Consider the following 72,089-nt stretch of genomic DNA (forward strand, 5'->3'; position numbering starts at 1 on the left):
AAGAGCTTTGCAACCGATTTTTGGTACTACTTCATAACGCCTTAATTATAAACATAACCGCAGTTACCTATTGAATTTTGGGTTTAGCCATACTTATAGGCAACACTGAAATAATTGACAAAGCCATCTGGATATTCCAGACAGAAAATTTGAAAAATTTTAGATGAGCAACAAAAAATGTATTGCTTTAATTTTAGTTTTTAGTCAGAAGTTTAATATTTTGATTTTTTCATTATTCATCTTTAAGTAATTAACAAATCAGACTATAGAGCAAAACAACTTAACTGCTTCTTAAAAATAATCAAATAAGGGGCTTCATTGCACTCATATAGGTCTCTAGTCAAAGGAGCAAATTTTAGAGGTAACTGTACTTTTGAATTCCTACAAAAAATACGGAAACGCTGGTATGGCCGGCGGAAGAGGAAAATTTCGAGTATTTCGGCTAGCGAACCATACCATTTCTCAACCTCAACAGATTTTCCAGTTGCGAAGGCTTGAAGAGATTTGAAAAATCGAGCAGAATTCGTAACGAATCGATCTTCTAGAGGTCGAATACTTTTTTGGAACATTTCTTTTGGCGTTGAAAACATATCGCACCCTAAATACAAAAGGGTCACAACTCAAAATGTGCCTTCTGCTGAAATATGAACGAGACGTTATCAATAAAACGGTCCGCGGATGACATATGGCAAAAATAAATTTTTTGTTTTTTGGTAGACCCGTTATAAGCTTACATGGCAAATTTCAGCGTGATATGTTACATAGTTTGTTTTCTGTGCTACTGTAAACAAGTCAAGCTCGAGTGTGGAAAATTTTGAGTTGTGACCCTTTTGTATTTAGGGTGCGATATGTCCTTCTTCTTGATTAAAGTCGTGGCGCTCCTCGATGCCAAATTTTCCCGAATTCTTGATGCATTTTTCCCATATTACGTCGAATTTCGATTCCCGAGAGTCAATCAGATAATATTTCACTGCCTCAACTTTTTGGTACGAATCATTGGCGCTATATTCAGAATTTCGTAAATCCTTGTTCAATATTTTGATTCTGTCAAAGAGTTCAATCATCATTTTGTTATTCAGATAAAAATTGACCTTTGTTTCAAGATTTCGAGTATTGGATCCAATACTCGGTGAATTTCGAGTATTGGGCACCCTATACTCACAACATATCTTTCGCCGGCCCTGAACACGGGGCAGATTGCTTATGGGAACTTCGGAAGATAATCTTTTCGAAACGGTAAGACAGTCCATGGAATTATTCAGAAGGCGAACTACAAAATTTAATGCTATTGTTGCGTATTCAACGTTAATATCAGGTTTTTATGGTAATGTCATGAGTAATCGACATAAGCAGCTATAATTTAGCTTTTAAGCGCGAAGTAATTTAGAAGAACAATGGTTTTGCGCAGGAGGTACAGCGTGATGTTTGATAGTTTTTCTTGATTCCACTTTTGTGTAACACTAAATATCATCTAACTTAAAACAAAACATAATAATGCCATTAAAAATAAACATATTTCTTAATTTTCGTATATCACTATACATTATCTAAATTAAAAAATATATATATTAATGCCATTAAAAAATATTAGCCCTAATTTTCCTAATTAATGTTATAAATTTTTGTTTTACTGAATGTCAACACACATACATATGTATACATACCTACATACTATTGTATATGTAGAATCCCAATAGTTAAAATAGCACAATATCTATAGGGTAAAATGCTATGTTAAATGCCGCCTAACTTGTGTACTTTCGTATTTGCCTATTCGTAGTAGTGTAAAGCAGGATAGAAATACATACAAAGCAAACAAGTCTACTCACATTTAAATGCTGGTGGATCAACGCTTTGCGAGCAACAGATACTCAACAAGAAGAAGACAACACTGAGAGAGTAGTTAAGCAGCTGCTGAAAAATCCACTGGCAACTAACAGAGCAGCAAACCAGCACTGTTAATAGTAGAACAGCTGACGAACAAAGTGGAATTGTGATAGAAATTTAGTGAACGCAATTTTCTTTTATTTGCTGTACTAATGATTAGTGAAACAAGTGTTAAATTTGTTGATTAAACTTTTTCAACAATGTTCAAGTGACGAACAGTTCCTAAATTTATTAAATGCGTGCTGTTGCAAAAAAGGGCTGAGCTTTCCTTTTCTACCACGATATATTTGCTTATAATGTCTAAGTGCGTGGACCGAATTTAAAAATTATAACACGCAAATGTAGTCACTATATCAGCCTTTTGATTTATATTACTTTTTATAAATTAAAATTAAGAATTAATAGCAATATTTAACGTTAAAAATGCACCTTTTTTGCATAAGCTTGAAAAAATGCCCTATTACAGACGCTTATTTCACTTAAATACAAACACAGAAAAGTAACGAATTCACTTATAAACACTCTTTATTAATTGAAGATTTGATTTAAAGCTATTTTCACTAAATAATACTACAAATTCTATTAGAATTTTATTATTACAAATGTTCTTCTAAACGTTTGTAATGCCGTGCAGAATAAATGTGAGGAGCGAACTGTCAAACAAACGATGAGAGAGAGAAGAACAAAGCGAAATGAGAAAACCCAGTCAACATAAAGGGAATAACTCTTATATTATTATCGCGCGATTTTTAGTCCAAATTTTCGCCTGCGGCGCTTTTTTGCTTTCAAATATACATATATATTACAAAAACAAATATTTTTACAAATACAGAAAATTTGGACTAAAAATCGCGCGATTTTTAGTCCAAATTTTCGACTGCGGCGCTTTTTTGCTTTCAAATATACATACATATTACAAAAACAAATATTTTTACAAATACTGAAAATTTGGAATAAAAATCGCGCGATTTTTAGTCCAAATTTTCGCCTGCGGCGCTTTTTTGCTTTCAAATATACATATATATTACAAAAACAAATATTTTTACAAATACAGAAAATTTGGAATAAAAATCGCGCGATTTTTAGTCCAAATTTTCGCCTGCGGCGCTTTTTTGCTTTCAAATATACATATATATTACAAAAACAAATATTTTTACAAATGCTGAAAATTTGGAATAAAAATCGCGCGATTTTTATTCCAAATTTTCGCCTACGGCGCATTTTTGCTTTCAAATATACATATATATTACAAAAACAAATATTTTTACAAGAGCTGAAAATTTGGAATAAAAATCGCCTAAATTTTCGCCATCGGCACTCATAACTTTTACGATAAAACAACGTTTTCATAAGTGCTATGAAATATAAAACCTAAGTTAAATGCTTGCTGGGTTGTCGACTGCTGTATTCTCTTCTCTTCAACTGTATTTCAGTACAAACTGCAAATGTGGTCGAAAAAAACCTAATTTTTAAACTTCTCCTGGGGGTTCTATAGGGACCCTAGGAGGTTGGGACTTTCACAGTTATAATGGTGTGACCTTGCTCTTTCTAATGGGCGTGGTGGGTGGTGCCACGCCCCCTCCCCCTCCGCCCCCCATTCAAATATATCGTGGTAGTAAAGGAAAGTTTTTCCCAAAAAAGAAACAAACACAAAAACAAAAGCGGGCGCATTTACAAACCTCACTGAAAAGCAGCTGATTGTTAGCGTACACGAGCGGGCACAACGTTTGCTGTTTGTATAGATTGTCTTCTTAATTTTGTGTTGTTATGGAATAGTGCAGCAAGTTGAATAAAAAACTTTAAAATGTTCAGCGTGCCTTTAACACGCGGCAGTTTTGGTAAGCTGCGTGCAATCTATCAATTGGCAGCCGCCACCCCATTAAGGAGCAGTGCGTCAGTTCGGCCACCGGTTGCATACTTTCATCTTAGCCACGCGAATGCGGCTAAACTTTTCATGGACAAGGAGAACAAGCACGCACACGATGTACTAGAGCAATCACTAAAACCATATAAAATTTTCCGTTTGGATGTAAACGCAACAGCTATTGACAATTTGCCTGAACCGCCAGAGCTGCCTGCGTTGGTGCTAACCTTAAAAACGGCTGATGCTACAATTGACGAACTCTTTGGTGCTTTCACTGCCTTGACACAATATTGCATACACACAAATACCCGCATCTCGGATGAGCGTTTCACGGAATTTTGTCAACATTTCTGTGATCAAAGTCATCAGCTAAGCGATGAACAGCTTTTGGCAACGCTGCGACAATTGGCGCAATTGCCAGAAGAGGTGTCCGTGCGTGAACCCAATTATATGCAATTGTGGAACAATTTAGATGTGGAGTGCTGTCGCCGCATTGAGCGTTGGAGCAGTGATGAGTTGTTGTTGGCATGTGATGCTTGGTACGCATTGAACTTGGCGCGCGTTTCGGAGTTCGTATGGGAGGCGTTGCGTAAGTTGGGACGCAAGATACGACGCATGCAACCCGAACAAATGGTACAAGCCATGTTCTACTGCAACATTTTGCGACGGGCTGTGTTCGAAATGTTTGAATTCGAAGTGAATTTGGCGCGCTGTGCCGACACTATGTCCTTGCAGGAGTTGGGTGTCATGTCGATGGGCTTCTTTAAGACAAAAACCCCCATACGAAATCCAAAACTGCTGGATCATCTGTATACGCGTTTAATGAGCGAAACACAAACTGTGGATGACATAACATTGGTGGCTATCTTGAAAGTGCTCCGTTATAGCAGCAAGCTGCCCCAGGTGTCGCAGATGATGCAGTTAATGGACGTCTTACAAGCACAAGTAGCGCGCATTTCACTAATGAGTTGCTTGCATTTGGCGCTCTTTGGCGTTGAGTTGCAGTGCTGTCATGATGGCGTTTTAGAACTGGTGCTGCAACGTTTCAACGCCGAAATAGAGCATGCACGCCTAAAGGATATGGAGCGCATATGCTTGGCCATTAGCGTATTCAATTATCGCAGTCCAAATGGTGTGGAACAGGAGTTATGTGCAAAAATTTTAGCCTTACTTGGCACGAAACTTGATGATATCATGAAGTATCCGCGTTGTTTTGCCGCTTGCGTGCATTATCTAACTTTGTGTGGCTATTATAATGAGGAAATGCTGACATCTGTGTTGGACAAGCGTTTTATAGATCACGCCTATGGCAAAAATATAACATTAGGGCGGGAGATCTTCAGTTTAGATTCTTTTGTGAAAATTAATTTGAAAGAATCTGGTTATGCGGGCAATCAATTGCCGGAGAAATCGCGTCGTTCAATGGGCAAAGTGCTGACGCAGTATATACCGGAGCGAAATACCAAATTTAGATTAAATCATACGGACCGTATTTTGTTGGAGATCAAGGAGACATGTGAACGCATACTGCGTCCTAATACGTTGAAGCATATTTTGCCACACTTTCAGCGCCCGGATGTGATTATTTGCTATGACAATAAAAATCGACAAGCGTTATCGCTTGCAAGCAGCTGCCCAGAGGATTACAGCGGTAGTTAATTGTGCATTTTTGTTTTATGGTAGAAAGTTAAAATTAAATTCACATCTTTTATTACAGGTGATATTTTGACGCGAACACTACTTTTGGGCGATTCGGACAGTCCGGAAGTGGACACAGTAGCTATCGTGATTGTGGGCTGGAATAATATGGTTAAGGAGAAGCAAAGATTCACGGGCTTATTTGAGATGAAGCTAAAACAGTTGCGCCTGCTCGGGCATAAACCTGTGCCGGTGAGTATTTAATGCATTTTTAGTAGAAAAAAACAGAATTAGATCTGATCCGTGGCTTTTTAGTAGAAAAACCACAATTTGTGGTGATTTGCGGCTTTTTAGTCGAAAAACTAAATTAGTTGTGATCTGCGGCTTTTTAGTAAAAAAACCAAAATTAGTGGTGATCTGCGACTTTTTAGTAAAAAAACCAAAATTAGTGGTGATCCGCGGCTTATTAGTAGAAAAACCACAATTGGTGTTGACCTGCGGCTATTAAGGGGCGCAACCGGTTTAGGAGGCCGAAATTTTGGTGTTTTTCGAGAATTTTTTGATTAAGGAAGGAATAATCAGAAATTTTTTAAACATGGAGCGTATTTTACTCATATTTTTAAGTATACTTTAAAATTCTTTCAAGCCATTTTCGCCGGAAATAGTGGCCTTAGAGCGTGTTGCCCATGGACGAATGTCATCCGAGTATCTTGCTGGTGGGCATTGCTGAAGTTGCAATTTTTTTTTTGTTTTTTTTTTTTGCTTTTTTTTTGCTTTTTCGTTAACAACCTGTTTCCTAAGAATATGAACCTAATTGTGATAAAATAATATTGAAAATTGCATATCTTTGAGGCGCTTGAACACAATGCAATTTTTTCATACCATATTTTTTCATCAATTTGGTTTAAAAAACATTTTTAATGATAATATTATCCCAGAATGAGGTTCATATGAATTAGGATTGAATAAAGAATATATATATACTAATATAATTGGCGCGTACACCCTTTTTGGGTGTTTGCCTGAGCTCCTCCTCCTATTTGTGGTGTGCGTTTTGATGTTGTTCCACAAATGGAGTGACCTACAGTTTCAAGCCGACTCCGAACAGCAGATATTTTTATGAGGAGCTTTTTCATGGCAGAAATACATTGGGAGGTTTGCCACTGCCTGCCGAGGGGCGAGCGCTATTAGAAAAATGTTTTTCTTAATTTTAGTGTTTTCACCGAGATTCGAACCGACGTTCTCTCTGTGATTTCCGAATGGTAGTCACGCACCAACCCATTCGGCTACGGCGGCCGCTGAATAAAGAATACTCCGAAAAAAATTTATAACGATTGGTCGATAACTTTTTGAGCTAGAGTGCCCATCAGTTGAAAAAAAGTATTTTCGAGAAAAACGTCGTTCTAACTAACGCGCGCTACGGTGCGGAACCGACGGGCAATCACTTAAGTGCTCATAGAATCGGGAATAATGCGAATTTCGCTTTAAAATTTTTACCACATATTCGTGAGTAGTTATACTAACAATTTATGCAATAAAAAAAGTCGATTTTTTCATAAGTTTAAACTGGTTTCTTCCCCCCTTAAAGAAAATTTTGATTTTATTTTTTTACAAATTTAAATTATTTTACATGGTGTTTTAAAATCGTGGAAAATTGTCAAAAATATTAGGTCTGTTCATGTAAAAATTATCCAATAACTTGCCAGTCACTTAATTTCCGAGAGTTCTCTCTCAAATAAAAATTAAAAAAAGTATATCGCACCCTAAATACAAAAGGGTCACAACTCAAAATTTTCCAAAACTGAGTTTTTTGCATAAATTAATTCAGAGTACACATTTCTAACTGCTGCAAATATTTCGTTCACATAACTATCTTCTTTAACTGGAAAAATACAGTTATGTCTATTTTTATGTCAAGTGTGTTGCTTTTGCACGATCAACTAAAGAGAATTATTTTTAGTTGCGTTAATGGGCTCAAGAACAGCTGATTACTTTTATTACACATAAAGAGTTTTATTTTGAGTTCTGCCTCTATAACTGTAAAAAATGATAAATTTTGTGGTATATTATTTTGCATTGTGCCTCTTTAGTTGTGAAAAGTGAGTTCAATTAGGTTAGGAAACTTATAAAATTAAAACATTTTATCAGTTAAAAAGGCACAACTTAAGATAATATCACTAGTTAATCGAAAAAAATTCAGTTAAAGAGTCATACATCAAAATTTTGTTTCATTTTCGCAAACATAATATAAAATTGAAAAAAATATAGTAGAACCTTCTTCAATGTTGTATATTTTCATGATGGAACAATATTTTCTTTAAATATTACAATAATTTTTACATAAAACGTTTTTCGTCTCTCCTGAAAATCTTAGTATTTTGAGTTGTGACCCTTTTGTATTTAGGGTGCGATATGAACGCAAAACCTGTAACAATTTGCAAGTTTTACGAACAGCTGAATAAATTGTTTGCAGGAAAAATCACAAAAATTAAAAAAAATTTCACTTGAACTACCTCTGTTTAAATTAAAGCAAAAATAAAGCAAAATAACGAGCTTCGGAATCACTTGATTTCATTTTGTCCACAATAATTTTTCCATTTAATCTTCCCAGTGTACAAAAAAGGAGACAAGAGAGTATGTGAAAATGATCGTGTGTATCAGTGTGGATTCCGCAAGGGAAAATCCACAATCGACCAGTGCTTTGTCCTCAGTCAAATCTTTGAAAAACACCACGAATATGAAAAGGATATTCACTGCCTTTTTAGTAGATTTCAAACAAGCGTTTGATAGCGTCAGGAGAGATACAATTTTTTACGTACTGCTTAGCCTAGGAATTCCAGCAAAACTTATAAGGCTAATCATCGTTACGCTCCCTGATACAAAAGCAAAAGTAATCATCCAAGGGAAGCTCACAGAGTCATTCGCAATTGAATCTGATGTCAAACAAGGTGATGCACTATCCTCTGCCATATTCAATTTGATGCTGCATTTTGTTATAAAAGAAGTCAACAAAGGTGGTACATTACTAATTAAAACAACGCAAATATGTGCCTATGCAGACGATATCGCCATTCTTTCGAGGAACATGAACGACTCAAATGAAACCTTTTTAAAAATTGACAAAATTGCCAACGATATTGGCCCCTCGTTAACGAGTGTAAAACGAAATATGTACTTGCTGAAATCAAGACGGCACACAAATGCACAGAAACTTCATGTAGGTGCATATGTACTTTTGAAGCCAACGGACCAATTAAAAATGAAGATGGCAGCTACAGAATTAGGTACAACTGGGAATTGAACGAATTTATCCAAGACGAGACAGCTGTGCGTTTTGTAAAGGCGCAGCGTATGCGGTGGCTAGGTCTCGTGGTCCGTATGCCTGCTGAATCCGCTGTAAGGAAAGCCATGACTGGCAAGATAATTCGTGCGTAGGCGAAGGGAAGACCGAGAAACCGATGGATAGACGCAGTAGGAAGCGATCTCATAGCAATGGGAATTCGCAACTACGAAGGAAAAGCAAGCGATAGCACACTTTGGAGGAGTTTTGTGAAGGAAGCTTTGATGCACACCCCGCGTTGTAATGCTGTGAATGAATGAATGAATGAATTTTTCCATTTCATCATCGCTGTCAGATGAAGAACATTCCAGTAGCAATTGCGATTCGCAAATTTCAATTCGTGTTTACTTTTACTTTGCGATCAGCTGTTTTTCTTACTTACGAATTCTTACAAGCAAAAGTTTATTCGGGTAAAAACTTGCAACTTCCCCTCAAAATGAAATGCCATTTTGCTCTCTCACTTTTCCCTGCTTTGCAAGCTTTTTGGGTACATGAAGTGCAAGCAAAAAACACAAAAGATTTGTATTTCGGCTACTGCAGCAACGGTGCCTCAAATAAACTATATAAATTTGATCTAAAATATAGGGTGGGCCATGTAAAATTTGCTTTTTGAATCGGCTATAAAAAAAAACTAATCAATATTTTTTCAAACTTTTTTTTTTATTTTGAAGATTGAATATTGTCATTTATGAATAAAAAATAATATCGTTGAAATGACTGCCACGACTGGCTTTACAGTAGGCCATTCGATTAACCCAATTTTGAAGCACATTTTCGATTGTTTGCGCTCCAATTTCATGAATGGCAACTTCGATTTCGTGTTTTAAGGCATCAATCGTCTCTGGATGGTTCGCATAGCATTTGTCCTTAACGGCTCTCCACAAAAAATAGTCCAACGGGCTTAAATCACAGCTCCGAGGCGGCCAATTGATATCGGAATTTCGACTGATTATTCGGTTTTCAAAAACGGTAGCCAAAAGTTCGAGTGTAACTTTGGCAGTGTGACAAATTGCACCGTCCTGTTGAAACCAAATGTCGTCCATGTCATCCTCTTCAATTTTTGGAAAGAAAAACTCGTTGAGCATGTCACGGTAATACTCGCCATTTACTGTAACCGCGGAAGAAGAAGAAGACTCACCACTTTGGAAATAGGTTTTCAATATTTCCCAATTTTGTTCAAGCGTATAGCGTCCCATTTCGTAAATTTCAAACCTTTAAGTAAATAATGAACACATTTGACATGTCATTTGTGTTACCATTCTCAAAAAATAGGTGGCGCAAAAAGCAAACGCTATATGGCCCACCCTGTATATTTAATTACATTCTCCATTTCAAACACGATTTTTATTTAAATCTAAAATTTTTACTCAAATCGCTAATTTTAATTAGTGTTTATTTTTACTTTGCGATCAGCTGCTTGTTTCGCAAGTTCCCCTCAAAATGAAATGCCATTTTGCTCTCTCACTTTCCCCTACTTTGCAAGTTTTTTGGATACATGAACAGCAAAACTTGATAGTTTGTTACAAATTACTTGCTTCATTAGCAGACCTATTGTTATATGGGGGTATATATGTATGTATGCGAAAATGTATGCAAGTTTTTGCTTCAACTTTCATAGTCTCACCAATGATGTCTACTTCCTGATAAAACAGTAAAACTGTTTACATTCTTGTCAATATTTATTTTTTCTAAGCAGATTTTAAAATGCCTGTTGTTCTTACGAATTCTTAACTTAAACTAACATATGTACACGCATACATAAAGCCATACTAGTTTAAAATTATACATTCAGTTATTTTGTTACGCTTCATAAACAAAAATTACACTTAACTGAGTTTTACTTAAAATTAACGTTTAATATTTCTTACATCTACTTAAATATTGCAGATATATTGGCACGAATGGCGCGCACTAGAGACCCCAATCGACCGTCAGCAATTCCTGAGAAGAAAATTAGCAAATGCCATTAATTATTAGCATTAAATGTACAAATAAGTATCTCAAAGTTAGTTAGCAAATTTTGTACCTAAGTAAAGTAATTCACACCGAATTATAATGGAAACTATTTCTGGTCCTTCTATACATTTAATGCATCGAATTTTTTGTGCAGCGTCTTTTTCGTATATTCATACACTACAAAGAGTGTGGCAGTTGCTGGAATGGTACGCAGCACTGAGGGTAGCAGCCCATTATAGAGCGCCATTATGCCTTCTTTGCGTAAAATATCAAGTCCCACTGACATCATGCCGCGATTCAAATTTTGCACCTGTATACGACTCTTAATTACATCGGCGGGGAAGATCATTGTCCATAGCATGACGCCGCCTACGGCGCCGGCAATCATTGTATTAAGTGGACCAATATCGTCCTTTGACTGACCGGGTCTGAAAAGGAAATTCGTTATTTTTTTTTTTTTAACTAGCAATTACACAGATTTATATGAATATTATACTTACTTCGCCAGCAATTCACGTGTCGCCTCATAGCTGCCAAAGAAGAAAAAGTAGCCGGGCATTTCGCGCATAAAAGTCGGCGTGAGACCGCGAAAGAAGCCGGGAATACCTAACGTAGCGCGCCGAAGCAAAAATATATGGTAAATTTACGCTTATTGGTTATTTGTATTATAACTCACCCTCTGCTTTGTAGATCATTCTAGTTAATTTCCATGGCGTCATGTGTTCATTTGCTGGTACTCCAGGACAACATTCAGCTGACTAAAAATAAGTTTAATACACTTAATTTAATATTTAGATTAGAAAATAATGGCGATTTGCTCATTGACATACCTCGCGTAACGCCTGTAATTTACACTTCACCAACTCCGTCGGACACAGCGCGAATGTGGAGAAGAATGCCGCAAAGAAACCGGCAAACGCATTTTCTGTTGTATTCAATTGGTTGGTGTGTTGTTTTCCCACAAGACATGCGACAAACGATTGACAACCACCATACGCCGCAAATAGAACTGAATTCTCAGCAACATTAGCTACGACAGCGGGCACGCTGCCCGCATACAGACCATGAACGATGCCGTCCTTTTTGTAGGTATTCACAAAGCAATCGAACATATTTTTGTAGAGGAATGGAAAGGTTTGTTGCTTCACCTTGACAGTGTCCAGTGGCTGGGAGACATATACTTGCGCCGCACCACCTTAAGGAAAAGGAAAGAAAAAATTTATAAATGAAATAGAAATAACTGAAATTAAAATCATTTGAAAAAAAGCAAAGGAGAGCTCAGTATCCGGACAATTGACGTGTCAACAACTAAAGGGTTTTCCAATAAGAGGTGTTATTTTGATATTCAAAGAATGGTTTCGTTGCTTGTGTGGCACGTAGCGCCGTCTTGTTGAAAATAAACGTTGTCCATACAGCCATAAAAAATCGTGAATCACTTCTCGATAGCGCAATCCATTCACCGTAACTGTTGCTCCAGCTTCATTTTCGAAAAAGTAAGGTCCATCCGCAAACTGTGCTTTGAGGGTTGTGCTAGGGCTATCTTTCCGAGCAGGCAAGATTGGAAAGAGGGGAGAGTCGGTACGGATATAGATACCTCTGTTTTCATTGACGGATCCAAAATGGCGTGTGGAGTGGGAGCTGGGGTTTTCTCTAAATCAGCCAGCATTTCGGTCTCCTTTAAACTGCCGGAAACAAGCAGTGTTTTTCAAGCAGAGATCTTTGCGATCCTGCAGGCATGCAGAATGCTTCGGGATCGCTGTTGAGAGGGAGACATTAATATTTTTTCCGATAGTCAAGCTGCGATCAAGGCCCTGTCGTCGGCGTATTGCAGTTCTCTTCTGGTGAACTCCTGTAAGGAGGAACTCAAACGTCTCGAACGTGCAGGAAACATTTCCCTTATCTGGGTTCCTGGTCACAGGAATATAGAGGGAAATGAAATTGTCGGTGAGCTTGCCAAAAAGAGGTTGACAGAACTGGTTCCAGCTGTCTCCTTCTAAGACATCGGTGTCCCCTTGATCGTCGTTAAAGGAAAACTACACAATTTCTTTCTAGAAAAAGCGCAAGACAGATGGAGGTCTGTCCCATCGTGTGCTATTTCGAAAACACTACGGCCTCAATACGATAGAAACAGAACGCTTAAGGTGATGGGAATCCCCCGCCATTTAATTTCCAAACTCATAGCGGTGTTCACTGGGTGATCGGTACTCATGCGGAGAAGCTTGGAATTTCGTACAACCCCTATTGCAGGAGCTGTGGGGATCCTGCGGAGAAAGAGACTGTGGATCACTTTCTTTGCAAATGTCCGGTTCTGGCGGCTAGGCGCTTGAGATTCCTTAGCGTGCCCTTTGGGGATGGCTTGAAGAAATTCTCCAGTCTCACTACATCAACAGCACGGGCGGTTTTTTCTCTTAATCTTTTCACAGGTGGTGGTCCATATTATGGTATCAAAACGGCACGTAAGTGCTACTTGTAGTGTATCTGGGGTACTCTTGCCATCTTACCTACCTACCTACCTAAGTTCCAATGACTTCGCCGGACCATAAACCGCACCAAACAGACACATGTTGAGGATAGAGAGGCTTTTCAACAATAACTCTTGGATTTGCTGAGCCCCAGATCCGACAATTTTGCTTTTTGACGAAGCTACGGAGATGGAAATGGGTCTCATCACTCAAGATGATTTTTCGATGGAATTCCGGATCATTTTCATGCATTTCAACGACCCAATCAGCAAAGACACGACGTTGTTGATGATCGGCCGGTTTGAGTTCTTGTGTAAACTGGAGTTTGTAAGCCTTAACCCTTTCGGTCCGAACGGGACTTATATGTCCCGGCAATGTTTGAAGATACCTACAATTTTGATGGGTCAAAGGACTTTTATTTCACCCATTGCAACTATTAAACATATAAAATAATTTGTATTTCCGTTAGCGGCTTTCCGTACCGAAAGGGTTAAGACCTAGATCTTTATGCAGTATACGGTGTCATGACGTTTGTGGAATGCCTAGTTCCAAAGAACAACGAGGAATGGAGAAACCTGGGGTTTCTTCAACACTTTCGACTACAACAGCAATATTTACGGCTGTTCTTGAACGACGTGCACGGGTTTTATTCTTCACATCACTAACTTGTCCCAAAATCTCGAATTTTTTTTCACCAATTTCTGTATTGCGGTCCGACAAGGTGCTTCACAATGACCCAAAAATGTTCGAGTTTTACGAACCGTCTCTGCCAAATTTTCACCATTTTTATAGTGAATTTTAATCATTTCAATGCGTTGTTTAAGCGTGTATCGTTCCATTTTTATTAATGGCGTAGTTTCTATTTGTCAAATATCAGAAAATGACAGCTTCAAAAGTGACATCTACCGAAATAGCGGGCTATTCAAAATAACACTTGCTATTGGAAAACCCTTTATTTTATGTTAAGGCGGTTCTACGCTACTGGAATGATTTGGGTGTATATCCGGCTTGCCACTCCAGCAGCTTCCCCAAACATTAATGGGAAATGTTTATGCTATTACAAGAACAATAACTATTTTATATATTCAGTAAATGTAAGTAAGCGGCCGCCGTAGCCGAATCGCTTGGTGCGTGACTAGCATTCGGGCGTGTGTAAATTCGAATCTTCGTGCATGAAATGGCAAAATGATAGAAAAAGCTTTTTTTTAAATAGCGGTCGGCCTTCGGCAGACAATGGCAAACCACCGAGTGTATTTCTACCATGAAAAAGCTCCTCATAAAAATATCTGCCGATCGGAGTAAGCTTGAAACTGTAGGTCCCTCCATTTGTGGAACAACATCAAGACGCACGCCACAAATAGGAGTAATAACAGGGCCCAACACCTAACACAAGTGTACACGCCAATTATTTATTTATTTATTTAAATGTATAGTAATATTTTAGCCTTTGCCATAAATAATTTTTTTGATTAGCGGCGAATATGCAATAAAGATACTCGTAGACAAAGTCCTTGTCGAGATGCCAAAACAAAAACAACCATTTGAATTATTTACACACGACATTTGAGGTACTTAGCATGGCGAAAAAAATCTAATTTTGCGATAATTTGTTAATCAGCAATTGATTTATAGCGGTTTTTACGCATGTGAAGATTTCTATGGCAAAGATTTGGTACATTTTACCCACGTGTTCTCTAGTAATGGGCTACTCATGATGGCACTTTTCTCATCCAATTAAAAATATATTTTTGTTGCGCTGTGTAATTATCTTTTATCGAATTTTATATATATTTTTCAAAGTTTCTTGAATGGCACACACACATTTAACTCAATTGATAAGCTTGGGGGTCTGGCACTGTTATCACCACACACATTAAATGCATGTATGTATGTATGTATGTTCATATATTATAAGGCAGCTAAACTCTGCAAAGATGATTTAATAAGCGAGTAACCAATTTCCATTTCACTTCATGACACTTTTTTGCATCATTCATTCATTCATTCACGCGCCCGATACACACGAAGCGACATACAAATACGCTGTATAAGTACAACCACACATACTTGCGTAGGTGTATGCAGGTATGTTCATGTTTTTATTCAAGTCAAAAGCGCTTCTACACGTGCCTTTGCTACACTTCTGTATATATATTTTCATTTACATATGTATGTATATACATATACACATACACTTTTTTGGGTTTCTACATGCTGTTGCCGACTTACCCAGTGATCCCGCCACAAATTCAACAATTCGACTCCGTACAACACTTGGTGGCGTTGGCGGTCCTGATTCGTTATTCTCCCAAAACATTGCTGCTCGATATTCCTTCGCTTATAATTAGATGATGAGTATCATAAAAAAACACTTGCTTTCACATCCAATTGTAACAACAGTTAAGTCGCTCTATAGTTATCGGTGGCTCAAATTTTTCCGCACGCCCATTTATCAACTACTTGAATCAACTTTGGAGAACTGACAGCGTCTGCGCTGTCTCAACTAAATAAATATCTATCTCGCCACTTAAGACTGATCAGCTGCGCTTAAGTGTGACTGCCACTTGGTGTTTGCTGTGGAATACTGCGCTGCCGCTGACCCGACTCGTATGCTGCTCGCGCGCAGTTGTTGTTGATTTCTTATCAATGAGAGCGCAAAGCGAAAACACAAAATGTTCTGTTGGCTCTCTGTTCCCCTGCGTCAGTTGCTCTTTCGCCGTTTCTTGTATGTGTGCACATACATTTGCACTCGTACTCGTTTAATGTGGCAATGCGGTTGCTCTTTCGCGCCTTCAATGCTATGTTATCAAAATTTATTAGTTATTGAAATTATTTTAGTTTTATTGCAATTTTTAGATTTTTGTCTAAATTTTTCATTTTTCTAATCTAAACTTTCAACTGATAAAAGCGGGGAGTGAAATTCGTATCGCTGCTAATACAATTCACATAAAGTTTATATTTGCTTAAGTTCATAGTTGTTTTTGTATATTGACTTGATTGGTTGATACAGTTGGGTAAACAGAAATTCAAAAATAAATTAGCTATGTACGTTACTTTTGGTGCGAAATAAGAGAGGTGACAGTTCAAAAAGCGAGTTTCTGCCAAACTTGAAGGAAATATTTTTAAATAGAATGAAAAAAAAACTGAATGTATTTATAGGGTGTTACAATATGTAATACTATAATAATGTAATAATGCTACGTCTGAAAAGCGAATGATGCGCGAATGATTGTTCAGAGTTAATATAAAAAAAATTATTTTCGATTTTTGTTTTTGGTATTCAGAAAAATCACAGCATTGGTTCTACATTGTTCTTAAAAATTTACAAATTTTCAATGTTGTTGTTTTTCTACCGACTTGTACCTAATTTTTTGGTATCCTTTATTTTGGATTTGAGAAAAAATTAATTAATTTAATAGAATATTAGGATGGGATAGGACTTCACTAACAATTTTATAGAACCTGCCAAAACGACCTGAGTGATTTTAGACGTTTTAACAAAGTAACTAGTTTTTATATTTTTTATTCAAATTGCACCCAATTATAAGCAGCATAAATAGTGAACAACCGAACATCGAATTTTAAGGCCAAACCGAACCGAGCTTTGGCTAGTTTCGGCCGAAGCCGTGCCAAAACCGAACCGAACATATTAAAGGGCCCAAATAATAAGCCCCAAGCGCCTAAGTCTCAACCACATTTATTTCAGCTCTGGACAATATGTACACACATACATATGCTTGTAAAAATAAATAAAATTTTTAAGTGTGTAAATGTAAGAATTATTTAATACTCACAGTTGCATAATTTTATATTTTAGGGAAAAACATCAGCTGATCATTTTAGATCTTCTTGTTGTAGAAGTTCAGCACGGCCTGCCACTACGGTGTAGTCTAAGGACGATAAATTAGCACGTTTGGCCTTCAGCTATGGTGACAAACGAAATTGAGCGAGTAACTTCGGCTGCCACGCCACCGCGACCTCAGCAGCAGCAGAATTCTGCGCACTCGTCCAATCACAAGAATGATAGATTACCAGGTTTGGCTGTGGTGAAAATAATTGAGAAGGTATGACCAATAACAGACCATTAACAGGCTCTCAGCGAATTTGAGAGAATCAGGGTTGACGTAACAGGGGATGTGTTTACAAAAACACTTAGATTGTATTAGTGATATACGAAAAAAATCAACACAATATTACTTTTGTGGACAAGTGTGCGAATATGTGTGAAATTATCGTGCAGATTTCGTCGGGCGTGATACGAGTGATATACGAAAAAATATCAACACTGTCTTCGCTCATGTTACTTCGTAGAAATCTGAATAACGACTGATTGGAGGAGTGTGTGAAATGATTGTATAGAATTCGGCTGGTGATAAGATTGCCTTATGGTGCTCACACTCACCGACGTTAGCATATGGTCCGTGGTAGCTGTCACGATCAAACTTCTTACAGCGCCATGTAAATGAAAACTCATCGTGTTCTTCCGACGGTACTGTGCATTTGTGTAAAATGAAAATTTTAGATTTTTCCGTGAATCCGTGTCAGCTAATTGCTCATCCCCTGTGACGTGGCAGCCCAAGTTTCCTTCACAATTTTGTTTTTCACCATAGTTATGGGCCAAACCTTGTAAATCTATCACCCTTGAGGTCTGGCCAATCTCTTAGGGAAAATTGTGCGAGCAACTTCGGTTGCCACGTCGCTGGGTACCCGGAAGCAGAATTCTGTACGTATTCACGCACTTGCCCAATCAGTCGATTTTCAGAAGGCAACGAAGCCACATGAGCGAAGCCTGTGTTTTTTTCGTAGATCACTATCACAATCTCAATTTTTTCGTATACAAAATGCTGTCATGATCCGATGGCGTCAACTGATCCCTTCAATTTCGCTGAGAGCCAGTTAATGGTCTGATCTTGGCCACACCTTTTGAACCATGGTCCGTATTAACCAACGCAATCTCAGCTTTTTCATAAACAAACCGCTTTTATGACCTCGGTGGCATCAGCAAATCAGTTGATTCTGTCAAATTTGCTGAGAACTGGTTAACGTCCTAATATTGGTCACACCATCTGAATTTTTTTCACCATGGGTGTAGTTACCAATTGTTATCGTCTATCTCATCTAACGGTATGCCCACGAAATAGGCTGTTTCGACGGGTTGGGTCCAAAGATAACCCCCAGGTGGTAAAGAGGGCCGCCATGGCATTTAGTGGCAGATTTATCGCCGTGAAAAAGCAAAAAACGCTGGTGAGATAATGTTTCATTTTGCCACACAAACCAGCTATGTCATTGCCGGACACCATTATCGAACAATCACCAGCATAGGTGACCAATGAATCTTCCTTTGGTGGTTGAGGAAGCTTCGAAATGTAGAAGTTGAAAAGCAAGGTTGAAAGGCACTCCTTGTTCCACTGTTTTGAGCTTTGGTCTCGGAAGAGGGCAGACGATTGCGGCGCCCGTCTTCGATTTCGGCGAGAGGGTCGACTGATGGATAGATATTACTTAGTAGCGTTGAATGGCTGACTGTATCGAAAGTCTTCGACAGGTCTAACACTTTTAGGACAATCCTCTTGCAGGGGTGGTTTTGGTTTAGCCCACGAGTAGCCTGCGTATTTATGGCGGTTAGTGTAGTGGTGGTACTGTGCACTCTACGGAAGCTGAATGTTAATTTGTAGCTGGAGTCAGGTGTTTCGTAAAGAGCGGGAGTAAGCTGGCCTCAAGTGTCTTACTTATTGCGGAAAGGAGTGTTATTGGATGGTAAGACTCCACTTGATCAGCGGGTTTCCCAGGCTTCAGTAGTGGGACCACTCTCTCTATTTTCGACTTGTTAGAACGAGAGGGGCCAAGAACAAATTGAAGGCCCCTGTGAGAGAGATATGTTACTTCCGTCGGACACAAATTTTTCAATATCAGCTGTTGATACCGTTTGGTTAATAGTTTTGGAAGCTGTAGCTTTCCTGATGGCTACCTGCCTTTCATTGCTGGAGAAAGTAAGCGGTGTATAGTTATTCGGCAGTTTGTGTAGTCCCCTGGTATAACGACGCTTGAACCTGTCGACCAAGCAATAAATTGCAATTTAAAAAATACCGGCTAAATCAGCTCGCGCATATCTTTGGGCCCGCCGAGGTATAGCGGCCAAAAGTGATTGCCACCCTGTCGTTGTGCATCATCGGGTTCCACATGAGCCTTACGGTGGACCAGAGCTTATTCACACCAGATGTAAAGTTGCACTTCTTCAAGTGCTCAGTCCATTTAGTCCACTTGTGTTGGATAACCAGTTGCCGAATCATTTTAAATTGAGATCCTTTATTGGTGGTCGCGTTCGTTTGTTGGAACAGCTGTTTCATATCGGTTGCATGTTCCGGATCCTTCTAGATGGGATGAGGCGAGCAGGAGCAGCAATGATCAGCTTGCGGAATGTACGTTCGCCTACGGGCACATCAGTGGAAATGGGAACAGCGGCAAAGGTATCCTTATTGAATTCTGCATTTAATATAGGAACGGAGGTACGTGGAAGTAAAATCGACGGGGTTTTCAATCGAGACGATAATGGATAAATGGTCACATGCAAGAGATAGCATAGGTTGCCAAGTTATGCTATAAATCCGACCAGTGCTAGCAATTGTTAGGTCAGATGAGCTGCTTCTGTTATCCACCATTCTGGGGGTGGCATCGTCGATTACCGTTGTCATGTCTGGCTGTCATTGGTGCATTCTCGAGAACGGAGTTTACAGTTTGATTGTCTACTCAGTTTAGCTGTAATGTTGCGAGCTCACTCCGGATGAGGTGAATCGGAGTCGGTTGAGTGTGCCTCTTGGGTACTGACAAGGATGATAGATTTACCAGGTTTGGCCATTAACTATGATGGAAAACAAAATTGTACGAGCAACTTCGATGTTATAGGAGTACTCGGCAGCCGAATTCTACCAACACATTTTACACATATGAACCCACTCGTCCAATCAGTCGTTGTTTACACGGCAACGAAGTAGTTCGAACGAATACTGTGTTGGTTTTTTTCGCGTATCACCAACACAATCTCAATTTGTTTGTGAACGTATCCCCTGTTTCGTCAGCCAATCAGCGGATTCCTTCAAATTCGCTGAGCGCCGGTTAACGGTCTGGGCTTTTCACCGATAGGAATTCTTTCTTTGCTCACTGCTACTCTCCAGCAAATAAAATTCATCAACATTTTTACTCCATATGTAATTTAGGTTTATTTTTTTGTATTTATTTATACGCTTGTTATTGTTTGTGGTATATAATGTATTAAATGTAATATTTAATTAATTATGTTTATGTATATATATATATATATATATTTATATATGTATATGTTGTTTTTAGTTTGCTTTTGTTTTTGTTTTTGCTCTTTGATAAGTAATTTACACGAAATGCTAACCATAAGATAATCTGCAAATTCTTATATTTTCTAATTACGATTATTACTTAACTTCACTCTAATATTTATATGTTTGTATATGCATGTAAGTGTGGGTGTGTAGGAAAGTGCGGATGTGTAAGTGTTAATAATAATGGATGGGAGACCTTAAGTGACAAGTAAATAAATTTACATACAAAATCAGCAGCATTTCGTCTGCTACAATTCACAAAATCCTACATCCGACATCGACAGTTATTTGCTGTACTCTTTCAATGCGATCTCTCCTCCTATACCAGCTGGATATTTAGCCAAAAATCCTGGTAATATGTGTGTGAATGTATGTGTGCCCATACATATGTATATAATTTTTTTCTGTTGGAAAGACAGCTCCTTTTCGTTTGTTTTTCACTTTGTATACAGCTTGAGATGAGTTTCCTGATGTGCGGTATTTCTTATACTTTTTATTTTAAGTTACTTATATAGATTTTTCCTCATTATTTGAATAATTTGTTTGATGCTATAATGCATTACATTTCTTGGTATTAAATTAATATTATTATTTTCTTTAATACATACACATTTTTTAATGATATTATATGTATGTATGCGTATGGATTTGTGTAGCAAATATTTATTTTAACTTTTCTAATATTTTCATTTGCATTACTTAGCGAACACTCATGCACGTATGTAGGTGCGTATGTATGTACATGTCTGTATACGCTTTGAAGGCAGTACAAAAGAGTACAAAAGAGCAAAATGCGGAAAAGTTATAATAATTAAGTAAATTAAGAAAATATAAAAAATGAACATTAAATAAAACTCAAATAAAATATAAAAATAAAAAAAGTAAAAAAATAAAATTAAAATTAAATAAATTATGATATAAGATAAAAAGAAAATTAAGTAAAATTAAAGGAAAAAATTAAAAAGAAAATTAAATGGGATTATAATAAGAAAACAAAAATTGATTTTGAAATAAAATAAAAAATAAACCAAAATAAAATAAAAATAAAAATAAAAAAAAGTGAAAAAAAGTGAAAAAATGAAATAAAATATAACAAAAATGAAAATAAAACTGAAATAAACTAAAATAAAGTAAAATAAAAGAAAATTAAATGAGATTATAATAACAAAACAAAAATTATTTTTAAAATAAATAACAAATAAACTAAAATAAAATATAAAAAAATTAAATAAAAAATAATACTAAATGAAATAAAATAAAAAATAAAACTAAAATAAAATGAAATAAAATAAAGAATGAAATAAGATCAAATAAAATAATAAAAAATAAATTAAGAAATAAAATAAAGTAAAAAGAGTATCTAAAAAAGGGGGAAAAAATAATAGAATAAAGTAAAATAAAATTAAAATGAAAATGCAACTGAAATAAAATAAATTTTGAAATAAGATTAAAAAAATGAAATAAAGTACAATAAAAAAATTAAAAAAATGAATTAAAGTAAAAAATGAAAATAAAACTTAAATGAACCAAAATAAAGTATAACAAAAGAAAAATTAAATGAGGTTACAATAAGAAAAAAAATTATTTTAAAACGAAATAAAAAATTAAAAATAAACTAAAAAAATTAAATAAAAAGTAACATTAAATGAAATAAGGTGAAATAAAATAAAAAAATAAAGCTAAAATAAAACGAAATAAAATTAAGAATGAAGTAAGATCAAATAGAATAATAAAAAAATAAATTAAAAAATAGGATAAAACAAATTAAAATAAAATAAAATAAAGCAAAATAATAGTTTGAAGATTTTTTAATAAAAAAATTTGAGAAGACTGTTGAAATATATAACAATAAAACCTGAAAGTTTCGTTTCAATCGAACATTTCTTTCCTTCCAAAAAAAAATCCACGAAAAAATCGATTTTTTGAAGCCTCTAAAGCAGGCTCCCCCTTAAGCATTAGCAACCGTGTGGGCGTAGAACTTGGACTACGCTCCACACTTGGACTACGAGCACAATCCCTTGAAAATTTTATCCAGGATGTGTAATCTCCGGCAATAGCCGAGATGGATCCAAAGCACCACTTTCGCTTCGTTATCTCTTAGAGCAGCTCGATTGGAGCTTGAGTGAAAATTATTTAATCTCTGTTAATACATAAAAATGACCCATTGTTTTTGAATGATGGGATTACATGCCAAGTGCAACCGCTTCTTATTTACGGACCTTTTGTAGATTGAAATTGGAACAAAAGCTGATCGCTTACATATGTAGTTTGTCAAAAAATCGGTGATATCCGCTGTTTTTGCTCTGTCAATTTAGCGCTTTGGAGGTATCTTGAAGTACAGCGTACTCTCTCCTAACGGACACCTCCCATAAAAGGACAGTTTTTTCAGTACTAAACAATTCTTAAGGTTTTGGAAAATTTGTCACTCTTGACCGAAAAACCCTCTCATAACAGGACGCGGACACTTGTTTTCCACCTCAAAGGTATTTTAAATTCCCCATAATCGGACAACCTAAACATTGTTTTTACGTTTACTCTCTATCACATGCATACAGCTGTTGCTTATTCAATATAGAGGGCAATCCCTTAAACACGAAGAACTTGTTTTTAATGCAGTAAAAACATAAATATGTGTTTACATACATACATATACACGTAGTTTCTTATTGTATGCAGACGTGAATCGTAATGACTAAAGCAGTGTTGAGTTTAAAAGACAAAGTTAATGTCATTGAAATTCGTAAAAACGAAAAACTTAGTGAACGCAAGTTGGCAAAGAAATGTAAGATCAGCAAAATTCAAGCTGCTTGCATCATCAAAACCAAAGACCAAATTTTACGTTTGTGGAACACTGATGTCAATCCGGAGAGAAAACGGAGTCTGCTAGAGCCCAAAAGTTTTAAGGGGATCCGGTGGCCTAAATCGATTTTTTTCAATATTTCGAAAGTATAGTATTTTAAGCATATTCTGTGAAATTTTCATGCGGAAATTCTCATAATTATAGCTTCTATAGCCCAAAAAATAGGTAGAGAGCGTTCCGCGCGTTCCGCGCGCTCCTGTACTTCAAACTTTAAACTCGTTTTTCTCGAAACGACTTTTTTCAGGCTCGAGCTGTCAAAAAAAAAACTATTCAACCGAATCATCTGAAATTGTAATATGTATTTGTATTTTTTGATTAAAAAACTGAAGAAAAAAAAGAAGAAGAAAATCGCTTTTTAGGGTGTCAAATTAAAAACCGCACCATTTTGTAAACATTTTTTTTATTCTAGTACGGGACATAGCTACAGTCACACTGATTAATAATTTTTTTGGTTTTTGTTTTTCAGATAAATAACGGGTGATTTTTTAGCTATTATCTTTTTAAACAGTTGGTTTAAACAGCTGACGTACGTTTCGTGTTTTGTTTCACTGTCAAACATCTTCAGTTTGGTCTATAATTTCACCATGAATCGTCTTACAAACGAACAATGCTTGCAAATTATTGAATTTTATTATAAAAATGCGTATTCTGTTCTGTTCTGTTAAGAAAGTTTAAAGTCGAAAAATTGTGTTCAGCGACGAAGCTCATTTTTGGATCAACGGGTACGTAAATAAGCAGAATTTTCGATTTTGGAGTGAAGATCAGCCAGAAGAATTGCAAGAGCTACCAATGTATCCAGAAAAGGTCACACTTTGGTGCGGTTTATGGGCTAGAGGTATCGTTGGACCGTACTTCTTCAAAGATGTTGCGAATCGTAACGTAACTGTGAATGGTGAGCGTTACCGTGAAATAATATCCAACTTTTTTTTTGCCCAAAATACAAGAGCTTGACTTGCATGACATATGGTTTCAGCAAATGCTTTAAAGCATTTATTTGTAAGATACCGGCCGAAACATTGGAAAGAGTATGCCAAAATTGGACTAAGCGAATGGACCATTTGAAGCGCAGTCGCGGTCAAAATTTGCATGAAATAATCTTCAAACATTAAATTACATGGACTTCACTATCGATTTAAATAAAAATTTCATGCATTTTTCTGAATTTTACGTGGGTGTTTTTTTGAAAAACTTTCCTATAGCTCTTAAAAAATCACTATATTAGATGTTGTTTATTTCATACACAAAGCGTGGGAGCAAATGAGTCCACAGACCATACAAAATTGTTTCATTGAAGCTGGGTTTGGGCAAACAGATATGCCCAATAACGATAGAGGTTAGACCGCAGAAGATGAACTTCAACTATCAGCACTTGCTCAGTTCTCCAACGTTATTAATCGAGAGTACTGCTAAGGAGAGAGTATACTGTATTAATAAACCTATATTTAACGTATGGAACGAATTTAGCTGCTTATGAGAGCCGCTCATGAGACAGAGAGCCTGACACTGTAACGAGGCTTTAAAAAATTTACCTCACAAAATGAGCTACTCTAAAGCGAAACGAAGCAGTCACCAGAATGGAATTGTATAAATAATGGAAATATGGAAAAATATATATATATATGCCCTTTCGTACTTAGAAAATGCGATTGCTTGCTCAATTTATATTTATAGCGCAACTTGTATTTGGACCACCCTTTGCTAAAGCAAATAAATTTTGATGAAATGCACTCAGTTGATTTTGAAAATCCAATTGTTGCCAACTGTTTTGTAGTATTGAATGATTTTTTTTGTTTTTTTCTCTTGCTATTCTGTGTTTGATGTTTGTACTTGTAATCTTACGCTAATCATGCTTATACAGGGTGTAAAAATAGCGACTAATTTGCTTTTTATTGTTGCTTTGTTGATTAATTTTTTTCTCTCTCATTTCTTTTCCGTTATTTTTGTTCTTTATGATTTATGATTATTTTAGATTATTTTAAAAATGCTCAGTGATTTTTACAGGCAAGCTGCGGCTGCTTAGCAATTTTTTTAGCGATAATATTAACAAAATGGTTTGCATGCGTATCCATTTTTTTGTTCAAATTTCTATTGAATATTTTAATTATCAAATATTTTTGGGTGTTTTACATTACGTTTCGCATATAAAAACATTTGATAATGTCTGCTAAATAGTTTAAGGTGTAGCGTTGGCCTTTACTAAGTATTTTTTTTTTTTTTATTTGTGTTTATGTATATACTTATGTTTTTTATGTGGTTACATGTGTATGTATGATACAAAGATATTTTTTTATTATTATTTTTCTTTTCACTTTACTTCCTATGCTTACTTCGCTAGAGAAAATAAACATTTTATATTTACTTTTTACTTTAAACATTGGCACATAGTATTTTATTTGATTTTTTATTTTTAATTTTTAATTTATTATTTTTTTTTTTATTTGCAAACTAACTCGATTACTTGTCTAGAGTAAACTTTTACATTTTCACTTCACTTTAAACTTCAGTTTCAGTTAATATAGTTTTCTAATGATAATACCACAAAGGGAAAGGAACAAACACATTTATTAGTAGCTGATACATACATACACTAACACATATGCAATGTGCAAAAAAAAAACAAAAACAGTAAATATGCAATGCAAATACGTTCGACAGTTAGGGATAAAGACTTCATTTTAGTTTTCTTCTTTTTTTTGGTTTTTGGTATCCTCAGGTTTGCTCAAACGTCAAAGTGGCAGAGGAACTACCGAAATTAAATTCATAAATTTATGATGCCACAAAATTAAGCACACCGTATTAGTGTTAAAATAGATGCAGTTGTATATACATATACTTATATATATACAAAAAATATATATTATATATGCATTAAATTTTCTGCAGTAGTGTTTTCATTATATGCGTCTATGTATACCCACCTTTATTTTACATTATATTTGTTGTTCTACAGCTGCTGCCTATATCTTCATTTCTTAAGATTTCACTTCATGCCGTTTCACGCTTCAATTTCCTTAAAATCCATTTACACTTTTTACGACTTTTCATTTCTTTCTACTTCACAAAGCTTTCTTTTTGACATTTTTTACTATACAAAGGCTTTACGACGCTCGTGTCTTAAATTTAGTTGGCCAACGAGTGGCGAAACCAATAGCATCATTTCGTGTCGGAAAATGATGGGTTTTTACTGCTCTAAGTACAATCAACAGCATGAGATAATGTGAAAAAACGAAACGATTTCAGCACAATTGTAAAGTGAGAATAGCGAATCGAAGCCTGGAGTACTGACCTTAAAATTCAAATTCAGAAGTGGAATAGAGAAAAATAATGAAAGTTGGTCTACGAATTCGCAATATCAAAGCAAGTGTTGGGTGCATAAGCGGAAAGCGAATAAGTTTTGCCTTATACTGGCACCGTAGAGTACTCAAATATTGAAAAATTAGAAAAAAATGCAAGACAACCAACCGACAAGTGTAAAAAGTTCTGTATAAGCAGACACCCACAGTGCTCGAAAGACAGAGCAGTGCATATTTGAGGGTATCAAAACGGCGCTTTAGTGCTTTTGAGGAGTGCCAGACCGGCACTTCAACCATTTCACATTACCAACATATTTGAGGTCCAACTTCTCCTTGCCTCGCTGATGGATAAATTCGGTAAATCAAGTTGCAACAGCACTAACAGCGCCGAAATGAACTCAAAAGGCAACTCAACAGCGATGGCTCGCTTCCGCCAGCCTACAGAGCGGCGGCGAAGCAAGTAAAGAAATCGGCCCGAAACGATAAGCGAAAGTTCATTGAAGATCTTACTAGCAATGCCGAAGCGGCAGCCGGAGCAAATAATATGAAACAGCTGCACCGCATAGTTGGCCGCCTAACCAACCAGCAGAGTAGTAGTAGACAGGGAGCTTTGGAGACGGTTTCGTCGCGAAATTAGAGTATTGGGGTTCCTTTAGGAACCTGTGGTCTACTCCTGGAAATATGGGCCTCGAGTAAACTCAGCGCGCACCGGGCGCTAGTGCGCAAACGTGCAAGGTCGCAAGATCTTTCTGGCCACGGGTAGATCGGGGATGCTCGAGGGAACTCCTAAGGCTAACAAAGACCCAGCTTTCGAATTTGATGGGTATCCTTACCGGACATTGTCCGTTAGGTGTTCATGCGGTGCGACTTGGGATTGCCTCAAGTCCGTTCTACGCAAGCTGTCTTGAGGACGAGGTGGAATCATCTCAACACCTTCTTCTCAGCTGCCCTGCTCTCGTCTGGGCTCTCCTTTTTTCGCCACGCGTGCGGATATAGCGGGTCTAAATATCACAAATTTGGTGAAGTTCATCAGTAGCTTGTTGCGGCTAATTACGAATGCAAATCAGCCACCGTCGGCGTCGTCATAAAATGCATGGTCATCATCGTCTCTAATCCCAAGGCTCCTTCTTCCTTCCCTTCTTTTTTCTCCTCTCCTCTGTATGGCATCACAATGGACGAATTTTCAATATTTGTCCAAGTTTGCCCTAAGCTAGGGCAGCCATTTAACCTAACCTAACATAGTAGTAACCAACCAAACAATCAGAGATCTGATTCGTGCTTTACTAACCTCCAATAATGACCAGATGCGTAGATGGAAAGAACACTTGGAAACAATTAACAACATCGCTCTTAGCAGCGAAACTAGCTTCGAAGTGGGAAGCAACCCCAACCAGCAGCAAAATAACAACATCCTGCCCTAGTCTAACGGAGATCCAGGATGCAATCAAGAAGCTGAAGCTCAACAAGGTCGCCTGCGAAGATGGCATACAGCCAGAACTACTGATCGCCGACTTGCAAATTTCACCTCAAATTCTGAATCCCCACATCACCGACGTCTGGGACAATGACGAGCTGCCTCCTGGACAAACCCATCATCGTGAAGCTGCTTAAGAAAGGCGATTTTGCGTGACTGCGGCAACTGGCGAAGAATAATCCTGCTCAACGCAAACTACAAAATCCTAGCCACGATCATACAAAGCAAACTCCAATGTATCAAACGCTTCTTAAGCGATGAACAAGCTGGATTTCACGCTCATGGAAGCTGTGTTGATCAAGCCAACTCTCTTCGAATCATAGTAGAATAATGAGTTGAGTGGCGCTTCTCGCCTTACATGCTGTTCGTCGATTTCAAGGAGACATTCGACACAATAAAATGAGATTCTATATGGATGGCGTTGAGTAGAAATAGGATTCCTCCTAAGATAATCCGTCTTATCTGAGCGCTTTACGAGAACTCCGAACTGGCAGTGCCCCACAACGGCAACATCAGCGATCCATTCACCAACAATGGAGGCGTGAGGCAAGGTTGTTCCCTGTCGGGTATCCGGTTGAATCTGTCGAAAGCTTCTGCTACCTCCGCTGCACTATCACGGCAGATGGCGGAGCAGATGAAGAGGTCAACTGCTAAACTAAGCAAGGGCGATGTTCGCGTGAGTTCGCAAATCTCGAGGCGCACTAAGCTGCGAATATTCAGCTCATGTATGAAGTCTGTATTGTTGTACGGAAGTGAAACATGGCTGGTCTCTAACACCATCACACAGAGGCTACAATCTTCCACCAACAAATGCCTCCGCACCATCTGTAGAATATTTTGGCCGAACAGCGTCAGTAACGACACGCTGTGGAGATTAACGAACGAGGAGCCCCTCCTATGGCAAATCAAACGCAGAAAGTGGCGATGGATAGGACTAGCAAGAGTCGAATCATATGGGACGGTGCAAAAACAACAGAACCGTGGCAATTGAGCAGTGATAGCCATCATGTTTTGGAAATATCCAGTGGAGAAAAACGTATGCGATGAGAACTGAGATGAGAAATGGAATTATGAGTAACGAAGCTGAACCAATTTTTCACATGGAAGACGACGCTTGAAAGAAAAGGCCTTTCGATGCTTCATTAATGCAGGGATATATAAACTTGGTTGGCTATTGTTTTCTGATATCGTTGGAAATCGAAAAACTGCTGTAAAAAAGTCCTTATATCTTTGGAAATCAAGTGGAGTTCTTCATTTAATTTCAATTTCTGAATGAATGAACTCAAAGAAAAATGCCTAAAGGGCTCAAGAGCTTTCAGAAGGAAACTCTCCTGTCAGATTTCTAGTAATAAGTAATTTTTCGGAATCAGAATTCAGTCGATTGTATTTAGAAGTAAGGACTCAATCAAAGAAGAGTTCCATCTCGCATCTCTTTTGATTCCCAACAATGAAAAAATATATTCATATTGTATACCTAAATTCTTTGTGCTTCAAATTCCACTAGTTCTCTTTGAATGACATAAAACAAAGTTTTTCTGTGACCACTTTCTCTTACTCTCGCTTTTAATAGTACGCTGGGAAAGGATGATAATTGGAGGGATTGGAAGCATGATGATTTGCCGATGGCAATACTGGTGGCCGTACACTGGGATGATAATTGCCCGAGGCTACTTGATGATAAGCACCAAAACTTCGCGCCATATGCCTATTCTGCGCCGTCTCGCCAAGAAGTCGTGACTGATCGGTGCCCAATAGTCGATTGTTTTGCTCCATCAACAGATGTGCGGTGGGATCGACGAGTAGGCGATGCTGATCCGCAGCCACATTGGAGGCTGCCAATATGCGATGCTGTTCTACTGTGGACAATAGACGATGATGTTCGAGGCTTTCGCGACTCTGATGTTGCATTTGTGAGGAAAGGAAAGATCGATTATTGCCAACGGACATATTGGTGTTCGGCGTTAAATCCAACGAAGCCATGCGTAGCATATCGTGATGTGGATGGTTGTAGGGTAATTGCGGCGGTGATGGCACCACATAATTAGCTGTGCGACTCAAGTCTACCGAAGTGGTCTGATCGTGATCCTGCTCGCCAAGTTGATCGGGAAGCATGTTATGCATGGCGGATTGATGTTGTTGCATGACAAGCTGACTGGAGTGCTCCTGTTGCTGTTGGTGTTGTGCAGCTACAGCTGCAGCGGCCGCCACTGCCGAACTATGGTGTTGTTGTTGCTGTGTTTGTGCCTGTTGCGTTTGTTGTTCACGCTCGGAGAGTATGTCGTAGATGTGATGATGGTAACGTCCGATGCCGGGTATGTTTGAGCTTGCGCTACCGGGCAGTTGGAAGTTGTGATGGTAATTTGAAGCGCTAACACTGGAGCGTGACATGTCGAGCCCTTGCAAATCGGATAGATCGTTAGCGGTGGGTGCGGATGTGGTGTTGCTATTGGCGCTGCGATAGTCGGCTGGCGAGTCGAGCTCTTGGCTATTGTACTTGAGATTCGCGGCGTTAGCGGCCATACTCTCGTACTTTGTGTACATGAGATCCATTTGCGACTGGGAAAATTTCATACGCATGTCTTGACCCGAGCTGTGAGAATATGCATAGTAGTTACTAAATATAAAATATATGACGAATTGATCTTACCTATTTTGCGGAATAATACTGTTCTCCTCGTCGCTTGATAAATGCGGATTGTGACCAATCGTTTGCCTTCTATCGCTTTCGTGTTCGGCGCGTTTATGACGCATCATTTCGCCGTTGAAATTGTATCGTGGTATGGACGGCGAGGATGCGGGGGATATGAGCTCGTGATCTGGATATGCGCTGCCAACGCTGGAGGCATTGCGCCGATGCGCTTGCATCGTGGGCAAAGGTGAAGATGCTGATATGTTATTGTTGCTATTGCCGCTGACGCTGTTGCCACTGCTGTTGCTGCCAGCTGTGCCTGGGCCCCCAGGTGTGCCATTGGCGCCTGTAGCATTGGCATTACTGAACATACCGTAGTCGCGGCCAGGTGATATGGGCTGCGGCGAGGGCGGTGTGCGATGATGTCCCGAAGAGAAGCCATCCGAATCAGCAGCGCTTCCGCTCAAATGCTGTGGGCGTGGCGTCGAGCCAGCATCCACATCTACATCATTATTGTTTTGGTTGCTTTGAGGATTTGTCGGTGTCGAAGCGTTTGGCGATATGTTGCATGGAGTCATGTTGTTGCCTGAGTTGGGAAACATTGGCAGTGGTGGTATTTGCATTGGGAAGTTACTGAGGTTCTTCATCATCTTCAGCTCGTTTTCCAGGTTGTCAATGCTGTTGATGGAGTGGTGGTTGGCGGCAGTGTCTGTGCTGAACCGATTTGCTTCCGTGTCCACGTGATGGGCGCTCATGGGGCTGTCGGTGTTGATATTCGACTCATTTGCCACCTTCATATCATTATTTTCCGAGTCGATCATATTTCCAACGGAGTTCAACGCTGCTTCTACGAGCATGCTTGCCGAAGTGGAGGCACTGCCTCCGCCGCTCAGTCTTGCATTGGCATTGTTGTAAAACGAACTCATGAATGATTGCGAATGCGCCAAAGAATTCATTTGCAGTTGCGCATCTTCGGTTTGATGACTTGGTGTGCTGTTGGCCCCAGTACCGCCCATGTTGTTCGCATTGGCATTGCCCGCGTTAGCGACGTTCACAGCCGCTCCGATACTTCCACCCACGCCTGCACCGCCGCCGTTATGATGATATTGCTGCATTTGACCGCCGCTGCCATTATTGTTATTATTGTTGGACTCGACCACATCGAGGAATGAGGAGTTTTCATCTTCCTCGCCACGATTGTTATGATGCGCATGATTAGCACTAGCCGAATTCATCAAACGCGCCAAAAAGTCCCGATTGTGACCGATCAATTTGCTGGCATCGTCGACTGCATTCGGAGGCACCGCAAATGGCGGCAAACCCATATCATTTCCAACACCAACCCCGACGCCACCACCGTTTCCGGTCATACTGCATGCGGCAGCTACAGCCGCAGCACCACCCATAGCAGCAGCAACGGCCGCGTCGGTGCCCACCCCACCGCCAATACCCACACCACCACCCATGCCACAGCGATCCACTGAGGCGGCGCAATCACGCGTCAGATGATGATCATCGCCGCTAATCCATTTCTTGCTTCCTTTGCTCACAACCAAATTCTGTCCCAAGGCGTTCATACTTGTATGATGGCGATAGCTGTTATTGTCATCGTGCGGCTCGCCGTGTCCACCGTCATGCGGATCGTCCTGCCCATTATCATCCTCATCATCATCCTCGTCGTCGTCGTCGTTCAGCATGCCGGCCACAGCGTGCCCACCCATCGCCATGGCATGATGTTGGCTGTTCAGCCCAGACATCATGTGCATTTTATTGGGATCCTCTGTAGCTGTCGCCGCTCCAGCACCAGCCATTGCCGATACAGCGGCAGCGGCGGCAACCACCTGTTGCACTTGATGCTGAGCGGTGAGACGTTGTGCGGTCGTGGTCAAAAATGACTCAACCAGACTAAGCTGAGCATTGGCTTGTTTGCGGCGCACCTGCTCCATATGCTCATCTTCGTCCTCCTCCTCAGTACCGTCGACGCCGACGCCTACACCGACTCCTACTCCAGCAGCGCCGGCGCCCATTAAATTCATATTTGGCGCAGGTGGCTCTTTCTTTTTCTTACGTTTGCGACTACCCACCACCTTTTCACCGAATATGCTCGAGATCTTGGACGAGAGTAGCGAGAGATTGGGCTCGTTGCGACATAAGTCTTTGATCGATTTGCCAGATTTCTTGATAGCCTCGAAGATGTTGTCATCGGAGAATTCGGTGTCGCTTTGCATACTCGAACTTAGGCGCGAGTTTTGGTCTTCCAAGCTCTTGCGTCGCCGCCGTGGCGCTTGTTCTGCGTGTTAGAAAAAGGTGAGTAAAAAGGTTTACTAACAAGCGCAGACAGCGACTTACCTAAGAAGTCCACTTTCATGCCACCCGAATACGCGTCGAAGGTGTATGCAACGCTACGTTCGATCTTCGGCATCTGTTCCTGTGTGTAGTTGTGCACTTTCTTATAATGGAATTGAAGACATTGCTTTGTGGTGAAAGCGGCATTACATTCCGGCTCCGAACATCTGCAAAATGGACATTCACAATATGAGAAAATATCCGTAAATAATGGCATAAGGACATGAGGTATCTTTTGGCATAAATGAATTTATTTATTAGTTAGTTCGAACTGAACGTCGAGACATACTTGAATGGCCTGACGCCCGAATGTGTGAGCATATGAATTTTCAAGTTACTGCGATTCTGGAAGAGCTTCTGACATCGAGGACAGCTAACCACCGTCGAGTTACGACTGTGCACCTCCTTGGAGTGGCGCTGCAGTGCGGCACGTGATCCTAGAAGTTTTGAACATAATTTACACTGAAAATCTCGTAAAACTTCAGCCATATCTAAAATGAAATTTATGAAGAAAATGAAATTTTGTGGTGGATTGTGGCGATTTTGAAAATAATAAAAGGAAAATGAGCAAAAATAATATACAAAAAGCGAAATGTTGTTAGGTTATGTAGGTATGCTGTAGCAGTGACTACCGGGGTTAGTATTTTTCCATAAGCAGCTACTATCCATCTAGGTAAATATGTTGTTGTTTTTTATGCAAAATACTACAATTAGAGGTTAGTAAGTTCACAAAGTGGTAGTGTATAAATACATAACTCGTTATATTATTCTATTTCATTAGTTTGATTGGCAATTAAAAGTATTGGATGTTTACTGGTACTAAGTAGGTACACTTAGGGGATATACTTATACAGCAAATGACCTATCTGGAGGGTGCGACATGTCAAACGATGATTCGATCGATAAAGGTCGAGGAGTTTTCTGCTGGGAGTGTCCAATTACGTTTCAGTTTAAGCTTCTTAATCGTAACAGGGCATTTTCAGGGAAGACATAGCAGTTAAGAGGAAGAAGTAGTCGATTAGCTGCTCGCTCGTGTAATGCCATTAAAAAAAATAAACATTTACTTGTATAACAAGGCGTTCGGCTCGAAATTAGTTGGAGAGTGCCTGACTTTCCTTTGGGTCGCAGCCGAATACTTCGCAGTCAAGCTGACAAGGTTCCGAGATCACAGCGGTATCACAGTCAAATGCATGGCAGATGAGCTAGATAGGCAGGATACTTGTGAAGAGGTTTATTTGTACCAAGAGAAGATCCTCAGATCTTCGTGATCTGCTCTTGAATAGATGGTCTTCGAGTCAGTCTAGCGTGTCTAGCTTCCAGGAATACAGAGTCTATAGAGAAGGTCGCTATTCGCATTAGTGGTGGGTGTTTTAACCGACACTTAAAAGAACTTCTAGTACTGTCTTTCCCCTGATAGCTCTATGGGGGATGATGAGCTGAAATCAACTCGATGTCTTCTCCTCAGTTGCCCTGCTTTCGTGAGGCTAATACTTAGGCATAATGGCTATGCATTATCAAGTCTGAATGATGAGTTTGGATATTTCTACCTAGGCTACTCATTAGCAAGTCTGAATGTGCAACTTAGATGTTTCCGCGTTAGCAAGCCCGCAATTCTTACTCACTAGAATTGTCGCTTAACTTTACGGTATAATACTAACCTATCCGCAAGCTAAACGTAGACATACACTCTCGAATCGAAAAAGCCATTCGGGATGTTGTACCCTGTGTGGTGAAACAAAAACCTGAGTTCCAGTTTAAAAGTTAGACTCTTCAAGTCGTACATTAGCTCTATCTGGAAAATCCCCACCGCTATAACTAGTCGCTTACAAGTTTTTGTCAACTGCTGTCTAAGGATTATATTCCGAATTTTTTTTGGCGAAAAATAACGACATCCAAGGAATTGCTCGAAAAGTAAGCAAGAAGCCGCTAGACATTTAGATTAGAAGGCATCCATTCGTGCGTTGGTGACATTTTACGCAAGGAAGACAGTAATATAGCCAAGAAGGCAATGGAATGGAATCCAATCACAGCGAAAAGAAGAGCGCCCGTCAGGCCAAGGGAAACTTGGAAAAGAACTGTGGACAGCGAGACGTCTCAGCTCAGGCTAAACTGGAAGCAGGTGAAGGCGCGATCCAGTGATCGGACGAGATGGCGCGTAGGTATTCTTGGTGCCCTATGTCCCGCTAAGATTCACGGAAACAATGATGATGATCATCGCAAGTTGTGGTTTTCGAATTTGAAAGGGCCTTTGGACTATCAATTGCATCATAGATTTCAGTTTTGCTTAAACGTTTGGATTTGAAAAGGCTATTCGTGGGATGAGTATTGCGTTTGGCGATCTTTGATCACAACCTCTCCGATTTTTTGTGCCGATTCGCCACAGTAAACCAGAAGCCAAGAAACAGCCAATTTGCGATGTCATCCACATCGATTACCGTGGAAATGGGCAAAGTTTTCGTGAAAGTTAACGCTCCGTTTGGCACCTGGGTCTTACCAGACCCTCTTTTTCGACTTTGAACGAGAATTTAACATATCTCTCTTATAGCTAACGACTTGAGCTTCCAGGTGGCTACCTAAAATTAAATTTTCTAACGATTTATGGTTTATATCCAAAAAGGGATCCTCGAACAGAACGAAAGTAGGCCAGACCCGGGTGCCTAACCAATGGTTTTAAAAAAGGTGTTCAACTGAGGTTTAAGCTCCTTACAACTATTTGCTGTTGCCATGTATGAAGCAATGGCTTGGTGATAAGCCATTTGGGTCGAATGAAGAGGCCGTCATTGAAATAGAGATCCTTTTAAGCGCTTTGGGAATTCTTATTTTTTTGTTGAGCATCGAAATATTAGAGATAGTTCGGATGAAGGGGATTTAGCTAAAAGGAGATTTAAAAAATAAAACTTAGTTTTGGACGAATTTCGACGAGATTCGGCAAAATCCAAAACAAGATTTTTGTGGGTGTAAAATAAGAGTAAATATGTGAGAAATTATCAGAATAATGTTTGTCCAATTTTTCAAACAAATGCCAAAATATAATGAAAGTTTGTTATGTTAAGCGAATGATGGAATGAATGTATTAGTACTGGCATACATACAACAATAAAACTATGAAATACATACATACATACTTAAGGCTATACTCTGAGTGAGATTCGCTCTGCATTTGCTACTCACACTCGCTAACTCAAACTCACAAACTACAGGCGTTTGGCAAAGCGCTACATACGCACAGACACACAAACACAAACACACTGCTGCACATACGTATGTATTGGCATACATTTACATATACACAGGTGTACAGCAGTGGGGCCACAAGGTGACCGACCATACGTCTACCGCAAATTATGAATTGTGCTTCTTCTTACCACTGTGCATGCGCTTGATGTGGGCCTTGAGCTTTTGCGGTTGGCAAAATTTACGACCACAAAAATCGCAAAGTGGCCGCGCACGATTCGGATTGGCCGCACAGCCGTAGGTGCGATGCATTTCCAAGTAGTTGAGCCGCAGGAAGAATTTGTTGCAAAATTGGCATTGGTAAGCGCCTTTGCCTTCGTGTTTCTCTGCTGCATGTTTCATGATGTTGTCCTTGCCGAGCACCGCCTCGCCACACACTTTGCAATGGTATTTGCGTATGGTGAGACTCATTGAGGGATCGTGGAAAATGGAGCAGTGCGTGCGATAGTAGAGCGGATGGTCGAAGCGCAAATTGCAGCCGCCACAATCTGAAAGGAGAAGGTCAGAAAGAGAGAGAAAGAGAGAAAGAGAGAGAGGGAGCGGAAGATCTAATTAAACTCATTGATATGATTCAAATGAAATTACTCGTTTTCTCCGTGTGCTTTTTGCGCCACATCGTGTTGCAATCGTCGCTCCAATAAAGCAGTTCCATGCCATTCTTTACATCCCGACAGGTGACAAAGAACGCATGTCGTTCAATCGAGACCAGATTTACGTTGCGTTCATCGAAGGTGGGCGCTGGTCGTATGTAGCGCAACCAATTGGAAGTATTGGGATTGTCACATGCTAGCAGTTCAGACTTCTCCGCACCTGCTTCGCAAATCTCGAAAATCCATTTCATATCACTACCTTCACGTACATCGCTACTCTGTACTGGTTGTCCAATTAGCGGACCGAGTTTCGTGAAGGCACGCACTTCGGTTCGCGCAAACACGCCTGTCACATTCGGCTCGACATTGTGTAGTTCGAATTCGGCTGGCACCGATGCCTCGGCAAACGTTATCAAGGGTTTCGTTTCGAGCTCGGACATTTGTGATGTTTCGTCCATGTCCTCGTCATCGGGATCGTGATCTTGCTTTGCTTGACGCTGTGCATCGTGTTTGAGTTTAGCCAAAGCTTCTAGATTCTTACGTTCAATCCATTCGGCCAGATCTACGGCATCGGTGATAGTACCGATTGCTGTGCGCAATGGACAAATTTTATAGTCGTGTGTGATTGAGCATTCGCGACACGATTGTTGCGAACGGAAGGCAATATCGTGTTCGTCCTCTTCTTCAACGAAATTTTGTTCGTTTTTCATTTCGCGCGCCAACGCTTCCTCGTCCATTTCCTCATCGTCATCATCGCCATCTGTATCACCATCGAGCTCATCTTCTTCCTCGTCAGCAATGCTGGTACCCAAGCTGCTGAATGCACTGTTAACTGGCAGTGCTGAGACGTTTTTGGGGCCTCGCTTGCCTTTCACTCGCGCTCGGAAGTTGCTCGTCGACGCCGCAGATGGGGCATTGAGTGAGAGGGTTGGTGTTGCTGCTGCACTGTTGGCATCTACTACATCTCCGATAGCAGCAACAGTAGCAGCAGTGGCGACAGCGACAGCAGTAGTTGCGCTTGCTGTACCTATGCCAGTATCCGCTTCTGCTTCATCATCCTCGTCTTCATCGCTGTTGTGCTGCTGTTCCATGTCCCCACCCTCGCCCGGCTTTTTCAGACACAATGCATTCTGATGTGGTGGAATTTTCGTTGCGGACTTCTCCTCCAATTCGCTTTTGATCTTTTCTGCTATGCGGCAGTCCAACACTTCGGGCAGTGTGTCGTTTGTACTGCCACTGCCGCTGGTTGCACTCTTCATTTTTTGGTCTTGTTTCTTTGCTTTCGCGGAAAAATTCGAGAAGTCCTTCATTTTCGGGAAACCATTAAGTGCATCGCTGAATTGCACGCGCTTTTTGTATTTCCTGCGTGCTGGTGCTGGAGTTGCCTCATTGCTGTTCTCTGTTTGACTTTTGCCAAACTCCTTCACGCTGAGATTGGGCTCCAATTTGAAATTATTGGCGAAGCTCTTAGTAGGAGTTGTTGGCGCCGAGGGCGGTGGCAAACTGTGAAAAAGAGAAAAGTTATATTAAAGTTACTTAGTAGAATAGACATTTTTAAGAAGCATCTCAATCTCTACTATCATTATTAACTTTATTTTATATTATATATTATAGGAGTGCGCAGAGTTGGTTAAAATGGCCTGAAGTGGGATAATTGGCAAAAAAGAAAAAATCTCTGCTGAGCTGCTTTAGCTGTGATGTTTTTAGACACCAACCATTGTGGGGTAAGTATAATACAAATTTCTGAGCATTTTCCTCTACATGTCTTTAATGTGGCGTACCACTTCTTGCCACCGACCTTTTCAATGGGTTTCAGTATAATCCATATCTCTTTGATAACGGAAAAAGTACATCTAAATAGAATGCCTCTCAAATTAATGTGAATAATGTCTCTGGGCGACTGATTGATGTCCTCGTAAGAACGAAAGCGCATGACCATTCAAGAGATGCGATGGAGTGGGAAAGATAAGAAGCCCATCGGATTATATGAAAGAGCACACATTTTAATTTGCGGTGGAAGAGAGATTTCGTCGCCAAGTAATTTTGTTCATACTTGTGGACGATAGGATCATTCTTTAATGATATAAAAATCGTGTTTGGTGAAGTCAATCTTAAGATTGGTTGACAGGTAAGGCATCTTCGGTTTTACAGTCGATCGATTTCGGAGGGTTGTAAAAGAAAGTACCAAGATTTTAAAATCAGTTCAAGTTTCGCGGCGGATAACACTCGTGGTGTAGTTGGTTAAACTGAAAAGTTGTGGATAGTTTTTAATTTATTCATGTTTGCGCTTTTCAAATCCTGTATTGGAGATGCCTTCTTTGCCACATTTGTGCCCTACGAAATTTGTGATTTTTTTAATTGAAAACAGTTCCATATGAGAAATACCTTCTGTATTATCTTTTTACCGGCGTTACCATTCACCAGCCCCATGAGGATGGGTGAATAAAGACATAAAAAAGTGAAGAAAGTATGCGAACTTAAAGGGGACATGGATTAGTTACATGGATAAATCTTTGGATATGAAGAAGCACACGCGAGATTAAGTAGCAGTCGTGACAGTCTCATGGTGAATGAAAGCCGAAGACGGTCAAGGTGAAGCAAAATCAGGACGAATGCTTTTGGAGATGCACAGAGCGTTATTCACATTAAATACAGTAAAGAAAAAACTACAGCATTTGGAATGGCAGAGTTCTCTTCTACCAGACAAGGCATCAGTGCTTTAGTACGCAGTCGTAGTGGCAAAATTACATGAGTTGGGCTATAAGTTGCCTCCTCATGAAGGCCCTGCGACTATTTTCAGTTGTCATACATGAAGAAATTATTCAGATCGAAGAGATTTGTGTCAGATGAAGATGTCATTGATGAAACTAAAGCCTATTAGGGTTGAAAAATGAAACGTGTTTTTACTAAACCTCTTTCTATGAAGAGTTGATCTTACTCAGTATCTCAAGCAGATGCAGAGGTATGAAATTCAATGAGCAGCACACAATATTTTGGTTCTTCTAATTCGAAAATGTATGCTGCAATTCAAGATTTCATCCCTAATACTGAGATTTTTGGTTTTCGTCGGGTCTCTTTACCTGGGTGGGGAAAGATAATTGGGAAGAGGTTTAAAACTATAGTTTGAAAAGGGTTGCTACCTCTTTGAAAAGTCGAATTTAATATATTTTTAGTGAAGTTATATCAAATATTGTATTAAAATATGGGTGTCAAAGGGCTCGCTTCCCTGAGGACTTTCTTTTGAAGAGGGATGCCACCTGTTTTAAAAGTCGAATTTAAATTATTTTTACGCAAGTTATATGAAATTTTAAAATAGGGCTGTCAAATGGTTTGCATCGACGAAGAGAAAGTTCGAAGTTATATTTTGAGGACGGTTGCCACCTGTTTGAGAAGTCGAATTTAATTTATTTTTACACAAGTTAAATGAACTATTAAAATAGGGGTATCAAATAGTTTTTATCGACGAAGAGAAAGTTCGAAGTTAGATATTGAGGAGGGTTGCCACCCGTTTGAAATGTCAAATGGTTTGTATCGACGAAGAGAAAGTTCGAAGTTATATATTGAGGAGGGTTGCCACCTGTTTGAAAAGTCGAGATTCTGGTGGTGAGGTATCGGCTAAAGCCACCAGACTTCCTGGCAAAATTTTTGGCTTAATCAATAGCATTTCCTCCATCACAGATGGCAAAGTTACTCGGTCGTCAGAGGCTCCTCCGTTTTAAACAGGGGCTACCACGTGAGGATAACAGTAAGGAGGGATAGGCTGCGTATTCGTATCACCAACTCCATTTTCCCGCATTGGATGTTGTAATATGGCAAATAAAACCATGACAAAGTTGTGCTGTGCAAATTTTCGAAGAAAGGCAATAGGCCGCTCTCCCTCCATAAGAAAATACCTTGCGATAGTACCGGGACAAAGGCAAACGGAGCAGACGTGGGTTTTTGAGTCAAGTGCAACGTTCGCAATCTAATTGCTTATGGCATAGCAATATACGCCCGGTATTCCTTTATCAGTTTCTTGTGTGAATTCTGGAATGAGGCCGATGCGTTCAGGTAGTAAGTTAGGTTAGGTTGAGCGGCTGCCTTCCGAATGGCCTGAATAGTCCTATTGTGATAACATGGGGTCTCGTCCTTTACTTTATTAATTTTGTTAATTTCAGCAACCCTATTTATGAGTCCTCTTCAGTGCTGTAAAAAGGCGCTTCCGAGCGTGGGAAGTCCAGGAGGTGTTTCTATTCTTCAGTATCTTGATAGCTTCGACAAAAGTCATTATGTGGTACCCCCAATCTATTTGCATGCCTTCCAATTAGTTATCCCTATTTGAGGCTTAGAAATGGAATACCCAGGAGGCAAAAATCAAAACATTTTCGACACCTGCTCTTCTCTGCTTTTCACCGAAGCTAAAAAGCTGCCGAAAAAGCCCGGGATATTTGCGACGTGTATGGAGATGGGGGCATAGGCGCGTCTACAGCACGAAAATGGTTTGCAAAGTTCAAAAATATCGACTTTCACGTCGATGACACTTCCGCGGCGGAAGGCCTTCTGAATTCGACGAAGAATGTCTCACATCACTTTTGAAGGAGAACGGCCACCAAACCAGTTGTAAATGGGCGGAAAAAATGAACTGCGATCATAAAACGATTCCCAATCACCCTCATTTAAAGGGATTTACTGAAAGATTGGGAGTCTGGGTGCCTTACGAGCTCAACGAAAGGATATCAGCATGTGTGTTTGGTGGGACTGGGAGGGCATTGTGTACTGGGAAATGATCGAAAAGAATGCCAGGGTCAACAAGGAGCTCTACATTGCCCAGCTGTAGCGCGTGAATGAGGCTATTGGACTGAAAATACCTGATCGACATGGTCAAACCATACTCCTTCATGACAACGCCAGTGGGAAGTCCTTCAGCATTCGCCGTATTCTCCGGACCTGCATCTACCGAAGGTCGTTACCTTCGATAACAAAAAGGTCCTTAAAAACTGGCTCAACAACATCTTTAACACCAGACTAGGCGATTTTTGGCGGAACGGCATCAACAAATTGATCGAGAGGTGAGAAGAGGTTGTAAACGGCAACGGCGAATATATGATTGATTGACTTATTAATATAATTATTGATTTTTGTTTAAATAAAAGTCTGCAACCTGGATCTGGCCCTTTCAGATGCACTTACGTATATCATAGAAGGTATATGTAGCTCTATTCTGCAACAAGAGCGAATCGCGAGTGAGACTTTATTTCTTTATCTATTTCGATCTTTATTTTCTTCACCTATTTCTTTATCTGTATTTCCTTTTTTGTTGAAAAAGGCTTTAGTGGGCAAAGACACTCTCACTTCAAGTTTATCCAACAGTTGCAGGCTCCATCGTTGCGCCATTTCAGGAATTCTACTGGATGCTTGAATGCTTTCAATGTATGCCGTTGCAACGATACGCCAATGCCTGCATAATGACTTCGAATATCCATAACAAACCGTTATGGCTGCTCACTTGGTTGGTGTTCAAAATCAAAAAAAGAAAAAAAAGACTAAAAAAGCAAAAATTAAAAATAAAAAATAAAAGAAATGGGAATGAATAAGAGGAGATGCACAAAAGCGACAACATAAAAGGCGATTCATGCGCGAATGGTTTGTGCGCGACAAAAGCATTGCCGCCACTTTGCCAACCGAATGCATAGATGCGTACATACATATGCACAAGCACCGAGCATACACCGATGCAGGAATGTGTGCGAAATTCGTGCATGTACGGCATTATAAGATTCGATATGCCCGCGAAGTATAAAGTAATGCCGTGTGGCTGCGTGTGAGTGGTTGCAAAGTGTGCCTACACTCACATATTCGTATTGGTTCATGTGTGTGTGTGTGCTTGTATGTATGTACTTATGTGCGTATGTGTAATCTCATGTGATTTTGAATGCGTGCTGATAGCGTGTTAGCGGAAGCGGAAATACAAAACACGAGGCAGCTAAATAACGAAACGACATAGAACCATAGGACGCATGTGTGTGTGTGTGTTTGTTGCATTGTTAGTGTGCATATGTGTGTATGTATAGCTCAGTCCGCAGTGTATTGCTTGTATGCGAATATGCGTTGCTTGGTGTGCACGAACAAAATGTGCGCTGACATACAAACATTTACGTTTCTTCAAAATTTGCCATGCAACGTCAGCGCTGGGCAAGAAGCGTTGGCTGGCAGTCGTCATAGGCATTGCGTGCGCACTTGCATGGCCCTACAGGGCGTACGAGCTCGTTAAGGCAACCAACTACATGCAGGCGTGCAACTACAAGCACACACTTATAGCCGCTTAGCCTCAGTTTTGCACCCGCTCACACCCGACCACTCCAATTGTATGCATATGCAAGTGCATTCATGCACTCCTGTGCCCATGTGCGTTATCTACTCATACACTTATGAACACACACATATATAGACACTTAGTGCATACATATGCACCTGCAAGTTTGCTCTTTCGCATACGACTCTGCGGTAGCTGATTTTTGGCGAAAGGCAGAAATCGCAAAAAAAAAAAAAATGGTGGAAATTCAAATTCAAAAGTTGCATAAGCGTGTGCAATCTGCACATTCCAACTTTTATGGTGCTCTACGGGCTTATCCAAGCACGACAACGGCATTCGAAAGCAAAAACAAAACAAAAAACGGAACGGCTTGTGTACAGTTGTGTTTGTGCTATGGGACCACCAGCATTGCACCGACAACAACAAGCGTGCGTACATAACTAACTGCGACTGCAATCGTCAGCTACCTGAAGTGGTGCAGCTCTTAACCTCTGTCTCGACCCCTGGCCCCTCTTTGCGTTCGCTATATTCCACAAAGTCATGACAGCGCCCTCAACAATTGTTGAAGCCAGTTGGCATTGCCGCCGTGCAGTAACAAATTTTACGGCTGCTAACTTGGATAGGCGTTTAGCTTGGCCCGAGACAACTTTGTTAGTATTTGCAATGTAGCCAAAGCGAAGAATTGAGATACTTTTTAGGTTTAGGGATACAATCCTCTAGATTCGAGGTTGGGCGAAGCATATATGGAATCACATATCAAGCCTATAAATGTGAAGCAGTAGGTTAGGTTAGGTTATATATCTATATAATTGGCGCGTACACCCGTTTTGGTTGTTTGGCCGAGCTCCTCCTCTTATTTGTGGTGTGCGTCTTGATGTTGTTCCACAAAATGGAGGGACCTACAGTGTCAAGGCGACTCCGAATGGCAGATATTTTTATGAGGAGCTTTTTCATGGCTTTTTAAATGGCTGCCCTAGCTAGGGGCCCACTTGGGCAAAAACTTAAAATTTGTTAGTTGTGATACCTTACAGGGGGAGTGAAGGGAAAAGGTGAAGGGAAGTTACCAGATAGCTGGAAGAAAAGGAAGAAGGGGCTTTGGATTAAAGGATGACGACTAACAGTGGCGATTTACATCTGTATTAACAGCTTCCAGCTACTAGTGAATTTCACCAAATGTGTGATATTAAAACAAGCAATACCCACAGGTGTAGCGAAAAAGTGTGAGCCGAGATGTCTAAGCCTTTGCCCGATGAAAGCAGGGCAGCAGAGAAGAAAGTTCTGAGATGATTTCACCTCGTCATCAAGACAGCTTCTGCAGAAAGGCAGTCCAAGCTCACCGCACGGACACCTAACGTACAATGTCCGGTGCGGATACCTACCAAATTCGAGACCTGCGGCTTTGTTAGCCTTAGAAGTTCCCTCGAGCGCCCCCGATTTACCCGTGGACAAAAGGATCTCTCGACTTTGCTCGTTTGCGCACTAGCCCAGCGCTCGCTGAGTTGACGCGAGGCCCATCTTTTCAGTAAAAATCCTCTGTGATGAAACCGTCTCGAGAGTCCCCTGTCTAGCCAGCTCATCGTCTCATTGAAGCAGTAAAGGACGTTCATTTGGAAATTCACGTTCACACTATTAATAATGCCAGCCCTGAAATTTTAATGAGGATCTCTCTTGCCAAAAAGTGGCACTTTGTACTAAGTAAGTAATTGGAAAGAGAAGTCCTCTCCACCGACGAACAAAACCCACGTTTTATAAGTGTCTCTTCATGTCCGTCCTAATGTATGGTGCACGAATACGTCTCACACATCAAAATGTTCTGAGGGCATTTCTGGAAAAATATGCGAATCGTTCCTATGGGAAATACAGATGGCACCTGACAACACAAGAAATTCCCAAGTTCAGAAATATAAATAGCAACCCTCGTACATTCGAATATGGCAAGCATTAAACGACATGATATCATACCTTTTGAAGTTAAAAAGGTTTTAAATTGAATAGTTTGCAATTTAACTGAAAGATTGGTCCAAATTTTCAGATGGCGCCTGGCAACACTAAACGCGTCCAAATCCAGAAATATAAGTATATTGGCGCGTACATCTTTAACTGAATATGTGGCCGAACTTCTGCTTAAATTTGTGATTCGGAGATTTGGAGGTTTGTCATTGCTTGGCTAATTTGGTGTTTTATGTCCGGCCACCGTAGCTGAATGGGTTGGTGCCATTCGGGAGTATGTAGGTTCCGCTGGCTAGATCATGCCGTCCGAATGTACATACACAGAAGTTTCAGCATTGGAAGTATTTGATGCGGTATCTGCTGGTGGTAGCAGAGGAAAGAGGCGCTGTTGGAAAGATGAAGTGGAAAAAGACTTGGCCTCACTTTGTGTGCCTAGTTGGCTTCGTTCGCATAGAGGAAAGTAGCAAAAACTCGCAAATTTTCGAAAATTACCAGAGTAGGTAAATAAGCCTCTGAAAATAGAACAGATGATGTTGCTATCCCGAATGCAATGTTTTTTTTAAAGACACATCTTTCAAAAGAACCCGGCCTAAAATGCCGATTTCTTTCTAACCCGGATTCTTAGCGAACTTGATTGGTTTCTTGCGTAGATCCACCAATTTAATCTAGCAGATAATTAGACCTGACCAGAATGTCACAGGGAAGATAATAGTACAGAACACGTGACTTCCTATTGCGCCAGATTTTCTCGGCATCGTCTCCACAGCAGATAACCTGGTAACACAAATGCTGAACTCGGTAGTGAAATGGGAAGCAGTAAAAGAGTTTTCAGCAAGGATTGTAATAAAACTTGGAAACCTAGGATGGGAGAGCAAAGCGGAAGCAAGGCGATTGCGACCGATCTAGAACACCCAACAGATGCGTCATCCAAAGAAGTCAAGTTGAAGCAGATCTCCTGTAGAGGTGACTATATTTACGATCAGACCACAAGCACAAACGTCTGAGGTAATCCTAATGACGAACCCAAACAGACGACAAGTCGATATCGAGCAACGATATTGCAACTTTCCGATGGCTCATCGGTCACAAAGTAGTAATGGAGGCTACAGAAAGCGTATAACCCCCATACGCAACTAGAAGAGGAACCTGGACGCAGGTACCTGATGTACCTTGATAAAATGGTTTTAGCAGTAGCAGGGTAGAAATAATATAGATGATAGGGGAGAAATTCTATAGTGTTAGTGGGAGCCTGATCCACATACCGCTCGTGTGACGGCACCTCTGATGATGTTTCTGACATTCTCGATTTTATCCACCTCTGAGAAAAAAAAGCCTGAAATTATGTCGCACTGATATGGCAAATAATTTTATGCTGGCGCCACCCCGAAGGTAGCTGTTGAAGATTTTGATGAACACCCTGAATAAGTTGACCTATTACTCAACATCACAAGCACCACGGATGAGCTAGTAAAGGAAGTTATTGACCTTAGTGGCAGATAACAAGACGAATCTCGTCAAAAGTCGATGAAAAAAGGTGTAAGTCACAATTCACTGCTTACTAGGTTTAGATTGAGCGATCACTGCGTGATTCCATTGAAATACTAATGCCTAGTGTTAGTTTAGACTCTTATCAGATACTAAATCACGGTTCGAAGACATTTTAATGATCTCACATAATGAAAAGTAGTTCTTGTGGCTTCTCATGAGGACTGAAACTCAATGCAGAGGAGTTTACGTGTAGGAGAAAAATTGATTGACAATTTAACTACGTCCCCCGCCAACTGGAAGGAAGCGAAGATTGTTTTCATACTCAAAGCAGGAAGAAGGCCTGACGATTTGGCCAAGGACTTCAGACCTATAAGTTTTACCTCATGAATCCTTAAGGTGTTTGAGAGATTGATCGATTATCACATCCGAGAGCACATTGAATTCAAATTATCTCCAGCGCATGATGCTTACCTGAAGGGAAAATCCACGGAAACAGCCTCACATGAGGTAGTAGGGACTGTGGAAAAATCTGTGGAACGCAAACAATTCACTTAGGCGGCTTTTATAGACAAAGAGGGTGCTTTTAATAATGTTATGCCGGAGTCGATTGGCACTGCTTTAGATAGACTAGAGCTGGAAATACTAACTGTCTCTGAATCTCATCCCTGCTAGGCTGTAGGGAAGTTAATGCGGTGGCAGAAGGGGCGAAAGTCATCAAGCTCCAATAAAGAAGACCAACATAACTTTCTATTCTTTCAAATCTATGCTGGGGAAAAAATTGGGACTCAAATCACAAGTCTGTGTCTGGATGTGCAACGTAGGTTCTGCCAATTTTAATGTACGGATGCTTGGTTTGGTGGGAAGCTCTTCACTAAACAGCAGAGGGTTCAAAGGAGTGCTCCGGAATATGTAGAACTTTTCCCAGTGCTGCCGTTAATGTCTTTTTGTATTATATTTATTTCCCATTGAATTTCTCGCTATTTCCATCGCTGTTCAAAGAGCAATCAGGTTAAAGAAGTTTGGTGTCCGGAGGTAATCTTTTAATGGACGGGGTAGCATTTTTGGGCAGTTAACTACGTGCAGATCTTACTCTAGCAATCTTTTCAAGTAGGCTGGATTGGATCGAGGAGAATATTTGTACCGAGACTGTTATTCGCGGGAGGGAGGAAGATATCAACATCCGATAGTCAAGCTGCAGTTAAGGTTCTGACGACACAAATTGGTCAACTCCAAGGAGGAGATCAAATCTCTTGTGTGTAAAGGTAACATTTCTCTAATCTGGGTTTCTGGACATAGAAACATAGAGGGATATGAAGTTGCTGATGAGTTTCAGAGAAACGGGAATAGCACAACTTATTTTTCAGGAAAGCACAGATCAGACGGAGCTCCATTTCTTCGTGTGTTATTCCGATCCTATGGTATTTCGTATCCTATGAACCCAGTACAACAGGCGTGGGACGCAGATAGGCCTGGGAACTCCACGCCATTCAATTTTCAAACTTATAGCTGTGCTCGCCGGTCATTAGATGCTGGGTTTACCATTTAATCTCCAGAAGCAGCGCTACTTGGGATGTGTCAGTAAGGTACTTCAACCATTGCACTTACCTACCTACCTAGATTCGTTATGGTGTTCCATTTTTAGGCATCCTATCCTGCTCAGTACAGTTACAACTGCAATAGCAGATCACGCCCTGACTAAGCTGATCATTTAGATTTAGACCGATGTCCAATTGGGTTTTAACCGGTTAAAAATTAATGGTAGTGCAAAGCTTCGGAAATCACTTTGGGGACTAGTTTTTTCGGCCTTCTAGTACGAAATATCTAACGTAAGGGTAGGGATAGCTGATCTTACGAAATGATGGTGCTTTTAACCTTTACTTGAGACTGGGTGGGCCATCATCGCATGGAAAATTCCAGTGGAGAGTAAGCGAACAAATAAAGCAAGGTGAACACCGTCCGGAGATGGACAAGGGTCTCGAGTTCGACAACCTCCTACCAGAAACTTATTGTCACGAAGCCGCAACAAAAGCCTCGGATTGATAATCATGCGGAAGCAGTGGTCCGCCCAGGACTGTCATTTTAAGAAAAAAAGAAGAATATCTAACGAAAACTAACACTTTATGAGGCTCTCATCATGACCGTCTTAACGTATGGCGCGGAACATTGGACGATGACAACATCCGATGGCAGTCCCATAGAGAGTGAATTTGAAAGAAATATTTTGCAGAAGGTTTTTGGATCTTTGCACGTTGGTGACGGCGAATATCGCAGGCGACGGAACAATGAGCTGTATGAGCTATACGACGACATAGACATAGCGCAGCGAATTAAGATCCAGCGACTTCGTTGGCTGGGTTATGCCCTTCGAATGAATACAAAAGCTCCGGCTCTGAAAGTAATCGTTGCGGTACCAGGAGATGGTAGCAGAGGAGGAGGAAGGTCTCCTCTGTGTTGAAAAGATCAGGTGGAGAAGGACTTGGCTTTACTTGGAGTGTCCAACTGACGCCGGTTAACCCAAGAAATGAACGACGGGCGCGCTTTGTTAAACTCGGCCAAAATCGCGTAAGCGGTTATCGCGCACATCAAGAAGAAGAAGATGAAGTGGTGCGAAAATTCAAAATTCTGTTATTAAAAATTATTTTCTCGGCACTTCATAAACTTCATTATTTGAGTTCATGTAGTCATTGCATGAAAACTCAAACAGTTTTTGTCTTAATGTAAATAAAATATTCTCAAATACATCCCCATAATTTAATACTCACTTGGCTAGACGCTCCGTATCGTTGTCGGCCAAATTCAACAAGTACGTCACGAACTCCACATCGTTCTTGAATTGCAGGCGCGTTCGCGTGTGTTCCCACTTTTCAGCGTTCTTGGTGCCGATGTAAATGTTTTTACTATAGTTTTGATGTCGATACTTTTTCCGCTCACTATGACCCGAACCCGTTGTGCCAGCAGCGCTGCCTGCTTCGCTTGGCGCACCACCACACATGCTCTCACCACCAATGCCACTCACGATACCACCACCGCCGCCGACCCCACTAACACCACCACAAATACTGCCATTGCCACCACCGCCCCCACCAATACTGTTCGCATCGCCACCAACACCACTGCCACCTCCTAACGCCGTAGCAGACGAGCTATTGTTGCTCAAACTAGCACTACTGCTGCGTGCGATTTCATTGCAATTGTTGCCGTTACTCGCAGCCGAAACGCCATCTAAAAGCGTGCCAACGCCAGTGGCACCGCTTGTTACCGCGCATTGGTTATTCGACTCTGTTGTGGCAGTTGTAGGCATTGCGCCACACATATCGCTCGCGGCGCCACCATTACTTGTCCCGCTGGCGCTCGCATTGGCAATTGCAGCCATTAGCAGTGCATCCGCGGTGTTGTTGTTATTGTTGTTGTGATGGTTACTGCTTGTGTTGGCCGTTGAGCGTTGGTTGTCACTGACACCCATACCACCCAAGTCGCGCATACCATGACAAAGCATGTCATCACTGCTGGCGTTGCTGTTGTCATTGTGCGCGCTGCTACTATGGCTGTGTCTGCTGTTGTTGCCGTTGTCATCATCATCATCATCGTCATCGTCTTCGTCGTTGCCAGCACCATTGGTATTACACGCATTGCTTAGCGTACCAAGAGATGTGGCCTTCGCAGCAGTGGACGCATTTGGCGCTTCAGGAAACCTGCCATTGTCGTGAGCTGCATTGCCTAATGCATTGCTGACCGCAGCGCGCGTCTGTTCCGCGTTGGTATTAATAGCGGCAACCTGGTCGCCTTCTTCCGCTTCATCCGCATCGTCGCCTTCTTCCTCTTCATTTCCACGTGCAGGCTCAGCATGCTGCTCATCCGCCTCATCCTCATCGTCTTCTTCTTCGTCATCCTCCTCATCATCCTGCTCCATGGCGCCGTTGAGGTTGGGCGCTTCATCAGCGGTGTGGTTGCGACAGCTGTCGATGCACGCCGTTTCTGCTGCACGGCTATTGGCATTGTTGTTGTTGTTATTGTTGGTGTTGTTTGCTAAATTGTTGCTATTCGTCAACCGATTGCTGGTGTTGGTGTTGGAGTTACTGTTGTTGTTATTGGCGTTGCTAATACTGTTGCTGGTGTTATTGTTGTTACTGCCGCCGCCGCCGCCACCGCCACCGCAGCCACTGCCGCTGCTGGTGTTGTTTTGCACATTTGCGCGACTGAGGTAGGAAGGCGGGCGCGTTTGTATATCGGAATTATCGGAGCTGTCATTAAAGTCGAATGCGCTGAAGTCGGCCGCATTCGCTTTAGGTACTTCGCTGGCCGCATCGGCCACGTTGCGTTGCGCGCTGCGTAGTGTTGCGGCATGCGACTTCGCCGGCTTTGTTGCTTTTGGCAACGCTTTTCGCTTTGTGCGCGTCACTTTGGCTATTTAAGGGCTACACTTTTTATAAGAATTCGACGCGAATTTTACTGTAGCGTTCGCGCACAGTTTCACTTGAACAATTCAACAATTATTTGCTATTTGTGCTTTGAATTCTATAAACGCGCTTCGTGCAAGCTTTGCTTTGCGACGCGTTAAAAGAATTTCTTATTTTTAGCAGGCGTTGAATGCTGCGCTTTCACTTGCCTCCTTGCGCGCTCACACACGCACACATAAAAAAATCAATCAGCGCTCAAGTTAAGCTCGAAAGTGGCGTATCCTGCACACGCAGCAAGTTAATTTTCTTCTTCTTCGTTGTGTCCCTTGCCACTGTGCTGGGCCACTAACACTAACACTATCACTACCACTTTTTTCTCCCACTCACACCTCCTTTTCTACTTTCATAGTTTTTCCTACGTAGCTTAGCTTTTTTCTCACTTTTTCTTGTTTCGCTTTTTTTCCTTCTTCACTTTTACTTGTTCTTTATGCACTCAGTATTTTTGTTTTCGACACATTTGCTTTTCATTCGCTTTCTCTTATTCTTCTGCGCCTCACTACGTTCATCGCATACCAATACGCACCGCACAAGCACATACACGTGCGCGCACACACCAACAAAGCGGTCGAATTCTCAATGCAAAATAAAAAAGAAAGTTTCATATGCCATTATATATATTGGCGATTCCTCTCTTGTTTCTTTCTGCTACAGCTGCCGCTGCTGCTGCTGCCACCGCCGCGGCTACGGCTACGACTGCTACTTCAGTTTCTTTTTCTGATTGTGAATCAGAAATTTTTTCGCTTTATTCCATTTTGCCCGTTGTTTTCCGTTTTGTATATCTACACCCGCGATGCTTCGATCCGCGCAATACGGCGCGTAAGGCGACGCCAACCGCGCAGCAGGCGCACGGAGGAGCTACAGACTCTGCACTTTGGCTTGTGCAGGGTGTTCAGAGTTGCCTTGTCGTGCGGGCGCTGCGTTGTGCCTTCGCGGTGGCGCGGTGGCGACGGCTGTTCTATCTCTGGCAGTGGCTCTAGTGTTGCCTCTAACTTTGGTTATGTCTATGATTGTGTCTTTGCATGTGCCTGCTACTTTTACGAACACTCCCTAAAAGGCTGGGGTGTTGGTTGGTGGCACCTTCGCTGCTGTTATGGCTTTCGCAAACGTCGGCACCAGCGCCCCCATTGGCCACTAAGTGACGATCACCCAAACACTACGCCGCCGCCTTCACTTCCGTTTTCTACGATTTTTCTCCGTTTGATATAGATTTTTTTCACTGCTAAGTATTTTAGTAGAATACTTTCAGTTTATTTGAATTTCTTTTGGAATATCGCAATTTCCTTGCCACACAACCGTCGCGTCATTTTTCACGTCCAACAACGCCCATAAATTCGCGCAGGAGTCCAAATGTGCTAACACCAACAATGCTGTCGCTATTTCCTTTGCACTCCCCCGTCTCCGCTGTGCATTATGGCTGCCACACCATCGCATTGGCTGGGCCAAGGTTCACTATTTGCATACCTGATTGTTGTAAATAATTTTTTATTTGCGAAGTCCTTGCCGCCGTAATAAAATAAATTTTTATCTATCGTCGCCCGATGTGGTCGAATCAGAAAAAAATTTTCGCTCCACTGCTTTACTGTCTCATCGCCTGCGGCTGCCTGCCTGCCAGCCTGCCTGCTGCTAGCAACCAGGTTCTTTGTTCGCGAAAGCACTCGTCTTCCTAGCCACGAATTATTTGCTTCATCATCATTATTCACTCCATACGCACCCGATTTTACAATATTTTATTAATTTTCATTTTTATTTATTTCTAAAATGTATTCACTATTCGATATTTTGCTATTTTTTCACACCAATAAATCTACATTTAAAGTCGTCGCTTTTCAACTGTATGGCTGGGAAATTTTTTCTTTCGGTATTTCGTGTCATTCGCCGTTTTGCAGTCGTCGGAATGAAAAACTTTTTTATTTATGTTGCCTGAAAGTTGCTGTCAGTGCGAAAGTTTATTTGCCTTCCTCTCTACCCGCACGACGCGTGCTCTCGCGCTGCGCCCGCTGTCCAACGCGCAGTGTTTCCGCCGTGCCGTCGTCCAGCGCCGCTTCATTCGCCACTTTTCGCCAACACCGCGCCGCTCAGCTGCCGCCAGATTCGCACAATCAAACGAATCGTTGAATTATGTTTGTTGGCGTTGGTGTTCGCTGTGGGGTGGTCACTGTTGTCGCGCTATATTCATTGTCGTCGTCGTGCTCCTTATCCTCCTTCCACCCTTTCATTGAGTGCGCGATTCCTTATCGTCTATCCTCCATTTGTATCCTTTGCCGTCGCTACGTTTTGTATACGCGCGTTCGCTCATTTGCTCTCGCGCATAACTTTTCCATGTGTTGGTCATAAATCGAAGTTTGCTTTATGCCCGAGTAGTAAGCATCGCGCACAAGTATTTACCACTGCCTGCGCCGCGCCACCTCGTTGTGCTCTACGTTAAGCGCCAACCACCCGCGCGCAATAAGTTAGCATTGTTTTCATGTGTATGTGGATGTGTGCGTTGTAGTTCCACTCAGTGCTCATCGTTTCGTGACTCCCTTCGCAGGATGCTTTACGGTTTGTTGTGCTTTGCTGTTTGTTGTGTGTTCGTGTTCGCATTTTAGCCGCGTTGTTGGCCTTGTGCTGGTGTTGGTGCTAGTGATGGTGCTAGTGATGGTGCTGCTTGCTGGGGTTGTGTGCGTGTGCGAGAGCATTCCTACGCTACGGTTTCCGCTTTTGTCGGTGGGTGGTTGGGTTGTTATATTTCTTATGCTCTGCCTCTCAGCCATTCTCTTTTGTGCATTTTCCTTGTCCATACCTTCCTCTAGCTTTGGGTATATGTCATTGCCTTGGGGATGGTTTCCAACTGAGCCTCCAATTCCCTTTTCTCTTCGTTTACACAATTATTGTTGTAGTCGAGAATACATTCACAAAAGAAATGGCATATTGTGACAGCTGAAATCCTTGCAAAATTCTCGTCTACTACAATTGGTGACCATCTATTACAGAAGCGCGGAAAATAATTCAAATAAGTAACTAGAATTAATGAAGCATATAAAACGAAAACGGTACACAAATTAATCTTAAATGACTTTAATTAAAATTAGCCAAAACAATTTAGGTTATATTTTCGCGGAGACAGTACAAGAAGGCAATTGGAGACGTGAAGAAAGAGAGTGGGAGAGAGTATTGCTCGTCTATCGAAGCTACCAAGGATTCTGCTAGGCGTAGCCCTATACTTTCCAAAGATTAGTGAATGGCGTGTTGGGTCGAGAAACCAGATGGTACTAGGACTGTTACGACAGAAGGGGTTTTAAAACTTCTTTTAAACATTCATGTTCCGGGATGCAGTGCTCATGAAAAGGTTAGATGGAGCCAATACGATCCCCAGCATCTCGCAGATGTAATAATTACGAGGTAGAGAGTTGCATGGGAAATCAAATCTTTTCACCTTTTAAATCTTCGGGCCTTATTGGGATTATTCCAAAGATGTTATAAGAAGCCCTGGACTGTATTCTACCACGGCTAGTGGACATCTTCAAAGCATGTTTAAACTTAGGCCATATTCCAGATAGTTGGAGGTCCATTAAGGTCGTCTGCACACCTTCAAGTAGGTAGGGGGAACAGGAATCAGCGAAGAATTTTAGACCAATGAGTCTTTCGTACTTTTTTTAAAAACGTTTGAAAGGCTTTTGGAGATAAACCTAAGAAGCTCATTGGAGAGTTCTGGTATATGTATTAACTGCACAACACGCATACCTTAAAGACCAATCTACGGAGACGGCGCTACACTAGATAATCCGAATAATAGAGGGCTCTCTAGAGAACTAATATTATACCATGGCTGCATTTTTCGATATTGAAGGCGTCTTTAATAACGTTAGTGCTGATGCCAACCAACGGGCGTTGATAGACTTAGTGGTGGAAAACTGCTTTAGTAGTTGGGTCACCTCTATACTAGAAACCAGGATCATCGAAGTTTATATGAGAAATACCAACATAACTAAGAGGGTCAATAAGAGAACTCCACAGGAAGGGGTATTATCTCCACTTCTTTGGTTATGTGTGACAAGCAATACTTGATTAAACTCACTAGAGGCGGGGTAAATGTGGTGGCGTATGCTGATGATGTGGCGATTATGGCAACAGGGCTGTCTCTTAACACGATCAGTGAGATCATTCAAAGAGCGCTACGTGAGCTCAACTCTATCAGGCTTTGAATGGACAAACCCTCTCAATTTCATACGACGTAAAGTACTTAAGTAATCTTGGCCTCCAAACTTAGTTGGAAAGTGAACATTGAAGAACGGGTAAGGTAAGCAGAAATTACTCTGTATGAATGCAAACGTATGCTTGGAAGAAGATGGGGTCTTCAAGATGACTTTATGGCTGTATAAGGCGACCAATTTTATCATACGGACCGGATGTTTGGTGGAAACTTCTCGGAAGAGATTACAACATTAAATGCCTATGCAATAACGGCCAATTAATTGCAATTAGACTTTGTCCTAGGGAGAGCACTTACACAAGTTATTCTGGAAGATCTCCATATCAAGAAGATGGTTACAATGAGTGCATTTAGATTAAATGAAGCGGGTCGCTGGAGGGAAAAACTCACGGCTATGTCAGTCTATTACTGCGACAAACCCAGTATACCTCGGAGAGGACTGACTATATCGTCACGACGTTAACATTCAACAGAAATTTTGCCACTAACTTTCCATCTCGGAAAGAATGGAGTAAGGGACCTTCACTATAGTCTACACCGATGGTTCATGAATGTACGAGTATTGTGGTGCTGGAGCAGGTACTCGTATATACATATTCTCATAGACTTAGAGTTAAAAAATTTGTGCAATCTAGCAATGTCTTCCAAGCTTAAGTATTGGCAATAGGGGAAGCTTGTAGGCTACTAATCGCAGATTTCTCTTTTAAGTGCAACTTCACTATTCTGTAGGATAGACAAGCAGCAATCCAAGCACTGGATTCGGCTACAACTATCTCTAATTTGGTGGAACAAAGCGGGAATAGACTTACCACCTTGAGTGTAAACCATAAAGATACCTTAATCTGGGTCCCGGGACATCGAAACATTGAAGGGAACGATAAAGTGGACGAACTGACAAGAGGAGGTCTGAATAACATTCCTGCAGAATCGGTTTTCACACCACTGGGTGCAATCAAGTACACAATCTCCTCAAAATATCTACGAATCGCGGATTGTAGATGGAGAGACCAGACAACATGCAAAGTCAGCAGAATGTTATGGTCCACCTACAACCAAAAACAAATGTCAACATTGACAAATATGAAACGAATGGATGCCTGCAGACTCATTGCAGTGATAACTGGCTTCTGGTTCATAGGAGAGCAGGCAGTCAAAATGAGCATCCCCTTGGCAAGCCGCTTTTTGAAAACCTCGAGAAGCTGGCGGGCATGGGCGTAAATAATCTTATAAGGTTTCTCAATCGAACAGACTGTATATAGTCGTGAATTTAATAATCGTATAACTTGTTGGTAGCGAGGATGTGTCAACAAAATGGTGAGGAAGCACTAATTGGATTCTTTGTGCATTATTGATACATTCGGAAAATATTTAAACGCCCTGTGGGTCCAAAACTGTTTGATTGTGAATGCGGTAGTAGGTGCTAGTGAAATGATTAGCCTTGAACGCGAGAAAAAAGTTGTTTTACTGGAATCGCTTTGCAGCGGAAAAAGCCTAAGAAGATCAAAATTCATGTACAGCACTTCGCACCTGCTCACAAAGCAAAGAAAGCTCAGTCGTTGGGCCCACAGCAACTGGTAGAAAAATATATTACATTTTTTTGTATTTTACTGTTAGTTTTAAATTCAATATTAGCTATGGGAGATAGAAACAGCTACTGCTTTTTTTCGTATTTAGTACTTGGGTGATCGAACTTTGGTCTACTTTTATCGTTTAGAAACTTAAAGAAAAATCACTGTACTCATAATGGATGATCTTTTAGATATTCACACCCCAAATTATTTTTAAGGCCCACATACTGATAAGTTTTGACTATTTACTTACTTATTTTTAATTTTATTTTATTTTTTGGGGAAATAGAATTTATAAATTTAATTATACAAATTCGAATGTTCAAAAAAAATTCCAAAATTTTTTAATCAGAAACTTTCAAGTAAATTTGGGTACGCAGTTGTATAGGCCATTGAATTTTAATATAACAAAGTGTAAGTTTGAAGTCGCCAAAATTTTCGTTGATTTTTGGAAATTTTTTTCTCTGACGATGTTTCGCATTTCCTGTGTATAAGCCAAGGCGAATCTATTAAAGGTGGTGTTGGTAAATCAGCTGATTTGTTTTTTTTCTTTCGCCGTGTAATGTGACTGTCAGCCTAGAATGAAACAGGGCGAATTCGTTCTTTGTTCTCTACTTTGCCAATACTTTTTTTTTGAAAATCAAACGTTCAAAACATTGTTGTTGGTCTAGCGGCACCACCTTTAATGAATTCGGCGGGGTAGTATAAACAAAAAATATCGTGCAGTCCTTATTAAAAATTTTAAAGTTCTGATGCAAATAATCTTGTACAAAGTTTAAACTTGGATTTTATGGCTTTTATTATTAAGGGTGGTTAAATTTCAAGGGCCGATGTTGAATGTGAACCACACCTAAACGTCAACGACACCGTTGGACTTCTTTCTTTGGGATTATTTGAAAGAAAAGGTGTACGTCGATAAATCAGCAACAATTAAAGGCTAAAGGATGAGATAATTCGGCAGATTAACGGCATAGAACCTCAATTATGCCTCAGCGTCATCGAAAATTTGGACCATCGGAGGGAGGTGACCTGCCGAGGCCACGGCGGCCATTTGACCAATATTTTGTACCATACTTAATTGAGCCGCATCAATATTATCATAACAATGAGAAATAACAATAATTTCTTAAAAAAATTGTATTTTATTCAAAATTAACACCGGCCCTTGAAACTTAACCACCCTTTCGATAAGGAACTATTTGCATTTGGTGGTCTTTGGAGGTGTCCCGCCAAGGCCGCGGCGGCCATTTGGCCAATATTTTGTACTATTATATGTTTAATTGAGCTGCACCAATATTATCATAACAAAGAGAAATGGCAATAATTTCCTAAATATTTTATTCAAAATCAATACCGGCCCTTGAAACTTAACCACCCTTTAGAATAAACTATATTTTTATAAAAAAAAAAAATAATTGAAACTAAAAACTAAATTAGTATGATAACTAGTAAAAACTTCTCAATCAGTGGTGCATTTTTAATAATTACGGGCAGTGTATAAAAGCTCAAACTTCAAGGCATAACTTTGGAGCTGCTAGAGTAGACTTGATATCTCAGCATACCCGCCATCCCAGGTGTTGCTATTAAACAACTAAATTGCCGCTCTAAAACTTGCTATTTTATTTTGATTTCAGACATATTCACGTAAATTTTCATTCGCATCCCTCCCCTATCCCTATAAAGCTCCATGCGAAATAGTGTTTAAAGCCTTTTCCTTCCAGATACTTCAGGAGGCGCAAAAAATAAGTTCTTCCACCATTGCTAAGTTAAATACACTCATCAAACGCATAATTACTGAAACGAGACGTGGGTTTGTGAGTGCGGCACCCAATCCGGACATCAGACGAATGAGTGGAGAGGTCCGAATGAGCCAAGACCAAAAAAGGCAGCACGTGCCTGACGTATACTTAGGATTCGTCCTATCAGCGAGTAAAGACACATCAATTGCAATAGATTAAAGAATTAAATCTGCTAATAAGATGAGAACAGATCAAAGGTTTTATCTTGAATGCACAAAATCAAGATGTATAAAACTTTGATACGTCCGGTTCTTACTTATGGTGCTGAAATCTGGACTCCGAAAGTGAATGATATAAACCAGCTATTGCGATTTGAAAGAACCCTAATGAGAAAAATCTACGGTACTATTCGGCATAAAAACGGCACGTATTGCATCCGTTACACAACGAAATTGAAAACCTTATTGGTGGTGAAAATGTAATACGTTTTATTAAAGCGCAATGGATTGGATTATGGATTATGATGTATAAGAATGCCCAACGAAAGAATCCAAAAAAGGGTGTTTACTTTGTGGCCAATTGGAGGAAGAAAGAGAGGCCGACCAAGAAAGAGATGGCTTGATGATGTAGAAACAGACTTAAAAGCAATGAACGTTCGTAATTGGAGAAATGAGGCAAGAGAGAGGCTGAATTGGAGGTGGATTGGTAATGAAGCTATGGTCTACCACAGACTGTGAAGCTAAGAGAGAGAGAGAGGGAGAGAGAGAGTGTGTTATAAGACGTTAACGTGAACCATTCGCCACAAAAGGCAAGGATTTGTGGGTAAACAACTCAGGGATTTTGCACCATGATAATGCACCGTCGCACAGTGCCATCATTATCCGTGAATTTTTGAACAAGAACAAAACGAATACCATTCAACAGTCATCGAATTCGCCTGATATGCCACCCTGAGATTTTTTTCTGTTTGATCCAGCCAAAAAACCGCTACAGGAAACGCGTTTTACAGCCGAAATAAAGTAATGGAAAAATCGAAGCCAGCTACCATTTGCTGAAAATAGAGTTCCAGAAAAGTTTTGAGAGCTGGAGCAAACGCTGGCATAAGTGCCGATGACTCCGCCAGCTTTTCTCGAAAAGCTTTGTGTTGCTCTTCAGCCCAAATACGCCAAATTGCTCAACCCCAAAAATGGGTCTCGTCGCTTAATGGCCACCATAAGTTGACCTGAGCGTGCGATGAACACTTTTCTCAAAGCGTCGACTTTCGTAATACTTTTGTACGATTTGTAAACGTTGTTGAGGCGTGAATCTTTCCATGATGAAATCTCAATAAATACTGAAAAAAATTATATATTTACTTTGACAGTAGTCACGAGCATTCTGTCAAAAAAAAACTACGTCCAATCTGATCACCCTTTATAAGCTTGAAACGAGGCGCTGCATAGTTACTCTTAAAATCATACCATCGGAACAGGCATTTTCTTGTTAAAGTAAACGACGTAGCCACCGACCTCCATGCAATAAAAGAAGGTGTTCAACCGGGGAAGCGTCGTAGGGCCTGTATTATACACTCTGTTTACAACCGATCTTCCCCTATCGACGAACACATCCACCGCCACATATCCAGATGATTCTGTTGTAATGGCTAAAAGTAATCATGTCTCAGCTACCTGTTTTAAACTAAAGGGTGGTTAAGTTTCAAGGGCCGGTGTTGATATTATATGAAATACAATTTTTTAAAGAAATTATTATCATTTCTCTTTATTATCATAATATTGGCATAGCTCAATTACGTATGGAACAAAATATCGGCCAAATGGCCGCCGCGGTCTCAGCGGCACACCTCCAAAGACCACCATATGCAAATAGTTCCTTATCTACAGGGCGGTTAAGTTTCAAGGGCCGGTGTTGATTTTCAATGAAATACAATTCTTTTAAGAAATTATTATCATTTCTCTTTATTATGATAATATTGCTATGCCTCAATTACGTACAGAACAAAATATCGGCCAAATAGCTGCCGCGGCTTCGGTGGCACACCTCCATCCGATGGCCCAAATTTTCGATGACGCTGAGGCATAATTGAGGTTCTATGCCGTTAATATGCTGAATTATCTCATCCTTTAGCTCTTTTCTTTCAAATAACCTCAAAGAAAGAAGTCCAACGGTGTCGCGGGGTTCACATTCAACATCGGCCCTTGAAATTTAACCACCCTTTACAAGGAAACTTCGAGAATGTCTACTCCTGGTTGAAAAAATGTCGGATAAAAGCAAACGAAAGCAAATCCATGCAAAAACCTTTCACCCTTCGTAACGGATCTTGCCCTCCTGCAACTTTAAACAACACGCAAATTCCCTAAACAGGTTAAGCTAAATACTCGGGTATTCTGCTAGACCGGCGCCTTACATGGCGATCTCTGATATTTTTAAAGCGGAAGCAACTTGGACGTATACTACGCTTTTTGTATTGTTTACTTGGCAAAAAATTGACGTTGTAGCTAGACTATAAATTGCTTATATACCTAGCAATACTCAAACCAATCTGGACCTATGAAGTTCACACATAGAGTTCAGCTTCAAAATTGAGGTTGGAAATCCTGCAGAGATTTCAGTCTAAGGTGCTGCGCATGTGTGTCAATGCGCCTTGGTTTTTGAGCTATAAGATTTTACTCCCTTATCTGAAAGTTTCAACAATTTATGAAGAAATTGGCAACATCAGTCAGAGGTACAGCAATCGTCAATAAGAAGTGACCTAATTTCAACCATTTTTAGAATTTTTCTCGACAAGCTTAAACTCCAAATGCATATAAAATTTAGTTATCCTAGGAATACTCCTTGAGTTTTTTACCAAAAATGTATGAAGCAGCTTTCCTCTTTCATTGCCTCTATAGACTCTTGCTACTTTGCATGCAGATTTTACCTTAGAAAACGGGTAGAAATCGCTAGGTGCAAGATTCCAACGGCAAAAAAATTGAATTAGTCTAATACTGAGAAGCTCTACTTGTCTAGAAACTTCTTCAAAAGTACTTTGTTGCCGAGCTTCAGAGGCATCTTGAAGTCCTTGACGTACTATCGCGCATATTTTTGCGCCACCGTCTCCTGTGAACTCCCAAATTGTGTAAAAACCCATGCGTTCTAAACAGCGATCTTCTAGCGTGCTAGTCTGTCCTGTCCCTAGTGCATCCTGAATCGGTTCTTCGCTGCATACACATGATTCTTTCATAATTCTTCAAGTGATATCTGGCTGGCAGCTCAGCAGACCCACATTTGCCGCTGACTCCCCGGGTAATACAGTAGCACATTGCCGTCATTGTTAAGACGCAAATTTCAGAGTTAGTTTATATGCTTGTAAATTTGCCAGTAGGTTCGCAAAAAAGAGAGAGAGAGAGAGAATTAGCAGCTCTGAGAGCGATAAAAATCAATTTTTCGGACGCTTTCTGATACTGAGATTCCACATTCAGAGAATTAGTCGATACCATTTACCTACCTATCCTTACGCTTATTTGAGCTCTTTAGCTCGAGCAAACTGCCTGTTCGGTCTCAAATCTATAGAAAGTAGTTACACAACTTCCAATAGATATAAACTGCTTATTAGTTATCAAAATTTTGTTGGCATCATTCTCTTATTGCGAATTTAACTTTGAAAATTGGTATTTAATTTGTAAAACTTATCGGCATGATTCCTTCTTCGATCAAGTAGTACGTCTTCCTCGTACCACACATACTGCTGCCTGCCAATTAGCAATTTTTCGTGAACATTTTTAGTTTAACTTCCTCCCAATATAGTCTCATGTTCAAAGAATGAGTCCAACATTCTTTAATAGTACTCTGCCGCCCCTGATGAAAACAAAATATATGGCCCATGCGTAAATTCTTTTGAATTAGTTGGTTTTTCGGAATACGCTAAACGAATTTAAAGTCCGAAGATTTGAAGTTCCCTGGTCTTGACAGTCAAAGTGAAACCTTTCGACTTTTCCATTCTGTCAGATTCTACACTATTTTTAACTTAGTCACCCGAAGTTGTTGTTATTGTAGCATTTTTACCACCATATTGTGCAATATGTGGAGCTACTAGTCCCAGAAGTGTTGCTCTGTATTCTTCTTAGCCGAGCTGGGGTTGAACCTATAAGAGAGCTTCAAGGTATGCCCCAGTAAATTGAAGAGTTAAAAGTCTTAGAACTCGATCTTTTTCCTTATAACAAATGCTTGACAGTCGTCGACATAGCCGAAGTAATAGTACAACTTACAAAATTACCTGAATTATCTCTGGCAATGTTCTGAAGTATGAGTTCTTATTGGGAAATTGTGCTGACTAGTTCCTAGTCTAGTCTCTGACATCTCAAAAATAAAATTCAGAGAGTTAGTCAAGGGAGAAACCATTGCCATTGTGGCTGGGAATAAGTAAGAGTGGTACCACAAAACCAACGTCTTGCCCTTATAACTTTACCTAGAAGTAGAAATTGAGTCGTTGATTGTCGTAAGATACTAAAAATAATAGTGTAAGCATATAATCCTGATGGTTTATGCCGAGCTTCACCTCCAACTTGCAAATGAAATTTTTCTAGATTTTTTTATTAGAAGAACTAGAGCAAGTTAGTTTGAATTTTAGCGCTTATTCACTATGGGATACACTCAGGCTCACGACCTCTTATGGCACCGCAAAGGCAATTTGTTGTAATCTCTCCTAAAACGAATATGTACTCATTGAGAATTTTAGAAAATCCCTGATTTCCACAGTGCCGAGATCCTCTAACTCATTAAAAATCATTTGCTGACTTAAGTAAATTTTCGTCTATATAGAGTAGGACAGTGACACACACACAGGTGGACCCCTAACTCGATCGATGCTCTAGACCTACCACTTTGTCACCTACTCCTCTTTGTAGAACCAGGTGCCTGTGAAGCCCGCAGCAGGAAAAGGAGTTGCGTATATGCTGTGAAGTCTGAATATGGTATGCCCGCAAAACTAATACAGCTATGCAAAATGACACTGCTCAATACCAGTAGATCCGTCAGAATTGGGTAGGACGTTTGCGAGCCGTTTGCTACCGAACGAGGTTTCAGACAGGGTGACTCGCTGTCGTGTGACTTCTTTAACCTGATGTTGAAGAGTATCGTGCGAGCCGCAGAACTTAATCGCTCAGACACATCGGCCTTAACAACAGCGCTGATAGTTCTGCCTTTTCTGGTAATGAACAAGGACAAAACGAAGTACCTCCTGTCGTCCAATAAGCAATAGGCACACATGCGTATCGCCACCCACATCACTGTTGACTGTTATGATTTCGAGGTTGTAAGAGACTTTTTTTTTTTTTTTGTCGGGACAACTAGCAAGTGCAGCACTCAGACATTAATTGAGTCCATTGTACTACACTTGGATTCCCTTTTAATTTTCTTTAAATCTACCCGATCTCCGAAGAAATCTGAGTAGATCTTGTGGTGCCAAGGAGCCAAGATGGTCACTTCTTAACACATCAGTGCCAAAGACCTCAAACCTGATTCGAGCGAAGGCAGGGCAGACACACATCCTCCTCTTCACAGGCTGGGCAGAGTACACTGTCTGAGATGCCCAACCTTTCCATGTGCTTTGCCCACAGAAAGTGGCCCGTCATCAGTCCAACCAGCCGTCTACACTCCCCTCTGCCTAATGACAGATGGGGTTTGCGACATTCGATCGGACATGACAGGTAACATCAGTTTTGTCCATCTGCAGCCTCTCTCAGCCTGCCAAGTTCGCTTGTGGGTGGTAGTTACGCATTTGCTAACCGTGGCTGTGATGGCCGCAGAGGAGAGTGGCAAAACGGGCTCTGGGCCAAAGAAGTTGGCCTCAGAGCCCATCTTAGCTAAGAAGTCAGAGATCTCGTTACCCGCGATACCCACGTGTCCCGGGACCCATGTTAGCATCAGGCTATTATGTCTACCGACATAGTTCAGCCTAGATTTACAGGACTTCACTACCCCTGATGTGGTTGGAGGGCTGTCTAAGGCCATAAGCGCAGCTTGGCTGTCGCTGCAGACACATATAGATCTGCCTCTCCATCATTTTTCCACAACAAAGTTCATCGCTTCTTGAACTGTATACACCTCCGCTTGAAACACAGATGCATGCATTCCAAGAGCAAAGTGCAGTTTTGTCCCGCTGGATTCCACGTAGATCCCAGAGCTGGAGCCATGCTTGGTCCTGGAGCCATCCGTAAAAATGCGAAAACAGTGTTTGCTGGGCTCTTTTTCTGAGTCTCCCCACAACTGAGCCTTTGGTAACACTCACTGTACCTCTTTTCAAGTACGACCCTTGATGGCATGGAGTCAAGGGGCATGGAGAGAATCGTTGGATCGATGCCCATGCCTTCTCTGTGTTCCAATGCCGGATGTAAGAGACTTAATTTATTTAGAAACCAGCATTAACACCGATAATAATGATCTCTCTGGCCAACAAGTGCTACTTTGGATTAAGCAGGCAATTGAGTTGTAAAGTCCTCTCCCCACGAATAAAACTTCTATAAGGCTCTCATCATGCCCGTCCTAACGTATGGCGCAGAAGTTTGGACGATGACAATATCCGATGAGGCCTCCCTCGGAGTGCTTGAGAGAAAGTTTCTGCGGAAGATTTTTGAACCTTTGCTTATTGGTAACGGCGAGTATCGAATAAAGATCCAGCAGCTTCGTTGGCTGGATCATGTCGTCCGAATGAATACAAACGGGCCGGCTCTGAAAGTATTCGGTAAGTAAGCGGTACCAACTGGTGGTAGCAGAGGAAGAGGAAAGGCTTCTCTGCGTTGGAAACATAAAGTGGAGAAGGACTTGGGTTCATTTGATGCGCCCAACTGGCACTGGTTAGCACGAGAAAGAAATAACTGGCGTTTTCAAACTCGGCCAAAATCACGTAAGCGTTTATCGCACAACAAGGAGATGACTTGTCGGCTTTTCCTATTGGCGTATACAAAACCAAAACATTACTGCAAGCGCAAGGCATTTCGCACCCTTTATTTGTCTAACAAACGTCAATGTTCAACTATAGATGGCGCACCGGTATGTCTTTCACTGCAGGTTTTTCTATAGCAGAGCTTATTCAGCGCCAGTACCATCACCAACCCCGCCACCACATAGAGAGAGCCTACGAGCGCGTTCACACTTTTGACATTTAAAACCGTCGAGGAAAATCAGTCAGTTCGCTGCAACAGCGTGTGAGTGTACACGTGCACACACACACATATCCACACACACACAATCAGAGGGTAAAGGGTGGCAGAATAGTCACATGTAAAATTCGATAACTAGCAAGTGTTCATTCAGTGCTTGCTTGTGACAGTCAGCGACTGGGGTGCAACGAAAAAAAATGAAATAATGAAGAAGTTTATTTAGAAGACCAAAAAGAAGAGAAAAAAAGTTGCGTCAACATAAATAAAACGCATTTCAATGAGCAATAAAATTGATAGGGCGGGAGTTATTATAGTTTAGCAGACCGTCAGACAGACGATCAGTCGCTCCACCGTACGGTTAGCTCAGCCCTTAAAGTGCAATTAAAGTATGGGCGGGTGTGTGCGCGCTTGCGAGGGTGGTAGAAAATCAACCCTCAATTCGACTATGGCATGCAAAGGGGGTACACATATGGACGTGCATACGTAGCAAAGAACAAAAAAAAAAGAGTGTTGCAAGTTGTGCAAGTGTTGACATTGGATATTGAATATTGAACGGAAATATGTCAAAATACTCAAATGTGTCTTCAGTACTGTGCGCGTCGGCCGACAGGCAGTGTGTAGACTAGCGAGACAATTTCCTGGCGTGCATTTTGAGCTGAACTTTACTTTGAGCATATAACAAAAAATATATTTTTAATAAAAAACGTGTGTTTGGGTATTTGGAGAATAAATGCAGTGAAATTTCCAGTCGCACTCCGTCTTAGTGCAAACTTTCCGCCTGATTTGAAAGTAATTAGCATTTGACTTGGTTGACATTGAAGTGCTTGTGCTGACATATTGTTGTGAAAAGTGCTGGCCAGAGTTATTTCCTATGTGACAGCACTTTTTTGGAGCAAAAAAATTACACCGCCATACGAGTTTGAGTAGATGTGACAAGAAATTCACATCGAATGCGAAATTTTCGTTTTTCTGCTTTAATTTTTGCATGGCGAGCATTTTCGCTAGTTAGTCATGAGATGAAAAAAATATGCAGCGCAACATGTCATTTTCATATTATGAAATGTCAAAGGCACAAGCTGCACACATTTGCGCTTGTAGTGGCGGCGAAAAAATTCTCACACAAGGAAAAGCTCATGCCGCGCGCTCTTGCGAAGTGCTGCCAGCTGATTTGATTTTGTTGCAATTGAGCGCAGATGAATTACTGTTATGAGTGTTGAAAGGCATAGTTTTATTGTAAATATGTGTGCATATCGTGATGTGAAATGCAAAAAGACGTAGCTAACAAAAACATTTTTTTATATGAGAAGCTAAAAACGTTTTAAAAGTAAGAGAATTTTTGGAAAGGAAACTACGAGTCGCAATTACTCAATAATCCGCGTAGTCTTCATCGTTGTCGAGTATAGTTTGGCATTTTCTTTATGCTTTGAACCAGCTTTTCTGCGTAGCTCGTCGACAAAGAGGACCAGATTTCGCGAACTTCACGTACGAGTTGCTTTAAATCATGGACTGGCCTTCCGGCAAGATGCGTTTTCATAGTTTCCTACACATTTTCAATGGGATTGGCGTCTGGGGACTGGGAAGGCCAACCCAATACTGTGACGCCATTTTCTTCTTTTGTTGTTTCTCAATGTGTTTTTCTGAGAGCAGTGGTTTTGATGATGTGGGACGGTAGGATATATTTGCCTCCTTCAGTCGACGTTCGATGGCGTTGATACTCACATATATTCTTTTTTTTAACAAGAAATGATCGTGCTTGGCGTAGTCACAAGGAAGGGTCCCGCTTAGAAAGTTGGACGATCACTTTATCCTGCCTTTTTTGTCGTCACTCGCTTCAAGCCACGCTCGGAAAAGTCATCAATATTTTTGATTTCACATCCCAACAAAGTTTTTTGATTTTTTGATTACTTTTGCAGACGCGGCGTAAGATAATTTCGGCCCTTTCGAATGCGTGCTTAAAAATACCGCCTTAAAACGCTTCGCGTACTCCTCCACTCATTTTTGTTTGGTTGCGTTTACGGAAAAGTTTTGAACGACACTAATCTGAGTCAGCACTGGGGTTGTAGCCCTTGAGTGGGACTATTACGCAGCAAAAAGCAGAGCTAAATATATCTTGAAGTTACAAGAAAAAAACCGGTCCTTTTTTTTCTGACACATTCATGACATTTTTGCTAAAACGACGCCCTTTGATTCTGAAACTTTTTCGACTTACGCCCTAAAATGTTTCATTATATGGCCAATAGCTGGATTGGATTGTTATTCTGTTTGTATTATACGCAACTGGGTGAAACCTAGTGCGCAAAAAGGTATGAACGGGCAGAGTCTGCGATTTGCAGGCTCCAAAAATATTGGCGAGTGTACTTTTTTACTTCAAAATTATCCCGACGAAAAACGCAGTGATAAGAGCAGTTCTAACCATTTAAAGCTAAAATAAAACATTGTAAACAGAATTTGAAATGATGGCGAAGCAAACAAATTGGACGCATATTTTAATCTAAATTAATCAGGGTTGCTACGTCGGCAGTGTCCGGGCTCGAAAGACCGGATATGAAACACTTAGTAATAGAAAAAGTTATTTATTGTTGTTGTTGTAGCAGTAATACAAGCCCTGTGAGTGTAGTGTATATCACCGGTCGTCTTCGTCTAACTCATCTAAAGGTAGGCCCAGGAAACATGCTGTTTCGACAGGTTGGGCCCAGAGGGAGAGGGATGTTAGATGATTGGGTTTTGAGGGGCATGTGAAAAGGTGGTTAGTGTCGTGCGAGGTGCCTTCACATGTGTTTGGTTTGCCGGGGTTAATACTGGATAAGTAGTAGTTTCACCTGTTACAGTATCCAGAACGTAATTGTGCTAGTGTTACGCGGGTCTCACGGGGAAGCTGGAGCTCTCCATCTGCTGTAGGTGGTGGTTGCACTCCGATTGAGGCATACGGTGGGGGGGAGCCTAGAAAGGTGGTGATGGGCTCCCTATGAATGTCGTTTATTGTCTGACTAAACACTGTCTGGTCCAGTAGATGTCTGTTAGTTTTGTCCTGGATCTCGTCCGCGTAATTGAGGAGGGGTCTTCTGACGTGCCTGGGAGGCGGCTCTGGCTGAAGCAGGTGTCTGCAAGGATGAAACCTGCGGAAGCACCCAAACAGAAACTGTTTGCTGAGTAGTTTATTGCGCTTTTTTACTGGGAGCATCTGTGCCTCGTTGTGAAGTTGTTGAAGAGGGGACATCAGGAGGCAACCCGTCGCTGTCCGGATAGCAGTCTTTTGCCAAGTCTGGAGCTTTGTCCATTGCGTGTCACTAGTTACAGGCGACCAGACAGGCGCAGCATAGTTTAGAACCGGCCGGTCAATTGCCTTAAATGTCGATAGCAACAATTCTTTGTCTTTTCCCCAAGTGCTGCCGGCGAGCGATTTGAGGACCTTGTTGCGATTTTGGACTTTAGTGGCAATTGCGGTTGTATGCGCCGAGAAGGAGAGCAAACAGTCAAAGGTTACACTCCGAATTTTGGGATTGTTAACAGTCGGAATTGATGTGTCATCGACTTTTAACTTGAGTTGCAGTTTGACCTCCTTTGTCAAGGTGGTAAAGAAGATCATCGTAGAATTTGTGGGGAAAGTTAGAGATTCGTTTCTAATAGCGGCCGCCAATCGACAGACAATGGCAAGTCCCTGAGTATATTTCTGCCATGAAAAATGTCCTCATAAAAACCATTTGCCGTGCGGAAACGGCATAAAACTGTTTTCGGGATGACGCCAGTGAAGAGGAAACTCTCATGAGTACTGCTATACCGGCATAGCAGAATTCACAACTTGTAGTCTCAAAGCTACGCGTACGTACTAAACACCTCTCCACAACCTACCACTATCTAAGATATTACCTTACAAGGCTGGTTAACTCAAAGTCTCCTAATTATTGTTGACGTCTAAGAAATTTCGCGCGTCTTAGATCATTATGAATATGTGCTATATGCGCACAGATTTCTTTCCAATTATCAACTGATTTCTGCGTAAAATTCACAATATTTTCTCCGCTTAAAATGGTAAAGGTTTATGAAGCATAGCTTGGACATGGTAACAAGACGTGATCAACATCTTTTTCCCCTTCCATGCAGGTTGGCAATTTGGTGCCGGGCGCTGAAAGGAATTGAGTTAGGTAGCAATTTGTTTCGCCATGGTTCATTCCTAACCACGTCGTAAGGGTGGGTAATAACTCGTATGTTCATCTTCCTTTAGGTGATCTGTTCCGCCGATAGACGGTTTATAGTTTATATTAGATATTACGTTTCAATTTTCTGTAATCGAATTTCGCACTGCTCACTTTTATAGACGGTTTTAGACTCGTAGTTTCCCTTTTATAAGGGTAAATTTACCCCTTTTTAAGAAAAGTCTACAAAGTCTTTTTAAATAGGACATTTAAGGACTGAAAAGTTCAAGTAAAACATTTCGCGAAAAACATTAGGGGAGTTGCCAAAAATGCAAAAGCCAATATCCCTTGCAATTGGCAGCAAGACAGAAATACTCGCTACTCATAAAGAAACTACAGAGCTGATAGACGTTCTTTTGGCGGTCAGTTCATGCACACTGTGCGTCTCGAGTTAAATGAACTAGCGCTTGGAGGAGAACTTTATCTTGCAGAGTAGTAATATGTTTCTAACCAAGGATGGCTCGGAGGCGGTTGAAAGAACTTCTGGATCTATCACAACCGCACCTCTCGTTGGTGGTGATTGTCTTAACTGGACACTCCTATGCGTGAATTCATGCAGTGAGTCTGAACATGGCCTCGAGTCTGTACTCCCCAATTGTCCCGCTTTTGCAAGGCTTAAATTTAAATAACTTGGCTCTTACTTTCACACACGCAGCAATTTGTCATCCATAATTCTTATTAGCTACAGGTTAGGCTAGATATATCTGGCTTATCTGAATAGATCTCACATAGACTACAAGGGTCTGTAGTGTTACCTGTGTTGTTAGAGAGATGGAGAGTCCCTGATACTAGTTTTGGCAAGTTTTAATAAATATTTTAAACTTTTGTAGGTGATACCATTGAGAGCCGATCCCAGGCAGTTGTAACGAGTTCTGTTTAGAGCTGGACAGTGGCAAAGGAGGTGTTTTCTTATTCGCATAAGTTACACGCGTAGTTCTGAACCAATCCCATTTTAGCTCCGTGACTTTGAGTGAGGCAATGTTTCGTCAGTACTCCTACCGATATTGAACACTCCTTCCTTGGGAGTGATAGAATAAAGTTGTTTATTTCCTTGTTGCAAGTTCCTAGCATTATTTTGGCAATCCTGTGGGATGTCGAGGCTTCCCATATATACTGTGTTTCCAGACTTAGTTCCTCATATATGTAATTCCGTATTCAAAACTGAGAATGTGGGATATATGTGCGACGAACTCATCCTAGGCAAGTGGGTGCCTGCCTTAGCAAGCTCGTCAACTCTCTCATTTGGCTCTATTCCTGCATGCCCTGGTACCCCCACTAAATTGTGACCTGTCTATATTATAAGCTTTAGTTGGAACATATTTTTTTAGTCCTCGGAGGCGTAGTAGCCGAATGAGTTTGTGCGTGACTACCATTCGGGCACAACGCCTGTGGTCAGCATATGGCTACCATGGGGGTCGACGACAGCCCGATATGCCTATCCTATCTTGAGGATGACGACACTGCAGAGCATTTTCTGTGTCACTGTCCGGCGTTTTCCAGAATTTGACTTAGGATATTGGGTTGGATAAAGTTCGTACTCTTCTTCTTTCGCATCTCTTAAGATCCATCAATGAATCCAAGAGATTTGTGGAAATCACCCACTTTTTATCTTTCCTATCTCTCTATTCTTTCTACTGAAATCTATCCGGGTAGAGTACAATGGTTTCCTGACTGAGTGCTTGGACTTGTCCAACCCCCCACAAATCTAAAATAATCTAATCTAACCATCCGGTGGGGTCCGGGTACGAACCATAAAAATTAGGAAAAGGTTCCGGTAGGCAATGATAAACCTCCGCGTGTATTTGTACCATGAAAACTTCTCATAAAAACTACCTGCCGTTCGGAAAGCGCCATGAGACTGTAGGTCCTTTTATTTGCGTAACAACATCAAGATACACATCGCAAATTAGAGCAGAAGTGTGGTTTTTAATTTTGTCCAAATTGGTTAGTCCACAGTTAAAATATATATATATATATATATATATATATATATATATTATACATATATATATAATTAGCGCGTAAGCCCTTTTTTGGGTCGTTGGCCGAGCTCCTCCTCCTATTTGTGGTGTGCGTCTTGGTGTTGTTCCACAAATGAAGGGACCTACAATTTCAAGCCGACTCCGGACGGCAGATATTTTTATGAGGAGCT

At 40.7% G+C, this 72,089-nt stretch overlaps 3 protein-coding genes across 3 annotated transcripts; 1 reads left to right on the forward strand and 2 right to left on the reverse strand.

Annotated features, from left to right (window-relative positions):
• The first annotated feature begins 3,522 nt into the window (after positions 1-3,522).
• Positions 3,523-10,818, forward strand: LOC129237541 (FAST kinase domain-containing protein 5, mitochondrial). The gene is made up of 3 exons (XM_054872354.1): positions 3,523-5,402; positions 5,469-5,641; positions 10,617-10,818. Exons 1-3 carry the CDS (start codon positions 3,692-3,694, stop codon positions 10,704-10,706), a joined length of 1,974 nt encoding a protein of 657 aa, XP_054728329.1. The 5' UTR covers positions 3,523-3,691; the 3' UTR covers positions 10,707-10,818.
• LOC129237542 (mitochondrial ornithine transporter 2) lies at positions 10,390-15,989 on the reverse strand. The gene is made up of 6 exons (XM_054872355.1): positions 15,377-15,989; positions 11,516-11,880; positions 11,362-11,443; positions 11,186-11,291; positions 10,756-11,113; positions 10,390-10,670 (listed from the first exon to the last, which is right to left on the reverse strand). The coding sequence occupies exons 1-5, from the start codon at positions 15,462-15,464 to the stop codon at positions 10,807-10,809; spliced, it is 948 nt and encodes a 315-aa protein (XP_054728330.1). The 5' UTR covers positions 15,465-15,989; the 3' UTR covers positions 10,390-10,670; positions 10,756-10,806.
• A 13,625-nt stretch (positions 15,990-29,614) lies between these two features.
• LOC129238075 (uncharacterized) lies at positions 29,615-53,862 on the reverse strand. The gene is made up of 8 exons (XM_054873113.1): positions 53,650-53,862; positions 49,415-51,036; positions 36,918-38,425; positions 36,464-36,820; positions 33,388-33,589; positions 33,102-33,265; positions 30,771-33,042; positions 29,615-30,713 (listed from the first exon to the last, which is right to left on the reverse strand). The coding sequence occupies exons 1-8, from the start codon at positions 53,860-53,862 to the stop codon at positions 29,687-29,689; spliced, it is 7,365 nt and encodes a 2,454-aa protein (XP_054729088.1). The 3' UTR covers positions 29,615-29,686.
• Between the last annotated feature and the right edge of the window lie 18,227 nt (positions 53,863-72,089).

Source organism: Anastrepha obliqua, chromosome 2, assembly GCF_027943255.1.
Source record: "Anastrepha obliqua isolate idAnaObli1 chromosome 2, idAnaObli1_1.0, whole genome shotgun sequence".
In the NCBI taxonomy this organism is placed as follows: domain Eukaryota; kingdom Metazoa; phylum Arthropoda; class Insecta; order Diptera; family Tephritidae; genus Anastrepha; species Anastrepha obliqua.

What these genes read in the sequence shown, in the direction of transcription:
- LOC129238075 (XM_054873113.1), bottom strand. Translation starts at nt 53,862, where the DNA reads ATGGCTGAGAGGCAGAGCATAAGAAATATAACAACCCAACCACCCACC. An exon ending in GATACGGAGCGTCTAGCCAA is followed by an intron (nt 38,426 to 49,414) that starts GTGAGTATTAAA and finishes TCTTTTTCACAG; the next exon opens with TTTGCCACCGCCCTCGGCGC. An exon ending in AAAGCACACGGAGAAAACGA is followed by an intron (nt 36,821 to 36,917) that starts GTAATTTCATTT and finishes TTCTCCTTTCAG; the next exon opens with ATTGTGGCGGCTGCAATTTG.
- LOC129237541 (XM_054872354.1), top strand. Translation starts at nt 3,692, where the DNA reads ATGTTCAGCGTGCCTTTAACACGCGGCAGTTTTGGTAAGCTGCGTGCA. An exon ending in CTGCCCAGAGGATTACAGCG is followed by an intron (nt 5,403 to 5,468) that starts GTAGTTAATTGT and finishes CTTTTATTACAG; the next exon opens with GTGATATTTTGACGCGAACA. An exon ending in TCGGGCATAAACCTGTGCCG is followed by an intron (nt 5,642 to 10,616) that starts GTGAGTATTTAA and finishes TAAATATTGCAG; the next exon opens with ATATATTGGCACGAATGGCG.
- LOC129237542 (XM_054872355.1), bottom strand. Translation starts at nt 15,464, where the DNA reads ATGTTTTGGGAGAATAACGAATCAGGACCGCCAACGCCACCAAGTGTT. An exon ending in ATTTGTGGCGGGATCACTGG is followed by an intron (nt 11,881 to 15,376) that starts GTAAGTCGGCAA and finishes CTTTTCCTTAAG; the next exon opens with GTGGTGCGGCGCAAGTATAT. An exon ending in AATGATCTACAAAGCAGAGG is followed by an intron (nt 11,292 to 11,361) that starts GTGAGTTATAAT and finishes GCGCTACGTTAG; the next exon opens with GTATTCCCGGCTTCTTTCGC.